The sequence below is a fragment of the Quercus suber genome, unplaced genomic scaffold (genome assembly GCF_002906115.3).
Source record: "Quercus suber isolate HL8 unplaced genomic scaffold, Cork oak 2.0 scaffold_125, whole genome shotgun sequence".
Classification (NCBI taxonomy): Eukaryota; Viridiplantae; Streptophyta; class Magnoliopsida; order Fagales; family Fagaceae; genus Quercus; species Quercus suber.
In genome coordinates this window covers 592,870-664,958 of record NW_027069589.1, presented here as the reverse complement: position 1 = coordinate 664,958, position 72,089 = coordinate 592,870, and the positions used below count along the sequence as shown (strand labels likewise).

Below are 72,089 nucleotides of genomic sequence, written 5' to 3'. Positions count from 1 at the left end.
GGTTTTAGGAATTATATTTTTCCCTATTAGCAGAGCAAAGTCACACTCAAAGAGTTGTTATGTGAATTTTGTTGAAAAAAATTGTAAAGTATTGCATTAGTAAGAAGATTATCATTTTTTTTTTATTACCGTACGAAGATTATCATTTTATAATGCAGTTGAATCCAAAGCAATTAAGGCTTTTTAGTCTATCCTATGCGATGCACGAATTAATGACTAGTTAATTATTTATATCAAAAAAATGAAAAATAAAAAAAGTAATTTGTAATTAATATACAATTCATCTAAAATTGTTATCTGTGTTAATAATTAGGTTGAGCCCTCCTACACCTATTTTCAATCTGGGTTTTGTTGGTTTGAAGAATGCAATCACAATATTGATTCTTCTTCGATTCCAAGGTAATTAGAATTTCTGAGGTTACTTTAGTTACGGAAGTAACATTGTTAATTTCCTCATAATTCACGTAGTAGACTCGTGATAATCCTAATCTAGATTCTCCCGAAAAAAACACTCCTAATCTAATCCAGACACCGAATTCTCCAAACAATACTCAGCCTATGCTACAAAGAACACTTACTCTCTCTTTCTCCTTAATAGGACAAAAGTTTTATCGGAATATTTAAATTTTAAATGTTTTCGTTAAAAAACACGAGGAGATGTTATCAGGCCTAGGGTTTTCCTCACTCTGATAGAGCGCCGTAGTGAGTGAAGACATGTTTTCCAATCCATCTTTCCAATCCAGGAAGATGATTATTCAAAGGAAGCAGAGGGCTCGCAAGCTCGATTACTCTCCAGTTAGTATTGACGCATTCGATCTTATATCACAGCTGCCTAAATATATCATTCAACACATCCTCTTCTTCATGCCTCCAAAAGACACAGCTCGTACTAGTGTCTCGTCAAAGACATGGCGACGAGCATGGATTTCGCTCCCTATGTGTGATTTCAGTTGCGTTCTATTTTGTTTGTCTCGTCAACATTATGAAACTGAGGAGTTTGTGAATAGAGTTGATGAAGCTCTAGTAATACTCAAGGAGCAGAAGATACTTGTCAGAGAATTCAAGTTGAGAATGAAAGTTCGTGATACTATAGATGCATCTTGTATCGATAATTGGATGCAATTACTCATGAAAAATCACATTAAAAAGCTAGACCTTGGAATTGAAGGCCAAGAAAATATCAAAAGCTATACTTTGCCTAGGACTATTTTTGGTGCTGAAGCATTATCCGTATTGAAGTTAAGAGTTGTTATACCATGTTGTGTATGCCAGAGTGGATGCGGAAGATGAAGCATAGAATAGGAACACTGAGAACACGAGGGTTACGTGGTTCAGCCTTGACGGCCTACATCCACGGAGGAATCCCTTAAGGGTTACATCTTTATTGTATAAGAGTGTAGTACAATAACCTTATGTTACAATGAACCCTAACATGAGTATATATAGGCTACTAAACCCTAGACTACTAGTACAAGTAGGACTGGGCTTGGGCCTATTACATTGGGCTAATATCTGTCTAATATATATCTCTAACAAAGAGGTTGTAAGCTGGTGGATTCCTTATTCGGCGACAACAATGAAAAGTTTACTGTTTTACGAGAACTGTCTATAGAGGAAATGGATGTTTATCCAAGTGAATGGAAAGGAGTACAGAAGCTCCTATCTTGCTGTCCTTCACTGGAGGCACTTACTGTGGACACGTCCCCAAGAAGTTACATTGGAAGGTGCAAAAGCTCTCTTCAACTTGTCAATGTTCCCAAGCTTAAAAAGGCATATTTAAGAAATGTTCAAAAGATTAGGATTGAAGCACCTGCACTTAGAACTCTCTACTGTGAAGGCTGGATCCGTGCCAAATTGGATTTGAATTTGATTGCATGTAATAATGTATAAGAGCTGGAAATTAAAGGGTTCAGACTTGCAAAGAAATTCTTTCAATAGCTTAATTTTAAATTTCCTCTTCTTGAAGACTTAGCAGTGTTGTTCAACTCCAAAGACATTGATGTTTCAATTCATCGACTTAAGAGGTTACAGTTGTATCATTACTCTGATTCTTCACCAACTGTTAAGATCAATTGTGAAAATCTGCGTTCCTTCAAATATAGTGAACGTCAACACCATCGATAATTCTTGTCAATTCTTCAAACCTACAAGAAACTGAACCCAATTTGTTCAATAACTATCAAATAACCATGCGATGGTTACTTTGGCTGAGACGATATGTTGGAAATTTTCAGCAGAATCAAGTTCTAAACTTTTGGTGTACTGACATTCCACTTCCAACGGTAATTACACAATTAAATGGAAACACACACACACGTATATACTTCCTCAATTTTAGTGATCATTAGTAAGCTACGCACTCTGATACCATATTTTCCCCTCCCTACTTTTCAAATTTAACAAATAAACTCCAAGTTTACTGTTTTGATACACAGTTAATCAGATATGAGGTGGACTTAAATGAAGAAAGCATTCCTCCAAGACCAAATATTAAGCATTTGATGTTGTCTAATGTTCCAATATTAGAAGATTACACTGCTCTTATAGATGGCCTGTTATGGAGTTGTCATCCAAAGATATTATCAGCACATTCGAATCCTGAGAGCAAATTCATAAAGGTATACATTTTGTAATGAAAAGAAAACTGTTTATTATTTGTAAGTGAGAAATTTTTTTTAGGTTTATGAGTATCATGCTGACTATTGAATTTCTTTTGATTTATATTGTAGCCCTTGTACGAGACCTTAATGGGCAGAGAAGAAAAGCCAAAGTGCTGCAGTGGCTTAAACACCAAATGTTGGCGTCATTACTTAAAGGCTGTGAAATTAATTAATCACTCTGGCTGTCTGGCATGAGATATTGGGAAGTATGGGTGCCTCAGAGCAATGAGTTATCCGATTCATTTCTAACTGCTGAAGTATATAGAAGTATAACTTTTAAGCTTGAATGTGAATGACTTTTATTTCTATAGTTATACTTCTACACTATAGAAGTATAACTTTTATTTTTATTTTTGAAACCAAAGTGATATTTTTAAAGCAAGTCTAATTATGAATGTGAATGACAATCAAGCTAAAAATACTTTTTCAGTCACAACTCTTTGAAATTACTGTTATATTTTCTCAGTTACCACTATTAGAAGTTACTTTTTTTATGTCCTTTCTTCTTTTGGCATTTATATGTCTTCATTCTCAGTGGCTCTTACAGTCTAAGAGTCCTCTAGTGTAGTTGCATATTCCAAAGAATCGGACACTTCACTTGTATGTAGGCTCTTAATTTTGGTTAAAGTGAATAGCAAAATCAATTTTTGAAACCCCACCTTTCCTGCTTGAATCATTGCCTCCCTTGTAACCATCTATATTGCAGCTAATTCTACTAGCACATATTGTTTGTTTGTTTAGACCCCTTAAAGCAGATTGTTTAAACCTAGTGAATTAGCCAAATAGTTACTTAAGTTAATTATGAGATCTAGGTTAAACAGTAAAAGATCATATCATACACAAACGGAAAAGTAAATAATACAAAGATATAATCACCCAAGAAAACTAATGAAATTAACAGTTTCAAGGTAAAAAACCTGGTGAGGATTTAACCTAACTATCCTCAAGGTAAACAAATCCACTAATAAAAAATTAAAGTTTTTACAAAAGATTTAACCCTAAATCTATTGCTACTTCCAGTAGTAACTTATTGACACGACCACGTACAAATTCCGAATCCACAAACTCTTCTCTATTGGATTTGCAGCACACAAACTCCCACACTTATGACTTTGAAATCTCACTCAAAGGTTTCAGATTACCATCAGTAGTTGATCTTGTAGCATCAACTTCTACAACACTAAATCTTGAGCTTCTTCACAGAATATTTTTGGTAGAACATTTGAGACAGTTTTGGGTACAAAACCCTAGATCTACAATTGGAGGCATAATATTAACTCTTCTCTCCCTGAAAACCTCTAAAAAAACCCATCTAGGGTTAGGTTATAATGTCCTTTAAATATTGCAAAAAACAAATCGCGATTTAGGCTTCAGACAAATAGGTTATGGGCTTTCTTCATTTGTTGATTTTTGTTGATCTACAACTTTTGATCAATCGAAAAATTCTCCTAATCAATTGAAAAATTCTCCTAATTGATCGAACCAGTCTGATTTTGACTTTCTAAACCTGCAACTTGTATGTTCTTTGAATTTTAACTTGCAGCACTTTGAGCATTGTCTAATATGACTTCATTAACTCTAAGATCTATATCTAGACAAGTTTATGTTTACGATTTGCCAATTGTTTTAAACTTTTAGAACCTAACAATCTCTCCCTTTGGCAATCCATGACAAAACTTGCATACAATATGAAATGCTCAAATACAAGAACAACCCTATTACAATAATATGCCCAATTACATCACAAATCCCAATCTAAGACTCCTAACCTAGAAGTTGCAATAAAAGGCAGAAGGTCTTGATCAGAATATACCTATCTTTCTTGAAACACTCAAAAAAGCACATCACCGCATGTGTGGAAATAAAGACAGATAAACAATACGTAACAAATATGCAATAACAAAAAATAACAAAACAATTTCATCTCCCCCTTTCAAAAACAATTTCATCTCCCGCTAAATAAAGACAGATAAAAACCTTTTCAACATTTCTTCTATTTCTCCCCATTTTTGTCACATATTGACAAAAACAACCCAATCAGAAGGTAGACAAAAAACATACATAATAGAGGACAAGAAAAAATAGGGAACCAAAGGAACACAAAACAATTCAACTCTATAGAAAATAGAGACAATTCCCCGTATGAACAGCAAATGTTTAAAAAAAAAAAAACTTTCTCCCTCTATAAAAATAGGAAAAACAATTTTTGGGAAAAATTTAGGAGGTGGGGAAAAATAAAGACACACATAAGTTGAAGATACACATGAAGAAAAATATTCTCTCTTTCAATATATGCAAACTTGACACTATGTAACCTATAAACAAATGCATGTAAATATTCCAGGCACAATCAGTTAAGACTATATAATATAAATCTCAATGATATAAAAATTTAGCATGCAATGTTTTCATGTGTCAAGGTATTTTGAACTCAAATCAACCTCATTAGTAGAGAAAATATTTCCACATTTATTATCCCTCGTATCTCGGAGAAAATTGCTTTTTACCCCTTTCTGAAAAAAAATCCAGCATTTTGTCCTCTTTCTCAAACTAATTAGGGAAATGCCCCTCTTTTGAAAATCGAGTTTCTGAAAATCGATTTAGGCCCTATAGCAGTGTTTTTAAAGACCCTATAGTGACGTTTTAAGGACCTATAGTGACGTTTTGTAACTCAATTTTCATAAAGTCGAGTTACATGCAATTTTTTTTCTTTGTTTTTACCTATAACTAGACTTTATGAAAATCGAGTTACAAAACGTCACTATAGGTCTTTAAAACGTCACTATAGGGTCCTTAAAAACGCCGCTATAGGGCCTAAATCGATTTTTAGAAACTCGATTTTCAAAAGAGGGGCATTTTCCTAATTAGTTTGAAAAAGAGGGCAAAATGCTGGATTTTTTTTCAGAAAGGGGCAAAAAGCAATTTTGTCCCTCGTATCTCCAAAAAAATATATATATATATATATTCCCAATTTTTAACAATTCACACATCAAGATAAATAGCATGTACTAAAATGTACAAAACTCAAAAATTAATCAATCAATTTTTAAATCAAGTTGACACATGGACTTGGCTGTAATAATTTTGGTTTTGTGGTTGACCTTTCATGTTTTGAACATATTCATTTTCGTATGAATATATAGATTCATAATCAACACTTTTATAATCTATTATATCATAATAGTCATTAGGAAACCATAAATCAATTAATGCTCTTTTCATTATTTGCCAAGAGTGAATTCAATGCACCTCATCGTTTTCTAGCGATTTGAATATCTTCCCAACATTCCTCTGCTTCATTGTCTAATTTATTAGATGCAAGCCGCATTTTTACTTCATCACAAATCTTTCAAAAATTAAAATACTCTTCCAAATCAAGAAACCAATCAATAAAATCCAACTTACACATATCTCCATCAAAAAATGGAATTTTTTTATAGGTAGGAATGCGTCTTTGAATATATTGATCATTGTTGTTTTGAGATGATTTCCTAGTAAGAAGAGTAGCAATCTTTTGCATTTCGCCTATAATTTGCTAACTCTTTTCAAAAAATTGTTGATTCTCATCACAAGCATCTTTATGAAACTCAAGGAACTCAGCCCTATTGAGGATTGCGTTATCGACATCGTTGCCGCCATTGTTGTTGTGGTGGTCACCGTCTCACCGGTTAGCCATCAGACCAGGGTAAGTCAAGGCTCTGATACCAATTGATGTCGTGGAAGCCTGAAGAAAGCACACACGATACTCTCTTGATAGAACAAAAACTAAACTATTAGCTTCTGGTAGTAAACCTCGAATCCACGAGAGGTTTTCCTGAATCCACAAGGAGAAGAAAACTGGAATTCGCTAGAGAAATAATTTGACAAAAAGTCTGTATTTATTGATAATAGTTTGAAAAATTGAATTTCCTTTGGAGGCTACAATGTGTTTAAATAGTAAAAAGAAAACCTAGGGTGGCTAGAAACCCTAAAGCGGCTACAAAAGCATATAAAACTCAAATCTGACTAAACAACATTAAAAGAACCTAAAACAAGAAAATAAATCACCTAAACCTAAAATAACAAAAATTACATAAAAATGTTGTAATTACATAATTACAAAATTTAAATAAACCGTGTCCTGCATCAAGTATCAAGAATGAGAATTTATAAAGAGATTCTATATAAAATTATTGTATGAAATTTTTCACCGAAAAGTATTGCTATGATGGATGGTTATAAGAAAGTAAATTTTGGACAAAGGGACTACACTATACCAGCATTATTCGGGTGAAGTGTAGTAATGATTGGAGGTTTTAATTTGCTAATTTTCTAGAAGGGATTATGACATGGTTTTCAAATTTGGACTGTTTAAAATAAATAAACAAATAAGAAAGAAAGAGGTTGAAGCTTTTTAAGGTTGGATCAGGGTCTAACCGAGGTTGTAAAGGATATTTTCTTATTTAATCACTTTTTCATTTGTTAACATTGAAAAATGCTATGTCCACAACAATTTTACAATAAATTTGAGACAATAAGTTATTATTAGCTATTACTAGTAGATAAAAAAGTAATTTTGGTGGGTTCATATTAAAACTAGTAACAACTTGGCACTGAGAAATTGTTGTGAAAATGTTGTAAATTTAGCATTTCCTAGTTAAAATTATAGGATTGTTTGGATTCCATTTTTCTATATTGTTAAAAATGCACTTAAAAATGTCACTAGAGTATATTTAACATTTTTCCTAACAAAAAAAAAAATAGTAAATACGGGTGAATCAGTAAATTCCTAACATGTTTTTAAATTAGAACTCTCAGCTAGAAACTTTGATTTGCAACCCATATTTGAGTCCTCCAATTTTTCCATTGCCAAGCTCAAAATTTAAAACAGTGCATCTTATTGATAATGTTCTTAAAAAAAAAATTCCCCGCCGGTCCACTTTCTTTGTCAAATTCAAATTCAAATCTTGAAGATACACTCCACGTTTCAGAACCTAAGACAAAGTTCATACAATTTTCAAACTATAGCTCCCCATCATTTTGTTACATATACCCATGGGGAGTTAGAGTTCGTTAAAAAAAAAATTTACCACTCTTCCTTAATCCTTGTCTCAACGCCGCTATAAAGATAAATATACCGAAAGAAAGATAATAGGAGAGAGGTCAAACAGAAATCAAATACCAATCAGAAAAACTAGATTTGTGTCTTTCTTTATCCTCACTTGGTTCTTTGTCTTGGACTTGACGGTACACATTCTAACTAAACAAAACTTACAACTTGTCATGGTTTGCCATCACTACAAACTCAAATTCTAACAGAGAATTTTTATTTTATTTTATTTTGTCTGGGGAATTTTTTATTAATAGTTGTAGATTTTAGATGTGTGGTATTCCTTTCTGCATGCATTATGTGTTTAGTTTTCAACAAATAGCACATAATATTTATGACTGAATTGTTATTTTCTTTTTTGTTAAATTATGCATTATTTGAAGTAATAAAAAATCATATGTTAATTGACATTAAGAAAGTATCAAAATGTATGAATTTAGATGGAAAAGAATGTATGAAAATAATACATATGACTGAACTTAACTAATTATAAGTTAAGGATCCATGTATATATATAGCCAATCTTTAAAATTAAGTTAGGACTAAGGCGAAGTTGTTGTTGTTGTTGTTGATCAATTAAGTAATTTACCCTAAATTGTAGGAGTTCATGTGAGGATGAGTTTTGATTGTTTCTTAAATTGAGTTTTTATGGGAATGATCTTTGGCGTCAAATCAAGTCCTTAGGACTATATCATTAAATTGGAAGTAGAAGTTTAAACTCTTTGTAAAATGCGCCACTCTTGCAGGGAAACAACAACAACATAATTACAAAAAAAAATTTAAAATTAAAAAGCCCAAGGTAAAATTGTAAAGTTTTTTAAGGGTTACTGTTAACATGATTTTTAAAATCAGTACGGTCAAAGAAGCGGTTTTGATTCCAGTTCTAGATTTTACCTGATTTTTGAGATTATATATTATATATGAACAGCTAGGCTTTGAACCCCTTGTGAGTTAAATTGGCACAAATTGAACACACGGATGAGTAAGTTCTTGGCTGCCCAAACGGACACTACGTTTAGAAAGTAGATGCATCATAGGTTGCACATCAAAGTATCAGTTGATTTGAAAATTTGGCCTAAATTGGAATTCAGGTGGAGTTTTTAATGTTTATTTTAATATATACTCACGCATTAAATTTTATTTTATTAATTTTAATCTTTCTTATGCTTTATTATTTTTATTTAAATTGAATATCGTCTGTGTTTTTTATGTTTATCATCATTTTTTAAAATGATTTTTATTTATTTTTATTTAAAATAAATTAGTCATAAATACAACAGTTGAAGCAACTTAAGGCCTCATTGCAAAGCACGTGTGATGAGGCTAGTGAGTGTGTGTGTGTGTGTGTATAACCTCTCTCTCTCTCTCATGGCCATCTCTTTCCTTCCTCTTTCAACTCTATTTCATCAATATTAGAACCACCTTGAAGCTTAAAAATTGTAATGTGTTAAATTTAATTATTTCACTCAATGGGATTTTTGTCTGCAAATATTTTCCCCACCGTGATCAAATTGTCATGTCAAACTTAACTTCCATTGCACTCTATTTAATTTGATGGTTTGATTGTGCCTCCACTTGATTTGCATGTAATATAACTAATTAATTAACATTGGATCTAATTTATTCAAGGTACAAATACAATGACATCCCATATATAAATAATAACAAAATAAAATATTAGTATAAGTAAAGAATAGATGTATATAAGAATCATATAAATAATAACAAAATAAAAGATTAGTATAATTAAAGAATAGATGTATGTAAGAATCATGAGTGCAGGAAAAGGTTTCTAGAGTCCGAGTACTAATAGGAATGAGACTGATATTTGTAAATCGTGTACACCTTACCAACAAAGTAAGAGAAATAGAAAGATAATATTGTAAACACGAGTTATTAGGCAAAGGTCTTTGTAGTTAATTAGGCCAAGGATTCTAGAGTACTAGTACTATAGTAACTAGTAAGAACAGGTTTCCCCTTTCCAACAAAGTAGCCGAACTGATTATAAATATAAAGTAAGTGATGTGGTGCAGAGAGAGAAGGATTTTGAGGAAAAAAAAAACCATATTTTTATTGAGAAATATGGGGTTTGAAAAGGAGGAGAAGAAGAGAAGAAAAACCATATTTTTATTTACAGGTGATTCTTTGGATCGGATATCTCAGTTGCCAGAACACATTCTCCATCACATCCTCTTCTTCATGCCTTCAAAGGAAGCTGCTCCTACCAGTACCTTGTCGCAATAGCTATTATAGTTTTGTTTCAGAAGAGGAAAAAGCAGAATTTGTGGAGGAAACAGAGCAGTTTATTAAGTCCGTTGATGAGGCTTTGTTACCACTCCGTGAGCAAAAGAAAATACTCCAACGTTTTAGTTTGAACATGAGCCTTTGTGATGCTATATATGATTCTTGCATTGATAACTGGATAGAATTGGTTAATGGAAATCATATAGAAACGCTAGACCTTGACATTCTTCGCATGATTGGCGTGAAAAATTATGTTTAACCACAGAAAACATTTTCTGTTGAATCTTTGGTCAAATTGTCTTTGAGTGGTTGTAAATTAGAGAGCGACTATTTTAGCTACAATATGAAGCCTATTTGTTTGCGAGAGTTGACTCTGCGCTTTGTGGAAATTGATTCCCATACAATAATGAAGATCCTACGCTGTTGCCCTTTGCTCGAGGTGTTTGTTCTAGACTTAGGCATGGAAATGCACTCTGTTGTTCACCTTGTTAATGTCCCCAAGCTTAAGAAGGCTAAATTATATGGAATCAGTTGGGTTAGAGTTGAAGCTCCAAATCTTGAAGTTTTTCACTGTGAGAGGTTTATTGGGAAATTGGACAATATTGCTTGCAGTAAGGTAAAGAAACTGAAACTAAAATCCGTCGAATCCAAACAAATATCTATTCCGGATATCAATTATAAGTTCCCCTTTCTTGAGACCTTGTACTTGAGAGTCTTAAGGAGTGAGAAAATTAAAATTTCCAGCCGTGGACTTAAGAGATTAAGTTTGTCATGTGATGATCAAATAATGCCATTGCTCCAGATCAATTGTGAAAATCTTCATTCCTTCGAATTTGATAGTGAATCAATACCAAAATCATTTTCTATCACTTCTTCGGCTTGTCTAGAAAAAATTGTGCATACACTCTGGCCAAAAGGTTCTATAGACACTTTCTGGTTTCTGAGACTCAGACGATATCTTGGAAAGTTTAAGGAGCAACAAACTTTAAGCTTGCACTTTCACCCTACTACGGTAAGCCCAAAAATTCAATTTTATTTATTTAATTTTCTATTTTTAATCTTCATGTAGTGACAACATTATTATGTACCTAGTCTAATTGCATTATTTCAATACCAATTCTTTTTTCTTATTTTATTTACAGGTACTTTTTTTTTTATTGTGTTTTACAGGTTTTTCAGCTTTTGAGAAAAGAGTGTTTACTGGTTAGTTCTACACTTTTCTACCTTGATCAATTTACAAAAACAGTTTCTCATCTTGAATTACAGAATGAAATAAGCTCACCCCTATTATTTTTAGATTAGTTTGATTTGGTATGTGTGAAATGAAATTGTGTATACATATCATTTACACGTGCATGTCTATTTCTTTCGCTTTTTACTGTTTGACTACACCAAATATTTTTTCCTCCTAATGTTTCTGTCACTTTATTAATCATTAAAATTACAGTATGGGCCTTGTTGTTCAAGTTTGTAATACAGCAATATATATAATAAAATTGATTTCTTGAACTACTAAAGTTTTGTTTAACATTTTGACTTTCTTATGCATTAGTTAAGCATTTTGTGCTGAATGATGTTCCAACAATGCAAGACTATATACAGCTGTTTTAGATGGCTTATTATGGAGTTGTCATCCAAAAGTTCTGCGGACATATTCAAATCTAGAGAACGATGAATTTATAAAGGTGAGTAAAAATTTCCTAACGAGGAGCAAATGGCTTTGATGTAAAATTGGGAATTTTTTTTCACTTGGACTGTGATATTTTGCATACTAATATTATTTCTGTTTTTGCCTATCATTTATTTTTTGTATATTGCAGTTCCTATTTCAGGCACTAGTTAACAGAGATGAAGAGCAAAATTGTTGCAGTGACAGTCACATGAAGTGTTGGCGGCATTACTTAAAAGCTGTTACGGCAAAGTATTTCGATTGGAGGAAGCGGAAGTATGTCAAGGTTCGTCATTGTGATGCCGTATTTGATTCATTGTCAACTCTTGAAAATTGTCACAGAATTGAGTTTAATTTGGAATGGTCATTGTTTACACAAGAGTGTGTTTGGACACGTGAAAAGACTACTCATAGTCATATAGGTGTTTGATAATTCAAGTATAGTACTACTCAACGTCCCAACAAGTTATAGCAGTATTTTTGGGTCATTTTGGAAGTTAATTCTAGAATTATTCTGAATCAGTTAGTTAGCCAGTGAGACTCTAGTCTCCCACGCATCAAGCATTATGTAATTGGAGCTTTGTAGGAGTTATAACTTTCTTTTTTTACAGATTGTTTGGGTTGAACTAATGTACTTGGGAAAGGGCGAATTTTGAATTCTATTGCTCTTAGCTGTGTCTATTAGTTTTTCAATTGTATTTTTTAATGAGTTTATTTAATAGGTACTCTTAAGGTCATTTGTTAATAAACTATTTTTTAAAAATTTTGATACTACTTTTTCTGATCAATATAGAAAGTTATAAAACTAAATCAGTTACTTTTTCCTTTTTTCATAAAAAAATTCTAAAAATAATTTTTAAACAAATGACTCTGGTACCTCGGTTAACTTTTCCCTTTTCTAACTTCCATCCTTTACCTCGTGAGAAGAAAAAGAAGGATTCTTCTTGTTTTACTCTTAGTCTATAATGGATTTTGATAGATGGTGAGTTTTTTCGTTTGTATCTCTTAGTTGGATTCCTGAGAGTGGTGAGCATATATTTCTATCTCATGTAAGTGTGTACTTGTCACTTGTGTTCACTTCTTACTTTCCAAAAATAAAATCTTTGGTCTCAATGGGGTATTAGCATTTTAGCACTTTGGCTGTCATGGTAGTTGTTGTGGACAAATGTAAGAGAACCAAGAGCTCGCCAAAGAGACCTCCACGATTTACAGCCCCAACAACATTTGGAGCACTACACTTCAAGATTTGGACGGAGTCACTCTCTATGAGGGAGAGTCGGACACAAGGCTGACCCAAGATGCTCTCGGTTTCATCATCAGAAACTTTGCCTTTCTGCTTCTTTACCATTCAATGAACAAAAGATTTTTATTAAATTTGATATTTTCTAAATAGGCACAAGTTTCTTTTTGGTTTTATCAACGGAAATCAATTTTAAACTTGTCATTAAACTTCAAAAGAAAAAGAAAAGGCTATCTAATTTTCGTACAAAAATTAAAAACCATTGGGATTTTCGTTCACAATTTTGAAAGTAGTATAGTTGAAATTGTATTTGCTGATTCAGAAAAAGAACGAAAATATATTTGTTATGTGAGGTTTTAACATTTGAGTGATTTTTTTTAATGCAACATTCATTGATGTTAAAAATAATACAAATAATCACTTATGACGATTGCCTTTTATTATTAAGTCAAGACACAATTAAGTTTCCTCTCCTATTGAACCCCTTCCCTCCTATCTTTATTTATATGTAATTCTATGTAAGACATATCATATTTAAAAGTCAAATATAATAATAAATCTCTCACTCTGACTTAAAAAATATAGTTTAATAGTTTTATACATAATTTAATTATATATATTTTTCAGATCTTCTCTCTCTCACTTTGCATTCTCATGGCTATCTCTCTCCTTTCTCTTTCAACTCTATTTCATCAATATTAGAACCACCTTGTTAGGCATGGTGAAATACCTCTAATCCATTCTACTTCCTTCATGCATAGATTTTTCTAGTCCAGAGAGGAGATAGGACATGGGCCCCTAATGATCTAACTCAGTCCACTCTTGCCTTTCCATATGTGATTTCAATTTCAAAAAAATAAATAAAAAATCTTTTGAGAAAATAATTAAATTTTAAAATTTGGCATTCCAATAAATGAGAATCATATTGACAATGATTGTGCACGAGGTATTAAAGTGTATCTGAATGAGAATCATGTCTGCAGATACTGCGCACGCCTGGACCTTATTTTTGTTTTTGTTATAATTGTGGTTAATAAAGAAGGCATGCAAGCGAGCAATATATATATAGGAATAGATTTTTAAGAAAATATATAACTTTATCACCACTTACAAAGTAATCTCCTCCAATAATCCTTTTTGTCATCACGTTTCCGCAAACAGAAATTAAATCCCTCCATTTGTTAACAAGGTTAGCTTTGATTTCTTTTAACTATATACCAAGAATTTGAAGTTTGATTTTTTTTTTTTTTTTCCCCTCTCTTGGTACATACCACATGGGTTTATTTTTTGTCGACTTTTTCTTGCCCTTTCGATGCCTTTTTATAAAGATTGGCAAGTACAATGAGGTGGACAATACAATTTGTCACACAAGTTCAAGATATCCATACTGAGATGGAGAATGACGAGTCTATAGCACATGCTCTTCAAGAAGAAGAGCACTTTGGTGCTCGTCAAGAGCATTTCCAAACTTCAAATATTTTGGCACATAGTTGTGTTGGTGCACCAAGAAGATACCCTAGCCTTTGTACTTGCAATTTGGGTTAGCACCTTGGACTGTGATTTATATATTTCTTTTGCTTACATACAGTGCTAGGAAAATTTTTTGTGATGTGTGTAGGTCATTTTAATGGTCTAAAAACATCATATGATCCAAGAAGACGAGTAACCGAAATCGAAATCCCCTGTCTGTGTTCTACTCCGTTAGAAAAATTACTAAGTGGTGCCGAGGAGTTGTTAAGATCATTCGAAATAAGGGAAACCTTTGCTACGGATGATTATTTGTACAGAAGAATGAACAAGCAGATTAATACTGTTGGTGTAAGTATTGCTTTTGTACAGTCTTTTATTGCCAACAGAAAATAAAAGTTTATTCTTCTCTATTCACAATTTGAATAGAACTCTTTAGTCTTTCATTTTCACTTATTTGTACTTCCAAAAAATAACTTATTTTTTTAATTAAAAGTGATTTAACAATAAGACAAGATAAATGACATAAATTATCCAAAAAACATTTATGGGCATTTAATTAAATAAGAAATTTAAAATTTTCCATCATATTCTACTCTCTCTTTCTCTGTCTCTCTCTCTATACATACATACATACATACATACATATATATATATATATGTGTGTGTGTGTGTGTGTGTTATTTAATTGAAGCAACTGTTCATCAAAAAAAATTTGAAGTAATTAAAACTAGTAGTTGAACATACAATAGATTTCATTTGTTATCTAAATTATTGTTTTGATGCTGTATTCTGGCCTAAAATAAGTTGTAATATTTCCTTTCTTTCATATTTTTCTTACTGGTAAGTTATACAGGCATTTTGTGGGTTACCCTTATTCTCTTTTTATTTTTTGGCAGTTCGTTCCTAAAACAAATGCAAAAGTACCCTCAGCTAATGATGTGAAATCTGATCATCAACGCCTGCTAGAAAGGTTCAGTGCTAATTTCTCCCTGATGTTGCTACATTAAAATTATATGTATAGTGAATGGTAGAGCAATTAATAAAAACATATACAAGATTACACATCAAGTACATTTTTAGGGAAAAAAATGACTCACTATGTTACTTTACCTGTGAGTGCTGTATAGATAGATGAATAAAGAATTATCCATTCACAATTAAATACAATATGGTAAGAAATTTTTAGTATCTTAACTAAAACCAAGATCATCATTTCCTGCAAACCTTCAGTTATTTCCTCACATTTAAATTTATAAAACCTGTAAGATGTTTTTATTTCTTTTTGTGTACTTTCTATCAGTTACACTGATATTGAAATGTTGTATATCTGATGTTAGAATTGTTTTATCTTTCAGACTGAAGTTATACAATCTGGTTGAGAATGAGGTCAAAGGAGATGGCAACTGTCAGGTCAGTCCTTACCTTAAGTTCAAGATGGATTTTCACAAATTACTGCATAATAGCCGTAACATAACTTAATCTTGACTGTTCCAACATTTTGACTATATAATTTTTTTCCCGTTACCTTTAACATGTCAGCTCTACAACTTAATGCTAAAGTTTATTATATGCCAACATAATATTTCAGTTGATCATCAACATGGGCATAAACCGTTACCTTTAACATGTCAGCTCTACAACTTAATGCTAAAGTTTATTATAATATTTCAGTTGATCATGAACATGGGCATAAATTCTTCTTTGCTTCCAAATTTTGTCTAGCAATCTTTTGTCATGGTTTCTAAGTAGTTTTAGTTCAGCCTTATGTATAACTTTTATTTACTTGTGTTTCTTTCTTTCTATTGCAAAACCTTAGTAGTAATGATCATGTGTCCTCAATAATACTAAATCAAAAGATATGCCATTACTTTTGTACTCTTCCAGTTTCGTGCTCTAGCAGATCAACTGTATGGTGATCCTGACCTCCATACATTTGTAAGAGAACAGGTTATTGAACAGGTTGGTTGCTATTCCAATAAAGTTACTCTTTTATAAAGGAATTTGAGTCCTAATGTCCAGAAGCAAGTCAAGGTTTGATTATTTTTTCCCTTGTGTTGATGTCAACAGCTCAAGTCTCAGCTGGAACTTTACCAGAATTACGTTCCTATGACTTATAATGACTACTTGGAGAAAATGAGCAAGTATTTTGGCATTCTCTCTTTTCAAAGTTATAGCATTCATTAATGTTTACTTGGAACTATTTCATACTTACACTCTTTGACATAAATAAAATAGGGAAGGTGAATGGGGTGATCATGTCACATTGCAGGCTGCCGCAGATCGGGTAAGAGGAGCTTCCCAAACCTTTCTATATTCTCCATTTCCTTTCAGCTGTCCTGTCCATAGAAAATTTTGAACACATTTTTTCATTGAACCCTCTATTACTTCATAGCCAAAAAAAAATATTTGTATGAGGTCACATTTATTAGTTTCTGCTCAGAGGGTCCTAATTAACCGTGCTTCCTTAATTTCATTTTAGCTATTTTGAGAAAATATAACATGATTACAAATTGCTAACAAATTTGACATTAAAATTTGGATGCGGAATTTCAAATTGCAAAATTCAGAACTTTATTGGTGGAAAAAATTTATGAGAGCAATTTATTTCTAAACTCAAAATTTACCTTTATCTAATTGTAAATAAATTGGTCAATTATTGATTAGGAAAACACTAAGTGCCTTAATGTTTTTTCATCATCACTTTCTTGTGATTTTTATGGAAATTTCCTTTTTTCTGTATGGGTTCATGCAACTTATGGTGTACTGATGTACATGTGTGATTTACCATTTTTTTTCTTTGTTAATTTGATTGTCACCATACTAGTTCTTCTTCTTCTGATAACTGATGCATGTTTACCTTGTGATTGTAGTTTGGTGTCAAGATATTTTTGATTACTTCCTTTAAGGATACTTGTTACATTGAGATTCTTCCCCACATTCAAAAGTCCAAAAGAGGTAAATTTTTTACAATTACTCATTATATCCCTATGAAACTTGATGTGAATTACAAATTTATATCAAGGTCATAATAGTTCTCATTGCTAGATATGTTGAGACTTTTTATTAGGACCTACTTTTTTATTTTTCACTCGCATGACTTTTCCTAATTCATTCTTATAGAAAGTTGCAACTTAATGCCCCTTACTTTTTGGGCCATGCCTTAATTTTATATTTGGTAAGCTGTAAATATGAAATTAATGAATTGTGGATTTTGCAGTTCTTATGTTAAGCTTTTGGGCAGAGACTCATTACAATTCAATTAATCCAGAAGCAGGTAAACATCTCTATAATTATAAACTTCATATCTCAACATATGCTGAGCTTTATGGTTAGATAACCCACCTTAGGATCCATTCTGTTAGTGGACTTAAAAGTATGCTCCTAGCCTCCATAAGAAGAATCAAGTAGGAGGAAAGCTAGATTCCAAGAACAAAATACTCTCTCTTGCCAATTAATCCCACTTCAAAATGACCATTGTAAATAAAAGGTGAAAGCACTTCTTGGAAACACACATCAAAATATGGGCTGCTAAATGAAGGTGGCTGATGCAGTAGTAGTCCCTAGCTTGAGTTGATACTAATACCAGAAATAATTCCAGAAATCTATTAAAAGGGATGGAGTAATGAGTTAAAGAAGGGGGAGCATAGGCTATATATCTAATCTAAATGTATATTGAACTGCTGCCTCTTGATAATAACAACTTTCCAGTAACAGGACAATGCAGCTAGAGTTATTTCACCAAGTTGTATAAATAATTTAAATTAATTTTCTTTCTAGATGATCTTTCACATCTAGATGTGCCTATATCACAAAAGGAAAAAGGCAAGAAGTGGTGGAAATTCTGAAGAAGCTTCAGTATCTTAGACAATGCATGGTTTCACAGTATGGTAGACAGGAGAATGATGCAGATGGTTTCTAATTTTTACTGCTGCTGCCGCTGAGGTTAATGGTCCTTGAGGTGCACCTCAACTCATTTTTCCATTATTATATTCTTTGACCTTGGAATCTTCATTTCATATTGCATATTCTTTTCTCAAATCTCTTTAAATTTGCTTATACTCAGATCACTACTTCATTCATTTTATTTCTAGTTATTAATGGTTTAAATTTTCCATTTCATGATCATAACAGTTTGAGCGTCAAAATCAATGTTATTTCCAATTTATAACCATATAATATTTTAATCAAAGTGATTTGCATCATGCTTTGTTAGATGTTCACTTGTAATAATCTGTTTGGAGCTAATAAGACTGTGCTATCTGCATTGAGCATTTTCTTTTTTTTGGGTTACTAATTCAATCAAGTCGAGAAGCATGATACCCAAAAAAAGGGGGAGGGGGGGGGGGGGGGGGAATTTTTTTGTACATTAACTTGGGGGGGGGGGGTGGGGAATTTTTTTGTACATTAACTTGTTTCTCTGGTTCTTCCTTTATACTCTGCTTCAGTTGATTTAAGATCTTAGGCTGCATTTGTAACTACCTAAAGGCCATATAAAATAGAGACTAGAGTTAATTGTATAACTTTTATATTAGTTTTTTGTATTAATACATGGTCAAACGGAAGGGAAATGGAGCTTTTTAAGTTTTATTAATGGGACTCAACAACATTGAAAGATCAAAGATGCACAAAATGATATTGCATAATTGTAACCAGTATTTCATGGCATTTAACTAGAAAAAGCCATGAACTAGGTAGGGAAAAAAGAAAGGCTCCCAGTACCAAAGTCCTACTTTCACTTGCAAACAAAAATCTCATTATGCAGACAATTATGTAAAATTGAAAAGACTCATGCCTGCAAATAGTAAGCCTAATGCTAGTTTAAAATATAGTACTTGATACGTTTAATATTCTGACAGTACTCTTGTATGAATGGAGTGGAAACTTCATAATCTGAAGGAAAACAAGAATGTAAAATACATTACTGTTCATATCAGTTTGTTAAGGTCTATCCAGTTCAGCATGAAACAGGATGCTGAAGTAGGCTAATGTACAAAATGAAGCTGCTGCATTTCAATCTAAAATGCAGAATCTATGTATTAAGTTGACGCTGCTGCAGTTCAATTTAAAATATGGGATTAAGTACTAATTAGGCCAATGGTTTTTTGCTGACTGAAAACTTTATTCTTCAGTGTCATATGGAAGCACCTATTGTCACAGTGGGAGGAATAATTATTATGATTCATTTGTAAGTTTTTAATTCAGTCTGATGCAACTTGGTATACCTGAATAGTTGTGGTTTTTTATTCTAAAATACAGAATCCCGTTGCAGGAACAATGTCATCTCTTGGGTTGGAGACCAGCTGCTGGATGCCTCTAATTTGGAACACCACTGATTACTAATACTAATTTTCTTACTATTCTTCTGTTACTTGCCATCCTTCTTTTACAAGTCTGTTTTGCTGATTTGTCAGATTCTTTCACTACTATATCAAGTAAAATATGTTGTGGCATTGTTGGTAGAATCATTCATGAACTAGTACAATTGAAAGAATGTATATGGTCAGTGAATTAAACATTTTTTTAGTAGAATAAATCCGCTGGAGGAAAAGAAACTTAAATTGGGCATATCCATGTGCTTTACTGTATTCTTGTAACCTACTGGTGCTAGTGTGCTAATTGTACATAGTCAATACTTTCTGATGGTCCCATTTAAAGGAAAGTCTACACATGATGTTGCCTAGAATGGCAAGATTGGAGATGAGATTATCAGTTAGACTGAGACTTGGGCCGTTAGTGGAATATCTCGACTGAAATGTGAAGGATTCATAACTACCCCACCTGAGGGATCTTGTTGCTGAGCTCGTGATGTCGCGAAATGTGCTTGATGATTGTTTGGGAGACAAAGCTTTTGGAAGGGATTGGCCCTAAGGACAGCAAATATTTGCCAAAAGGTGAACTTTTCCTTGCACCATTTATTGAACCATTACGATGTCATCAATGAGAAACTTATGCTAGAAGCATTGGCCTTGTAACCAAAATGGCATCTCTATCCTTTAAAGGTGATAGAGAGAGATGTATTGGTTGTCTAGCCCAATCTTGCACCATCTAATAAAAACAAACTATCCCTTCTTTGATTTTGAGCTACTATCTCCAATTTTATACACACAAAACCTGCACAATATCCCTCATGCATTTTCAACAACTGGATATCAATTGAAGAAAGTCACAAGGAATAACATCCATAAACAAGGACACTACTTGATGATTTACACGGCTCCTGCTTTATACCAGTCTCTTCTTTAGTATTTTTATATTTTTGGAGCCTTGCAAATATAAACAAAAATTTTTGGAAGATTTAGATCCTTTAAAACTGAGTGTATTTAATTAACCAATTATGCTCAAATAATTTGAACCTCAGTCGAACAATCATATACCGTATTGTAAATAATAAACAGCAAAAATAAAATTAGACACATGATATAAAGATAAAGAGAAAAGCCTAGAAGGAAAAAATTCTCTGAGGATTTATTCACCATTACCAAGGAAACATATATATATATATATATATCCATTATCGTAGAATAGAAGTTTATAACATATTTATCCCTAAATCTATTGTTACTCCATGTAAGTCCCCAAGAGCTTTTATTTCGAGCTTTTTGCTAGGTTCATGTAAATGTGAGAGAGAGAGAGAGAGAGAGAGAGAGAGAGAGAGAGATTTGTGTGTCAAGTAGTTTTGGTTTTTGTGTGCTTTTTTCTTGGTGCCAATGCCTACATAATACAAAACAAGTAGAGGGGGATTAAGGCAATTTTCAACATTGTGATGATTAATACTAGGCACACGCGGAATGTACATTGTATGTGCTAAAAAAATTTCATACAATATCCAAAACCATCAAGACCAATGTAATTAATGTGGATTTTGCGTGTGATTGGTTTATATTCTCCCTCAAATATGGTCGGCCTTCCATCTTAAGAAAAATAAAAGTGCAACGACAATGTCAAATTGAAAAAGAAAATTAAAAACATGGATTGTATTATTTACATAGTCATCAATTTTGAATAAATCATATATATGGGGTTATGAAAATTTGTGAATCATAAACATTGATAAAATTTATATTTTTTTAAATAATTAGTGTTGGTATAATTATTGATCTTGTTATTGTCATTGTTGATTATCTGGCACTGCACGATGTCGTTTTAAGCCCTGGTCTCTGGGCTTATCTTCTTCCACACAGTGACTGGCAGTTATGGTTATGAGATTATTCTAGAAGCTAGATATTGTTCAGTTAATGACATGTTGATCACGCGTGTAATTGGGGAACAACTGCACCCAAACTTTACGGAATTATAGTTAGGAAGTTTGCTTAAGCTATCATAGATTCTGTATATACTATATATATGTATTGATGTACACAATAATGAGTTAGTGTTGCTGATCTTTTCATTCTCTCACTAATCTCTCTCTCATTGTTTTCCTTTTCCGCCATTGTTAAACTATAGTTTATCAGTTTCTATTCATCAACAACCATGCCTAATGAATTATTAACCATGTTAGCCTTTATTATTATCTCTTACAACCCACGTTATGATAGCATTCCAATCAGTGATTTTTTTTTCAACCTCTATAATCTTTCAAAGCTAGGAATGTCTATATAGTCATTCATTTTTAAAGTTGTTATTTTCACCGAGAAAAATTGATCAAAGACTATTTTGAACGAGTAATTGTTCAGGACTTTAATTGTGTGGAAAAACAATATTTTGAAGTGTTGGTTTCAATATAATACGAATTTTGTATAGTTATAAACTTATAATCATTAAGTGGGGCCTGTGGATTTTGAGAGCAATGAAATGAAGAATGATAATGACAATTTATAAATGAATCATGGAAACGTTATTTATAATTAAATTAGATAATTAGGGTTATGAATATTGGTGATGTTATAGTTTTTTTTCGTTGGAATTATCGTTGTATTAAAGTGTCAAAATATTTCAAGTTTGAATGTTAGTCTCTTTATGTCAAGAGTTGCATTTAAACCTAAGGGACTTGGTATGCTAATGCGTGAAATATTTTATAATTCCTTGACATTTTGATAGTAAATCTTTTTACTTTTGTAAGCACTGGGACCTATCTTGTAGTTTGTTAACATAGGGAGAAAGATGTTTAAAGGTCTTTTACAAAATTGCAAAACATGTGAGCAAATTTTGGGAGGGATAATAATAATAATAATTGATAATGCACAAAAATCATTAGTGAGCTAATCTTCCAAGTGCGCACCAATGAAAGTACCTGAAGAATAAGAAAGCAAAGAACTGACAGAGAGCACCGGTAGAGTGCCAACCAAAGATCCTCCGAAGGTTAAGTCAGTGATTGAAAAACCTTTGAGACCTCAATAGTGTGAGCTAAGGGTTTTCTACGTACCTTAAAGAAAAGGAAGCTTGGTGCTTATATAGTGGTGTAGAGCTAACCAAGATCCCTTGAATGTCGGATTTTTCCTTGTAGAGAAGATTTGGAGTCAAGGCCTCAAGATCTTAGGGCATTTCTTCCTATACAAGGAAGATATGAACATAGAGTAGGTTCTTGGACGTGGTGTGCAAGTTCTTTCCATATAAGGACACATGAGTAGGGAACATGCACATATCATGGAGGACAAGTGTTTTTACCTATCAGTATGCTTGCCAACCCGTAAGCATGCTTACCAACCTATCAGCATGCTTGTCCTCCTTTGGTATGCTTACCCATTCGTCAGTGCTCATCCTTACCCATCGATATGCTTGGTACCTTCACCTGTCGGTACCTTCACCAATTGGTATATTCATCTGTTGGTATGCTTGTCGTCTTGCCAGTTCATCTTTGGACCCGACGGGCTACTGGGATGACAGTACAAAAGGTGCCCTTCTGGCCAAAATAGGTTTTAGGCTTGATGGATGCTCCTACATTGATAGAGGACTCAATGCCCAATGAATCTTCTAGTTTGATGGTTAAAAGAGTTAGAAAATTTTTGTGGTAAAAAATACCCCTACTAGCTGCCCCTTACTCTGTCGTTCATCAATTATCCCGACGGGCCACGAAGTACATCGAAATGCTCTGTGGTTATTAATTATATCCTCGGGGTTTGTATTATCTATAGAGGTAAAAATATCTTTTAAGGAGGCTAGGCAACACGTGGCAATCCCTGATTAGGTAACTTGAATAGTAATGTCACTTCGTGCTTCTTTGCTATATAAGTAGCCCAATACCCTCATTAGCCTTTCTGTACATTTATTTTACTTCTTTGCATTCTCTAGATCTTCTCATTTATTCATCAGCCCCTTGAGCTCATCCGTCACTCTTCAAAATCATTCATCGAGTTAGCCTTCTGTCGTCGGTTTCCTTTTAAGTAAGTTTCCTTTATTTCCATGTACTCTTTATTTCTACTTGTACTTCTCACAAATTGATTTTTCGTCGGTCTAGCATCTATTCCTTGTATGAATAGATACTTAGTATTTTCTTGTAGGTGAGAGGATATCAGGTGATAGAGAAGCGATGAGTGAACATTTGTTGTCAGTTCGTCTAGTTATGGGTGACAACAAGGTTTATCCGTCGAGATATGAACCCATGGCAGAGGATTCGTCTAGCTTCCTAAAAAGGGAATCGCCAGCCCATTCTTTTGAGAAAGAGGAAGAGAAAGGGGAAGGAGAAGAAGAAGAAGTAGAAGTCGATGAGGAGGAGAAAGAGGACTCTAGCCCATCGGGTGAAATTTTAAGTCGTTCATCCTTTTATCCATCTGGTTGGTGAACGATTTCGTTCCAAAAATGTCGAAGGACGTCTTTGACAGGCTCCATCCCCACTTCCAAATTCTTGACAATGTTCCTATATGGATGGTGAAGAAAAACAAGAAATGTTACTCTAGAAAAACCATAGTTGTCAACTTCTATGAAGCCATATTTATCGCAGGGCTGAGGTTGCCTATTACTGAGTAGATGTATCCATTTGCCAAATTGCCCCAAATGCATGGAGGATTTTTCTTGAGCCTGAAGTGTTGTGGGGTCAAATAAGTAGGGGCTATCATCACCTTACCCTCAACGAATTTTTCTACTGCTACAAGCCCCAGCAGATTGCTGCATTGAAGGGTTTCTATAACCCCGTATGTCGTGAACCGTCACGTAAGTTAGTGTCAAATATGCTTGATTCCAATCGTGATTAGAAAAGCAAGTATTTCTTTGTACAAGGTTTGAATTAGGTGTGTAGGCCCAACGAATGGGATAGAATGCCCGACGGGTTCAATAATACTTGGGGTATTTTGGAGAAGTTTAGTGAGTCGTCAACCCTTGCCCTATGTCTCATCTGTTGGTCTTTACCTTCATCTGATTCTAACCTTCATTATTCTTTAATTTATTTCAACTCAAGCACGCCCAATGATCAACGAGGTGAAGGAAGACTTTCTTCAACATATTCTTTTGATCCCACTTGGGGAAAGGAGGTGGTAGGACTTAGCCACATTAGACAGACTCTAAGCTTTCTATGGTGGGCCCTTACCAACCGACTAGGTCAGACAATTAGATGCCCAAGCTCATTTACATAAGTTTTTTCTTCCTTCATCGTCCTACTTTGTCTGTCTATATATATACCTGATTCGTTTGTTTTATTGCATGTGTTATTGTTTTAGAGATGGATCTTAGGAGAAAAAGGGCTTTGGAGGTGAAGAAGGCTGCTGTTGCTCTAGCCCAACTAGGTGGGATGTTGACCCCTTCAACCAAGGTAGGTTAGAAGAGGAAGAACATGAGCAATGGTGAATGCCCTTCAAAAGAAGGTGATGGATTCACCCATCCAGTCGAATCAAGTGGGTACATCCCAAAGTATTCTTGAGCTTCTACGCCATGGCGTGGGTAAAGGCCTAATGACCTTTCAAGGCCCCGTCACCCCTTCAATTATCCTTGTGTTAGTGAGGCTTAAGCAACATGCCATTGAGACAGTTCAATCTATTACCAAGGTCGCGGGCCTTGACAAATGCTTCGAGCATGAGACGAAGTCCTTGGGGGAAGCTAGTCTCTTCGACTTGATGAGGGTAAGCCTTCACCCTTTAGGAAACCACTCACAAAAAAAAAAGCTTCTTTCATTTTATTTGTAATTGTTTGGGTAAGCTTGTAGGGATGGGATAGTTTTCCTATAACTATACTCATCCCATTTTCTTTACTCTCTCATGTAAACATCATCCATTTATATATATGAATCTCTATTTGTTTATCTTTTCTCTTTATTTTACTTGCTTTAAATTCCATGCTTTTATTATTGTGTATCTATCTTTTTATCTTTATGTCCATATTATTTGTCGTTGGTTGTGATGTTGTATCCCTAGATGGGTATTGAACCATCTCCTAGACTTTATATGGGAAGCAACCTTAGGGGGAAGTGTTAGGGGGCCACAAATTGACTCCTTACAACCACTCTAAAAACAGACCTACATGGCGTGATGTCGAAGACCATAAAAGATTTAAGTATGTCTTCCTCATCACCAATTAGTTTTGAGATAGAATGGCACAGCTCACGGTCAGACAAATGGTATTAAAGTCATGGTCATAGGTTCAAGTCACGGGAGTGTCATTGTGAAGGAGGGATTGTTGGGGGAATCACAATTTGACTCCCTATAACCACTCTAAAAACAAGCTCGTGTGGTGTGATATTAAAGGCCATAAAAGATTTAAGTGTGTCCTCCTCATCACCCATTGGTTTTGAGGTGAAATGACATAGCTCACAGTCCAATAGGAAGAAATCTCATTTTCTTCTAGGCATCTAGGAATTTTTATGCTCTGCTTATGTATATATGTTGTTACCCATTTAACTTCGTGTTTTCCCATTCCCCTTTTACTTTAATGTCATCCCATTTAATTTCAAGCACTTCCCCTTCCCTTTTTACTTTACTATCATCCCATTTAATTTCAAGCACTTCCCTATCCCCATTATATTATTGTCATCCCTTTTAATTTCAACCCCATCCCCTTTTACTTTTAATGTCATCCTTTTAATTTATGCTCAATCCCCCTTCCCTTTTACTTTCCTCTCTCTCTCTCTCTCTCTCTCTCTCTCTCTCTCTCTATATATATATATATATATATTACTATTGAGTCACCTAAAGAAAAAGATTTTCTTTATATCCCTTTTAAATGGACTTTAAACCTCAAGTAAAGCACAATAGGGGTATGTCTCATAAGGATGGTTGATAGCTTAGAACTCCCATCTCTTTTTGATGAAACACCCCTAAGGCTTGGAAGAGATTAAAATTTATTTAAGAAGGACTTTTTTTTTTTTTAAAGAACCTTTACAATATTTCAGCACTTTATTTTAATGTTATTTAAATTCCTACACTTTATTTTAATGTCATTTAAATTCTAGCTTTTATTTTAATGTTATTTAAATTTTAGCACCTTATTTTGCTTGTCTTAGATACATAGCACTCTTACTCTCTTACTATTGTTGCTCTTTACTTTCCTCATCAATGATGTTTCCATAGATTAATATGACTGGGTAAAACATATTCTTTACATGCTTTCTAAGGAAATGATTTTCAAAAAGTCCTTTTTCCTTCATTTTCCAAAAGATGCTTTCTTTTTCTAAAACAAAGTCTTAAAAAAAAAAAAGATTTTCCTTTAAATCTTTCTATAAAAAAAAAAAGCTTTTTCCTCAAAAATGTCCTTTCCTAAATGCCTAAAAATATGTTTTTTTTTCTTTAAGGTGGCGTTTGGTACAGGAGAATCCAAATTACTCTTAGTATTTGTTCATTCTAATCTTTGAATTCTTTCAAGAAAGGGGGAGGATTACAATAAAGGGAAATCTCAAAAGTGGGAAATTGGTGGTGATTCTTGGGATGAACCATTTGGAGGATCTAGGTTGCTTGAGATTGCATTTCTATCACTAGATGAGTTGGAGTTGGAGGTTATGCTTGTTGAAAATGATGAGGAAAATGTTGAAGAAGAGGATGTTGTTGTTATGTGATCATCTTAAAGTCTTGTCTTCCTTTTTTCTTTTTTCTTTTTTCTTTTTTCTTTTTTGATGTTGAATGTAATTTATTTGAAGCTTTGAACTCTTTGTTTGTACTTTAAACAACACTTTATGTGTGTTTGTTTATTTGAACTCTTGGTTTGTATTTGAGACAACATTTTATAATGTCATTGTACTTGTTTGTTGTTTAGTATTGCCTTTAAATTAAGGGGGGGAAAGTGTAATACCCTGATTTTATTTTATGATCATCATTGTACATCATCATTATTATTATAGAGTTGAGGTACTAGTTTTACAGACAATTTTGTGGTGCTACAAAATAGGTGAGAAAATTAAAGTTTTAGTGCACACAATTTTGTGTGGTAGTTTAAAATAATAATAAATAAAAAAGATGTATCGTGGAGAGTTACTTTGCGGGTTATTAATATAAAACTTTTGGTCTCCTTATCAGTTACAGAAAAGGATAAGTGAATAAAAACCTAATTGGATAAGAAGTCTTAGAGTTATTGGAATCCCTTGAAGTTCCAGCATATCTAAACAAGTCAGTAGTTAATAACACATTAAATTGAGGTTAATTAAAAATAATGAAATCTTGGAAGTATATTTAAGCATCAGGGTCTCTTCATTAGTTCATTATATGTGTAAGCCAAAGAAGAAAAGAAATAGAAAATTGTACATGAACTATTGAAGGCATCATCTATAGGCTATAGCATTCAAGATTGATCTCTCAATCAAGTATCACTCCATGTTTCCATCTTTTACTTTCTGTGTTCTTGGCTTGGATAACCTTGGAAAACAATAGTTAATCATTACCCAAAAATCAACTAAGGATTTATACTAGTGAAATATTTAGTTTTGATAGTTTTGTAAACTTTTCATTGAAGCTGTGTCCACTGTGTGAATAAACCTTTATATGGTGTAGTATGAGATAAGTGTACCTTTTAGTGTGAATTTTACCATTTTCAATTTGGATCTTATACAGTATTTCATGGTGACATTTAAATCTTAAAGAAAATATGAATTTGACACTTAAATGGACAATGGCTGTATTGGTATTAACCTATTAGGATTTGATGAAAATCTTGGTGAACCGCTAGCTAGCATATTCTGATTAGATGATATCCTTATGGGTGGTAATGCCTCTATTAGCCTCAAAGACATAATAGTAAGGAGAAGTAATATATTATGGAGGATTGTAGAGATGTTTAAAGACTAGTAAATTATTAGGAAGTGTCCCTTACATCCTTATGGTATGTGGCAAGGCGGATTAATTATATAATTGTGTTACTCCTTTACTTTTAGATGTGGAGGAAGAGCTCATTTGATTTTGTATCTAGACTACAAGTATTAGCAAGAATGGTAAGTAATTATGCATAATATTCACAAGTTTTGTCTATTGGGTTCTTAGAAGTCAAAAGTTGTTCTGTTTTTTAAGCATATGTTTTCTAAAGTTTATCAAAAGCATTTTTACACCATCGAAAGAGAAACTTCGACTTTTAAATAATGGTTTAAAGAGAAAATTTGAATTTTAAATAACGTTTTTAACGTCTGAATCTCATTTAAAAGATTATTTCAAAACTAAACTATTTTTAGATAAGAATTGAGTTCCAAGGTAGGTTTTCTAAAAAGATTCTTGTTCTTTAAATTTGTTTAAAATCAAGTGATTTCAAAGTCATATTCCTATTTTTCCAAATGATATTTAAAATGTTTCTTTTAGCAAATTGATTTTTTAGTCTTATGCAAGAATTGTAAAATATTTATATAAACTTCTCAGTTCCTATTCATTCCCTAAGAGAGTCAAGCATCCTTTGATTTATATTCAATTCGATATTGTGATCTTCAATAAGCCTCTATATTTGGGAGGATTGTTACTATTAAGAAAATTATTCTACTTTGTATAAACTTTGCTTTTGTGATATGTGACTCATTAAATGCTTTTAAAATTGATCAGATATATGTGTAAGCCCGTTCACAAGGTTGTATGTGAGAATATTTGTTGAACCCTCACCAGCAGGGGTTAGATGTTGATATCTGCTCACAAAATTGTATGTGAAAATATGTGATATGTGTATATGTGACGTGACACTGTGCTCTAATCAATTATCTATATGTGTTTTTGAATGATTTTAAGATTGATTACATATATATTAAGCAGCTCACTATATGTTTGGAAATATATATTTGATATCATTGAGTGGAATTGTGAAATCTAAATACTCGTGCTTTGTTTGACTTTATTCTAATGTGTATTGTGTATAATTGCTTACTAGCTAGATGTGTGGCCCGCTCATCCCATCAATTACAATTTTCAAATTAAAGTTTAGTTGGAAAACAAAATCTTTGGATCTTCATAAGGTGCAAGGTAAAGCGTGGGAGTTTTTGGGCGACTTCAATAATGCTTGAAGTCTTATAGAATTTTTAGCTATTTTTATTTCGTTTAAGATTTTACAGTATTTGGAGATTATTTCTACTTTATGGATTTTAGATATTGTATGAGGTTTATTAAGAGCATTTTTTATTTGGAGTTTTATTTAATTTGGAATTAATTATGTTTATTGAGATATGCAAGATTAGCAAGTTAGTCATGCATCTAAATTCATTTTCCATGGATTTGGGTTGTGACATATGTATTCTACGGTTTTGGTTAATGGGTTCTATAGAAATGGTGATTTTTATTTATGGGATTTTAAGATTTTGGTTGATTTTTAGTTTATATCTAATAACTAGGTTCTTATTCATGTTTATGATTCTGTAGTTGATATGATTGATGATTGGTTTGTGTTTTTAAGAGGTTGTGATTTTTATTAAGTAATGTCATGTTTTTTGTGAATGGGTTTCTGACTTGAGGGTTGTTTTCCTAGAATTTTAAAATATTGAAGTATTGCTCACAATGTGTTTGATGAAGTGCATGAGCTAGTGATTGTGTATATTATCTAAGTTTGGGCAGATAATTATTGACTCATAGTTTGTTAATAATAATTGTTATTTAGACCATGTGGTGAAAAGCCATTAATCCTTTATGACCACCCACACGTTAAGTTTCTTAAATGCTAAAATTGTTATTTAATCTGAATATATTTAGATATCTAACAAGTTACTTACAAGTATGGCTTGAATATTAAAATCATATAATTTTCAAGATGCTTATAAATTAACCTTACATATTGAGTTATATGGAGGAGGTACGCAGAGGTTATACCATCTTATACATAGTTCTCAGAGCTCAAGACATACTTCCAAAACTTTTTGGCTTAATGGGTCAGGAGAAGTTTTTTGTTAAGTACTTCAGTTTCTTCTTCAGTAACACGTCTTGGTATTATCTTGTGTTTGTATCTCTCTTCCCTTACTCTTTAAGCTTTATATTTATTATTGTTTGTTTGTGGTTATGGCTTAGAGAGTTGTTTCGGTTATTGCATCTTATTTATTCTTATTCCGCACTTAGATAAGTTAGAGTAAAAGCAATTACACTGGTTATTTAAAATTGGGGGTCTAAACAAGTTATAATGTTTTACACTATTTGAGTTCAACTGTATATTCTGTATATTAAAGCTAATCAATTCACCTAATCAATTTTTACAGCTAATCAGTAATCAATTCCTTAAAGAAAATATAAAAAGTCAACATTGAAACCATAAACTCACTTCAGCCATATACTACACTTTGTATTTACTATTTAGCCTTCACCTTCAACCGCTTCCTCTCCCTCCCTTTTTCTTGTTGTTTTGTTTTTTTTCTTCCTTAACATTTTTGAAAAGCTAAAGGTCATTAAGTTTCTAATAATAGAGTTAGTTATATTGTTGTGCACGTGTAATACTCTTAGTGGTTCTTATAGTTTGTAATACGGTTAGTTTAGGCACCAAAGTTGGTTATATATATTCTATAGTTTATTAAAAGTACATATATACTCTGTATTCAATAACTAATTGTAGTGATAATTGTTTTTAAGAACATGCATACCATTTTGATGTTTCTTTGTCACGTTGGTATGTTATTATTTTGAATCATTGATGTGACTTTAGGAATGTTAAGACTTTGGGTTTGTTGATTTAATTTCCCTTGGTTGTAAAGCAGCAACATACTGGTTTTTATTTATTTATTTATTTTTGTGTGTGGAGACAAGGTCTGTTAAAGATTATACTTTTTCATCAATCCTATGTTTTGGTTGGAATTGAGATTATTCAATGAAATCTACCTTTAATTTTTTTGTGTGTATTAGTTATATTTTGAGATTATTCAATAACAAATTGTGGTTTGTGATAATTTTTTAAAAAGAACATTGTTAATGCCAACCTGCTGAACCTGCTGAGTTGAAACTGCCAAAATTTGTAACGAATCCACCGAATTTAGACTTTGGTGGGTTGGTGGTAGATTGGAATTTTCTCTACCCGCTAGTGGCAGATTGGAATTTTCTCTACTCGCTAGTGGCAGATTGGATAGAAATATTAGCTTTTACCTGCTCAATCCAACCCTTGCGTAGTTAAACACATGGATGTGGCTTCTGTGCATAAATTACCATACTATTCTTTTATGGTTGAATATCATATAATAATACATGAGAGAAAATCTAGAATTTATCTCTCTTTAGAAAAGAAAAAAAAAAAAAAAAAGAATAATTTATCTTTCTACTTAATAGTTAATACTAGAGCTATTAGCACACATTATGCACATGCTACTATTGCTTTTGTTTTTGTTTTTGTTGATAATAAAAGATATAAGAAACACACACACATATATGTTTGTTATAATATTACACTTTAAAGTTTTAAAATTTGAATTTATTTTTTAGCCTTATATATAATTTTTTTGTTAGCTCATTTGCTAGAAAAATGTTGATATTTTCATTAAGTGACACATTACTATGTCATGTGTATTATTTGATCCAATCAAATCATGATACATGTTATTGACTATTCTACGTCAAATTTAATAGTCTAAAAAGCTTTAAATAATTAAAAGAAATTCTTTAAAATTTAAAATTGCATAAACTTAAAACAAAATGTAATAAAATAATAAAAATCCAAAGCAAGTAATAAAAATTATTATTTTTATTAAAAAAATTGAAATTTATTACTAAAGTAAAGAGAAGAACTCCTAAAAATCCAATCTTTAGCTAGCAATTAGTAATAAAAAAAAAAAAAAAAAATTCCCAACAAAGAATTTTCATAGCCCAAACGTAAATCTTCCTCCATGCTCACTTTCCAAGGTACCCGCAAATACATCCACTGTCTCGAAAGCTCGAGGGCCAACTTTGGTTAATGAAAGATTTCGCAAAAGTTTACACTTCACAATGTTCTTGGGCTGAATTCAAGCCCACCTGAGTTCAAGCACTTTTTCTTACATAATTACAGGTGGGTTTACTTTTCTCTGTTTCCCACTTTCTCAGTTTCTCTTAAGTCGAACCAAAGCTCTTCAAACTACTGAGAGAGAACCCAACGAGTGGGACTAATATATTACTATTGCGACGCCGCCGGTGGCTGGTGGTTCGGCTATGAATCCGGAGTGTCTAACGGCGGTGGCTCCGGCACCGGGGACAGATATGACGGGGATATGCTTCAAGGACCAGTTGTGGCTCAACACTTACCCTCTGGACCGAAACTTGGTGTTCGATTACTTTGCTCTCTCGCCATTCTACGACTGGACTTGCAATAATGAGCAACTCCGCATGCGCTCCATCCACCCACTCGACCTCTCTCACCTCTCGTAAGTTGCCAACTTTATGAGTTTATTTCTACTTTTTGTCCAATTTGTAATTGTGGGCATGTGTTTGATTTGGTTGGATTTGTAGTTATAGAAGCTTTGCTGGGGTATTTTGGCACACGGGTTTGCTTTGCTTTTTGTATTTTTTTGAAGTTTTGAGTGTTGCCCATTTGGTTGCTGAGTAACGGGGGCAAGAAAATGTGATAAATTTGGATACTTTGATTTGGTGGAAGTGTAGTTTAGAATTTTGTTGCGGTTTTGATTTTGGGGTGTGTGAGATTATGTAAGTTTTTGAGTGGTGCCCATTTGGTTGTTGAATAAAGGGGTGAATAAAAAGTTATAAATTTTGAATTGTTTCCTTTCTTCTTATGGTGTTTGATTAGGTATTTAGGATGGAATTAGGGAAAGGGGTAAAATGCAAGGGGAAATCTTTCTTTTGGAGTTTTAAGATAATGAGGCAATTTTTGAGAATATTGTTTTAAAATTTGGTTGTGAAATTCATTGACTCGGGTCTTTTTTTATTTGGAAATAGGATAATGAACTTTGAAAGTGATGGCAAAGGTGTGAACTGCCCACGAGCTCAAGTGAGTAAAAATCATTTTGATCCATTTCATAGCTAATGTATCAAAAATCCACAGAAAACTTGGAGAAGAAAATATCTAGAAACTGATCTTATTTGCATTAAGCTCAACCAAATGAATACAAAGCTCTGTTCCAATATTTATAGAGCAAACTAACCGGCTCATGTACACGTGTAAATAGGAAATTACAATATGATACATTACCAATCACCCTTAAGGTTATACGACCTGTTCTTCTAGGTAGAGCTTCAACTATTGTCATACCCCTAAAGATGGGGCGAAGATATAAATGACACCCATCTTGCTTAGTAGCTTTGAAAACTGTTGTATATTCCAAGGGTTTTAGTAAAAAAGAAAACTGTTGTATATAAATGACACCCATCTCTCCCTTATTTTCTTAGCTCTCTTTCTCTTTTGTGATTAATATGTTGCTTCGTTTTTTTTTTTTTTTTTTTTTTTTTATGTATTTTCTCTGTTTTTTTTCTTCTTGTAATTTTGGGTTTGCTCTGTGCTTTTCATGCATAGAGTAGCCTTTCATATATATATATATATCATTCTTATCAAAAAAAAAAAAAAAAAAAAAAGCCCTTCAACTTAAATTGATCATGAAGAAAACTCTTAACTGTTTTACAGCCACCAAATTATTGCTAGCGACCAGTTTGTCATCCACATATACTAGGACAGCAAGAAAGGTGCCATTTTGATTCTTTGTAAACAATGAATAATCAGATTTAGACTGAGTGAATCCCCCGAGTTAGTATGGCAGCAGTGAGTTTGGCAAACAATTTCCTACTTGCTTGCTTCAACCCATCGAATGATTTTGTCAATCTACAAACCAAGTTCTTCTTCTCCCCCTGACCAGCAACCTTACGAACAAAACCAAGAGGCAGCTGCATATACACTTCCTCATGCAAATCTCCATGGAGAAATGCATTGTTGACATCTAATTAAATGAGGTGCCAATTTTTAATTGCATCCAAGGCCAAAATGGTCCTCACAGTCACAAACCTAGCCACTGGTGAGAAGGTCTCAAGGTAGCCAAGGCCTTCTTGTTGGGTGAAAGCCTTGGCAACAAGTCTTGTCTTATATCTTTCAATACTACCATCTGCCTTGTATTTGGTTTTGTAAACCCACTTAGAACCTATATGCTGTTTGTGGGGTGGAAGGGGAGTGAGAAGCCAAGTATTATTGGATTGCAAAGCTGAGATTTCAGCATCCATACCCTCTCTCCAATGAGAAGACTGAATAGCATGATGGTAAGTTACTGGTTCAGTTTGGGAAGAGAGAGCTACAGTTAGGGCTTTATAGGATTGTGAGAGTTTGGAATAGGAAAGATAATGGGAGATAGGATAGGATTGAGTTTCATTTAGAACTACAGTAGTTGGATTTGTAGCCAAGTCACAGTGGTAATCCTGGAGATATGTGGGAGCTGTGTGAGATCTAATAGATCTTCTAAGAACAGGTTGGTCAGGTTGGGCAGGTGGCTCAGGTTGGTTAAAGGTTCAGGTTGTGCAGGCGATGCAGGTGGTATAAATGAGAGAATATCAGTGCTATGATTAGTATCAGGAATGGGTGAAGAAAGATCAAGATCAGAAACTGCAGGAATGTCTAAAGAAGTGTCTGCAGAATTGGATGACAGAAATGAATCCAAGGGAAAATTGAATATATCCTGAAGGACCTGAACTAAAGGCATAGAATAGACTTTTGAAGGAGAAACATAGGACTGAGGGAATATATGTTCATGAAAAATAAAATCTCTAGAGATGAGAGTTGTATTGGTGGAAAGGTCAAGTAATTTGTAACCTTTATCACCAAAAGGGTATCCAATAAATACACAAGTATTAGCTATAGGATCAAATTTCAGTCTATGATTAGGAAGAATAGATGCAAAACAAAGGCAGCCAAAAACCTTTAAATGAGAGTAGGATGGGATGGTTGGAAAAGAGGTTCATAGGGACTTCTATTGTTGAGTAATGGTGAAGGACTCCTGTTGACGAGATGCACAGAAGTAAGCTCACAGTCCACCCAAAAATGAATGGGAATGTTGGACTCAAACTTGAGAGCTTTAGCTACTGCAAGAAGATGTTGGTGTTTTCTTCCCACAATAGAGTTTTGTTCTGGAGTACCAACACAGCTATATTGATGAAGGGTTCCTTAAGAAGGTAAAAAGGTTTTGAGATCAAACTTAGGTGCATTGTCTGATCTAAGAGACTTAATTTTGCAATGAAATTGAGTTTCAACCATTGTAAAAAATGTATCTAACAGAAATTTAGCATCAAAATTAGGCCCATATTGTTCTAGTGCAATCATCAACAATAGTCAAGATATATTGAAAACCATCTAATGTGGGAACTGAAAATGGACCCCAAGTATCAATATGTATAAAATCAAAAGGGAATTTGCACAAATGTTTTCCATAAGGAAAAGGGAGTCTGTTTTGCTTGGCCAAAGGACATATATCGCATACAAGACCAGCATTATTAACAACATCAACTGAGGTACAATGAAAGATAAAAAAACTAGATGAGACCAGGAAGGATGTCCCAACCTTGAATGCCAATGTTTATATACAGATGGCTTATTGGAGAAAGCAGAAAAATAGTTAGAAGAAACATTGGCAGAAGACTTCAAGGATTTTGCTGGAACATTGGAAGATAAGCATGTCTTGGGCAAAGGAAATTGAAGGAGCTTTGAATGAATGTCCAAAACATATAAGCTTCCCTTTTCTTTACCCAATCCAATCATTTTCCAATTTTGCAGGTCCTGAATGAAACATAATGTGTCCAAAAATATAAGGCAACAAAACAAGGTCTTGGTCAATTTATGAACAGATATTAGATTGAATGAAAAAGAGGAATGCAAAGAACATTGGTTAAAGTCAAGGTAGATGTAATTTGGATAGTCCCTATATGAGTGACTACAGCAATTTGACCATTTGGTAGTTTAACACTAAGGTGAGAAACTGAACTGACAGTAGTGAAAAGGGACACGGAATTGACCATATGATCTGTTGCACCTGTATCCAAAATTCAATCATTAGCAGACATGAGCGAATGCTGGGAAAACGTACTAGAGAAAATTGAGCTTTCAAATTTTTTGGAATACCTGACATGTGTAGAAAAGGATTATAGCCTTCAGTGGAGACTTGATTAACAAGATTGGCAGTTGTGGAAGAATTCTCATGTTGAAAGTTACCAATTGTGGCTTGAACATTCAGAAAGGCCATCTGATGCGGGAGATGCAAGAAAATTATTATTTAATATTATTTATATGTGCAAATCAATTGTATTTTTATGTTTTAGGTCTTAGTAGTTTATTAGGCTATTAGTATTTTAATTTGGGAAGCAAGGTTATTTTTGTAATAAGGCCATTATGGTTTTCTAGCCAATTAGAACTAGGGTTTAGCAATCCTACATAAACAACCTATTGTACTCCTTGAGGAGATAGTTGATATTTTGATGAATGAAAACAATGGCCGTTTGGTCTTTCTTTGGTCTGGTGCTGACTCCAGGTCTACCCTAGGTGCTGACTCTTAGTGGTTTCCCAGCTTGGTGCTGACTCCAAGTAAGGCCTAAGTGCTAACTCTTAGGTCATATCCATTTATTTTCCATTATTTTAGTTTTGTTCTGGTTGTCTTGCATCAGTTTTGGTATCAGAGTAAACACCGATCTGTTGAAGCATCACCGCAGGAAAGAACCAGAAAATATCACCAAAAAAAAAAAAAATTCATTGCCGTGTTTCTCATCCCATCAAACCACAATACCCACACAAAAGCCAAGCCCCATAAAGGAAACCAGATCCAAAAAACCCATAACCCACTCCACCAGAACAGTACCGTACCGCAAGAATTCGTTAATACTAATCTCACCCCGTCGTTCCAAAGCTGCTGCCCACAGCCATCACAAGCTGCCGGAAGGGCCAACCACCACAACCACAACACCATCGGAAGCCTCAGTCTCACACGCTGCTGGTTCTACTGTAACGCCAAACCTGCATCTATCCAATCTCATGAGGTAACCCACTGGCTTGTCTAAATTCCCCTATTTCCCTTCTTTAACCATTTACGTAACCAAGCTTTTTGTTTTTTAAAAAAAAAAAAAAAAAACCAGCGCATTTGTCTCTCAAAATTGTACCTGACCCATTAGCCATTCAAACACAATTTTACCCGGCCCAAATAAAGAACCCAACACAGCCCATTATAAATTTAGCTCAATCCAATAGGCCAGCACCCATTAAAAAAAAAAAAAAAGAAAAAAAAAAAAGAAGTCATCCTATTGCAAAACCCACAGTCCGATCCTTTTAACAAGCCCTAAGCCCAGCTTATACAACACCAGTTTAACTTTACAAGTAGAAGACCCGGCCCCACACCCAAAAAAAAAAAAGAAAAAAAAAAAGCAAAAGGCCCACAATAGGATCAGCTCAGTAAACATCACTCAATAAGATTCTTGTTCATTGGGTTATCATGGCAATATCTGAAGCACCTTATTTTGATGGTGATAATACTTATCCACGAGATTTTATCAACTGGATAAATGGGATGGAGCAATTCTTTGAGCAAGCAAATTGGGCAGATAACAAAAAGGTTAGGTATGCTAAGTTGAAGTTAAGGGGTGGAGCACAAAAGTTTTAGGAGAAGCTTGAATATTTCTGCTATCTAAACTATGAACCTGCCATTAGTGTGTGGGAAGATATGAAAGAAAAGTTTTGTGATGAGTATTTGTCACCATACTATCGAGCTAAGTATCTACCCAATCTCAGTGTGGTACTTTTCAAGTTGAAGCAAATACGTTGACTCCTTATCCTCATCCCATTTCAGAATTAACTGTAAAGCTCATGAAAGATATTCAAGACAGGATTGCTCAGATGAAGCAAAAGAAGACTCAATCCGATTCAATTGGGAAACCAAAGATACTTGATCACGATGAACTTATTGCTGCCCCAATAGAAGACCACATTGATGATGATATCTTGGTCGTAGAGAATCCTCCAGCAACACCAAAGCCTAATGTTGACACAAGCGTACATGCCTCGACAAGTGTTGCTTTAACATGCGTGCAAGGAAAAGAATCTATTGAAGATCAACAAGGTGAAGAGATGGTGCCTAAAGAGAGTATTATGTTCGAGGGTGCACATGATGTGAAAGTTGAAGTTGTTGAATGTGCTTTTAATCAACCCTCCACAGTCCTTGCAGATCTACATCTTGGTAAAGTCAAAGAGGTTAAAACCACAGTGCTTCCTATGGTTCATAAGACTCAAGACGAGATTATATTGATTCCACACATTGATTTTGTTATTCCAAATGAGTTTGATGTGGTGGAATTCAAGGTTTTTCTTTTCTCTGTGCTCCCTAAGGTGATTTCAGACTTGAAGCAAGTGTTATTTGTCAACATCTTAATCCTTCAAATCTTTAAAACTCGAGGTTGAGTTTTCTCCAACCAGAGGAGAATGATGCGGGAGAGGATTTTATTTCTAAATAACAATAAATATTAAAAAATTTAGTTAGTTGTCACGGCGCAAAAGAATGTTGAAAAGTAGCATCTCGAGTGTTTAAAACTCGAGTTCTAAGATAAAACTCAAGTTTTTAAGTTTCGATTTGTAAGTGAATGGATAAAATGTGGAGAAAAAATCAACATAAAAATCGAGTTTTAAAGACTCGAGTTCTATAAAACGCCGCTATAGGACTTAAAAACGTCACTATAGGGCTCCCTGATGACATTTAGAAAAAATTTTGCATAAAAACGCCGTTTTAGGGCATTAAAACGTCACTATAGGGATTAAAAACGCCACTATAGGGCTCCTTGAACAGACTTATAAAATTTTTTTTGCAGGAAAACGCTGCTATAGGGTTTTAAAACGTCACTATAGGATTTAAAAACGTCACTATAGGAACTTGAGTTTCTAAAACTCGAGATCTTTATCGCATTTTCAGTCCCAAAATGCTCGCAAAGCGAGTCTTTGGGACTCGAGTTTCTAAAACTCGAGATGCTATTTTTCTTAAAACTTTAAACCGTTGCCTAACTTACTACATACTTGCCCAATTCATTGTCAGTCTGCCCATTCCCCCATGCGGGAGATGCAAGAAATTTATTATTTAATATTATTTATGTGTGCAAATCAATTGTATTTTTATGTTTTAGGTCCTAGTAGTTTATTGGGCTATTAGTATTTTAATTTGGGAAGCAAGGTTATTTTTGTAATAAGACAATTAGGGTTTCCTAGCCAATTAGAATTAGGGTTTAGCAATCCTATATAAACAACCTATTGTACTCCTTGAGGAGATAGTTGATATTTTGATGAATGAAAACAATGGCCGTTTGGTCTTTCTTTGGTCTGGTGCTGACTCCAGGTCTACCCTAGGTGCTGACTCCTAGTGGTTTTCTCGCTTGGTGTTGACTCCAAGCAAGGCCTAAGTGCTGACTCTTAAGTCATATCCATTTATTTTCTGTTATTTCAGTTTTGTTCTGGTTGTCCTGCGTCACTATCAATTCTTGGCAAGAACTCTGAGATAACCTTGGCGCTGAAAACTGCCTTGGAAATGCAAATTGTGAAGCAACCTCATTTGATCGAGTCTGCATAGATAATACTTGATTGACCTGTGAGGATTGCCTAGATTTTCTACCTTTGCTATAAAATCCTGGTGGATAACCATGGAGTTTGTAGTATCTGTCTACTGTGTGGTTTTTCAATCCACGGTGAGTGCATCCAGATTTGTCTTTGTTTTTCACAAACTTTCCAGAGGTATTAGTCTTGGAATTAGAATCTTGAATCTGGAATTATAGTTCTCAGATTAGCTCAACAACGCTGCAGGCTCAACTGACACAGTAGTGGTTGTAGATCCAATAGCTCTCTGTCTCTCTTCTTGATGAACAAGAGAGAAAAATTTGCAAATTGTAGGCATAGGCTCCATTAATAAGATCATCCAATCCCATTAGGAATTGCAAAACATACTCTTGATGGAAAATTTCATGAATATCCTTTGTAACCCCACATGGACATATGAGTAAATTACAGTAACTAACCAGTTCTTCCCAAAGAGACTTGGGGTTTGTGAAGTATGCACTTACTGAGGATTGTTTCTGATTCAAGGAAGCAATGGCTTTCTTCAATTTGAAGATTCTTGGCCTGTTCTTCTGAGAGAACCTGTCCTTCAGATCCAGCCACACTTTGCAAGCTGTACTTGCATAAATTTCACTGTTGGCGATCTCTTTGGAAATTGAGATCAAGGTCCATGACAGCACCAAATTGTTGCATCTTCTCCAAGCGGAGAAGTTTGGAACACTTGAATCCAATGGTTAGTGTTAAAAGCATTGTTCTGCTCCAGGTAGGATAATTGTCACCAATCAAAAGCTGAGAACCCAAGACATTTCCTGGATTATCTCCACTTTGAAACAGATAAGGATTGGTAGAATCATCTCTGGTTGTTTCTGAAGCAGAACTAGAATTGAGATTGGAAATGGAATTTGCAATTAAATTGGTGGTGTTGGGATTAGCATCGGATGCCAAGGAAATAGCTTGAGAATGAAGAAGATATTGACACTAAGAGGTTAGGCTTAACGCAAGCTCTGATACCATATAAAAAAGAAATCTAGAGAGAAATCTTGGGGAAGAAAATATCTACAAACTTATCTTTTGTGATAAGTAATAAGAAGTATATTAATCATGAAGAAAAACGAAAACAGCAAATACAACATGTCCATGATGGTGAACACAAAAAGCAGTAAACAAAAACAAAACAGAAATAAGAAGAGCAACTTAAGGGGCAATTCTAAGGGAAGTAAGAAACTCTAGAGTAGAAGAATAGTTTGAGGAGCCCCAGCACCTAGCCCATTCAAAAAGAGTACTTTGGCTAAGAGCTTGTAGCTGATCAAGTGATTCTCTATAGCCTCAAAAGAACACATCAAATAGCCAAGAACCATATTCCGTATGTCCGAAGAAAATTTCCCCAACCAATTACTCCAACAAAACACCAAACTCTCCACTGAACCTGGCATGACCCATTGAATCCCAAAAACTTGTAACATTTGCACCCACAAAGAATAAGCTACAGGATAGTGAATGAGAAGACGGTCCACATATTCCGCAAAATAGCAGCACATACAGCACCTATTTACCAAAGGGAGGCTTCAGAGCATCAAATTATCCAAGGGAAGAATGCGACCATGGGTTGTAGTCTACAAGAAGAAAGCCACCCTTTTAGGAACCTTAACTTTCCAAATCTCCTTCCAAGGGAAGCTAGAGGGAGATGTACCCCTGATCTTATTATAAAAAGACCGAATATCGAACTTACCATTCCCATTAAGACACCAATGGGGACTATCACACCCAATGCCTCTTGGAAGCCGAGACTTAATGAAATCTAGGAAAGAGAAAGCAGCTTCTAATTCCCTCTCATGAAAATTCCTATAAAATCTCAAGTTCCAAAATCTATTACTCCCATCCTCCTGATGACCCAACAAATCAGAAATGTAGGCTTCCTTGTCATTTGAACACACATATAACTGAGGATAGAGCATTTTAAGTGAGGTATCCCTAACCCACCTATCATGCCAAAAAAGAATACGGGAGTCATCACCGACCACAAGAGCCAAATGTTTAGAGAACCTCTCCCAACTGTCATTAATACCACGCCAAAGACCACACCCGTGGGCCCTTCTGCATTCTTTAGTATCCCACCCCCCTTGACTCTCTCCATATTTGGGGGCTATAACCCTCCGCCAAAGATGAGTTCCTTCTTGGCCAAACCTCCATAACCATTTCCCTAATAGGGGCTTGGTTGAAGTGAACTAACTTCCTAACCCCCAATCCACCCATCTCTAGAGGTGAACACACCTTCTCCCAAGCCACCAAAGAATGTTTAAAACACTCCTCCGAAGACCCCCCACAAAAAATTCCTACGAATACGCTCCAAATGAATACAAAGCTCTGTTCCAATATTTATATAGAAAACTAATAGACTCGTGTACACATGTAAATAGGAAATTACAATTTGATACATTACTAATCACCCTTAAGGTTATACTACCTTTAGTCTTCTAGGTAGAGCTTCAACTACTGTCATATAGCAGAAAACTAATCTTCCTTCTTTAATATAATGGTGGTTAGCATGAGTAACCAAAAACTTCTGTCGTTTTTGAGTTATTTTTATGCGAGGTGATAGTAACTTAACTTTTTGAACTTCTGGAGATCCCATTTTAAAGGCAATATTAAAGATTTTGGTTCATGTGGCAGGCCAGCCCGAACTGTTTAAAGTATGGCACAGTTAAAGATTGTTATTGTTTTTATTGCACAGAAAAATTTCAGGCACCAAACACATGCTGTATGAAGTTATGGAGCCCCATTTATTTGTCATCCGCAAGCAAAAGAGGGATGGTCCTGAAAAAGTTACACCAATGCTGACATACTATATTTTGGATGGTTCAATTTACCAAGCGCCGCAGCTTTGTAATGTTTTTGCTGCTCGAATTGTAAGTTCCTTTTTTTTAAACATCTCTTTGCTCACTATGATATTCTTGAAACTATAGACAATGTTAGTATGTCAGCACAGATTTGAATAAAATATACATTGGTAACTTTTGGGATATGATGAAAATCTCAGTTTCCTAAGAGCAAAAGGTTTCAAATTCGTACTTAGGGTATGTGCTGGACATATGGAAGCCAAAGTTAGTCACTCTTCTGCTAATGAGCTATAGCTCAACTGGCACTACCCTCACCTGTAATAATGGATGGAGGGTGAGATCATGGGTTAAAGACCCATTGGGTGCGTACTTACCAAAAAAAATTGTCACTATTCGTTATTGTAGAATATGAAGTAGTAAATGTCATTGCAGATGCCAGATTGTGATACAGCAGAATATTGGATGTTTACATCCTGCTCATAATACTAGAAAGACTGCATTGAAAATATTCTTCATAGTTTTTTATTTTAATTTTAGAAAAATAACCTTCATATGATATTGATTATGTACTCTGTTGCAGAGCCGGTCTCTTTATTATATATCCAAAGCTTTTACTATTGCTGCTTCAAAGTTGGAGAAGATTGGATATGGTAACTGCTTGCTACATACTTTGCTTCTTTTCATTATGTTCCCTGTTTGTTTTTCCTTGTTTGTTTTTGCCAAAATTATTTTCATTTATCGAAGGTCTAAGTAAATTTTGAATTCTTGCCACTCCTTGATTCCAAAAAAAAAAAAAAAAAAAATTTGTTTACATTAGACATCAAAGGACATTACTGTAAAAGCTAAAGTTCAACTCAATGCATTTATTGACCTGTTGTTTATCTATATTGTCTTTTTCAAAAGGGAAATTCAACTTGGACGGTGTATGTGCTTTTGACCTTTTGCGTTTGTATAAGATCTTGGTTTTTGGAGGTGCATTGCTTAAACTGTTAAGAATCTTTTTTTTTTTTTTTTTTTTTTTTTTTTTTTTTTGTGGTGGGGGTGGTGGAGATGGGAACATTCAGTACAGGTTTGATCAATCAAATTTAAACTATCTGATATCATTATTGAGAAAATATAGGAATTTTTTTTCTAGGCACGGAATTTGAAATGGCACTAATGCGTTTGTGGAATATAGGAAGTATCTAGTTGGTTCTTCATATCACCTTTCATATTACGAGCTTTCACATTATTACTAAAAGTTGTTCACCTTTATTTTATCTAATCTACCTACAACTAAGCTGTACAAAGTTGGAAGGCCTTGTAGAAAGCAATAAATATGTTTGATACCCCCATAATCTTACTAAAAGTTGTTAATTTTTATTGTATCTAATACTGCTTTAATCTCCCCAGATTAAAAGAGAAATGTCTTGTTTGGATACGCTATGTTCTCATAACATGGCTTTGGGGCATTTTAAGTATGCAATATATTTTGGTGTTGTCAAGCTGTACCTCTGATCCCTGATTTTGCTGGATGTTGGGGCACTGGGGAGAAGAAGACTAGGACTTATTGAAAACATTTGAAACAAAGAATTCTCTAATTAACTCATATTTACTTACTTTTATGTAAAAGTTGGGCTAGGGCCTGAATTTTGGGAACTGAACCTCTGATTGTGCAACTAATGTTATCGTTATAGATCACTGTTTGATAGTTTCAAGCATCGCTTAATTATGGTAATCATTACAGCTTCACCTCATGTTTCATTATTGAAATTTGTTGTAATGAATATGAGAATCTTGGTTGTGTTATTGCAAGTTCCTTATGGATTGAGAGATTTATAGAGGAATAGTCACTAACGAACGAACTCAACAAAGCCTTTCAATTTAGGGCCTGTGTTGTTTAGTTATAGGTCGTTTGGTCTTAACCCCTTCTTATTGCACATCTAACTTTAATATTTTGACGGTGTAATCATTGATTTTTACCTGTACTGGCTCAAACCTGTGTCCAACATTCTCTTCTCTGTCTGATTGGTGCAGTATCTGACATCTATGTTGATTCATTTCTTATTTCACCTTTTATTGGCTTACCTTCTAATAACCTTTTTAGATAAGTAATAAAATTTAATTGAAAAGTGCAAAAGAAGGGGCTGAAAGTAAACAGCCTTGGTTAGAATCTAGGCAATCTTGTGTCTAAAGCATGGGTGGTTGGCTTGGTTGTATTATGATATCAAAGATAACAGATATCCAGTCTTGATAATTCTATAAATGACAATTTTTTTTTTTTTTTTTTTCAAAACTTCAATTCTTCAAATGTTAGAAGGGTTTTGTTTGAACTCCAGTGCACTAGGCCGCACCCTTTTTACTCTTTTAAATACATTTTTATTACATCTAATAGAAGAAGAGGAAGTCTTTTGCCATCAATCTCTCTCTGTCTCTCTATGTGCACAGGGACATGTGCATTTATACAATTACCATATGTTTTAATTGTGGTCTTTTCTCCTTTAAATTTGCGTTAGTTATCTTGTTCTTATCATGTTGATTTGTTTGTTGTCATTTCGGATGCAGTTGATGCTGATGAGAGTGTAGCCTTGGAATCAAAGTTTGCTAAATAGATGATTGATTTTAAGGAAGTTAAGCGAATAGATCATATACTTGCATCCTTGCAACGAAAGGTAACTTCTGTATATCTCTAGAAATTTTCCTCCATGTTATTAACTGAAGGTTTTTTTTTTTTTTTTTTTGGGCCATTGCCATAGAAGTGAAATGATTAGATAGCTGAGATACTTGTGACTATTTCAAATCTATGCTTGAAATCAATTCAATTGAATAGCCTTTGCATTACAGTGTATTTGAGTCAATGGCAAATGTAACCATCAAGGCATTTGCATACTTCTTATCTTTTATTATGGGAAGAATCATTTTTACCGTTAATTTTTTCCATTGGCTAATTGAAATCCTGACAAAACTATAGCTATATATGGAAGCAGAATCTAATAATGCAATACTATGATTGTGGGATTATGATTCTTACAATTGGTTAAGTTAGGTCTCAGTTTGGTTAGAAGTCAGATATATTTTCAAGGAATGTAAATTTGATTGTTTGTCAAACATTTGTACCTCCTCTCTGTTCGGGTAGCTTCCACCAGCTCCTCCGCCACCACCATTTCCAGAGGGTTATGTTCCTCCTGCCAGTGCAGACACAGAGAAAGCACCCGAAGTGCAGCAATCTGGAGAAGTACAACCTCCTCCAGTTGATCCCATTATTGATCAAGGTCCTGCTAAAAGAATGAAATTTTGAATAACATTCGTTTCCCCAACTTAAATGTCAACTAACACTCTTAACAGCATTTTCTTTGTATGTTTATTTATCTTTTAGACCTTAATACTGAAAGTTCCATCTATAAAATTTACTTTCATAAAATGTGTAAATCATTCTAGTCAGTTTTGTAGGAACATGAACATTGTAGTTGTTTGACATGAACGTGAATGTTAATTAACATTTCTACATTTGATGACTGGGTGTAAGCATTTTACATACAGCTGGTCAAATTAGATTGAAAAGGATCAGGGATATACAACATGTGCAATTTGTTCAATCAGTTCCATTCGACTCAAGCGAGGTTAAAGTTAATGTATATAGGTGAGGTATTCATGTCAATGGTGAGATTGAGCGTATAGCATCCTTTTATGGTGATTGCATGGCTAGTGGAGTAGATAACTAAGATCGGTACAAATATAAAACAAATGGTATTTTGGGTTGGCTCCTATGTTGCTAGTTCGACCCAAAATGATATTGACCCTTCCAAACTGAACATTAATGTGGTACTTAAAACTTAAAAGGGTCATCTTTTGCCAATAACTAGAACCTCTCAATCTTATCAAGGCGGTTGCTCAAGCAACTCCTACATACACAATGAGCTGTTTTAAGCTGCCGGATTTACTATGCAAAGAGTTAAATTCAATGATGAGCAACTTTTGGTGGGGATAGAAAAATAAAGAAAGGAAAATGGCATGGGTTGCTTGGGAAAAGCTTTGTACTCCTAAGGAAGAGGGTGGAATGGGGTTTAGGGATCTTAGAGCTTTCAATCTTGCTCTTCTTGCCAAACAAGGGTGGAGAATCCAACAAAACACTAACTCCCTTGTCCATAAGGTTCTAAAGGCGAAGTACTTTGCTGATAAGACTTTTAAGGAAGCTCAACTAGGAAGACGACCATCTTACATTTGGCGAAGTATAATGGCAGCCAAGGATATTGTGGAGGTTGGATCTAGGTGGGTTATTGGTAATGGGGAAAGGGTGGACATATGGAAGGATAGGTGGCTTCCTACCCCAGAATATTTCAAGCCAATCAGCCCGAGAGTCCCTTTAGAGTTAGAGAAAGTGTCCTGCCTTCTGGATAGGGTGACGGGGTCCTGGAATGCAAACAAGGTGAGAACCTCCTTCCTCCCTCATGAAGCCGAGGTTATTTTAGGGATCTCCATTAGCCCTCGTTTGTTGGATGACTCCTTAATTTGGGCTTGGACTAATAATGGCAGATTTTCGGTGAAAAGCGCTTACAAAGTGGCTCAAAAATGGCTGAAGTCTCAAAATTCTAAGACTAATTTTGGGGGAACATCTGATTCATCACAAATGCAGTCCCTATGGAAGCTGATTTGGAAACTTAGCTGTCCAAATAAAATCAAACAGTTCATGTGGCGTGCTTGCAGAAATATCCTTCCGACAAAAAATAGGTTGAAGTCTTAGGGAATTTGCACTGAGGATGGGTGCGATTAGTGTGGCTTAAGTGAGTCTGCGGGTCATATTTTGTGGGACTGCAAATTTGCATCAGACGTGTGGAGTGTGTCAAGGCTGAAACTTCCTCTCATACCAGATCAGATACGGGATTTTATTGAGCTTGTCTGGGAGATAATGGTGAAGAAGCCTAATCTAGATTGGGAACTCTTTGCTGTCAAAGCTTGGAGTCTTTGGAACCATAGGAATGTGGTTAAATTTGGGGGGCAGTGCAAGAATGCAGCTAGGATCACAAAGGAAGTTGCTGACTACATGAAGGAATTCAGACAAGAGTCCCACAGTCCTGGTAAGTGCCCAATCATTCCCAAACTTCAATGGACTCCACCAAGGAAAGGCTGGTACAAAATTAATTTAGATGGAGCTGTGTTTAATGAGAGTGGTAGCTGTGGAGTTGGGGTGGTCATCAGGAACGAGAATGGCTGTTTGATGGGCGCAATGAGTAAGCGGTGTAAGCTTCCTTTGAAGGCATTAGAGACAGAAGCCTTAGCTGTGCAGGAGGGAATCGGTCTTGCTTGGGATTTGGGTTTAAAGAAAATAGAAATTGAGAGTGATTCTCAACTGGTGGTTTCTGCCCTGACAAAGGCAGATTCAGTACCGTGGTCCATCTCAAAAGTCATTGAAGGGGTGAGATTAAGCTTGCGATGTTTTAAGGCGTGGAAGGTCACTCATACGTGTAGAGAGGCAAACGCTGCTGCGCACCAGTTGGCGAGGAAGGCCTCTGCTGTTTTTGACTGTAATATTTGGGTTGAGGATATCCCGCCATGTATTGTGGAACAAGTACTCTATGATGTATCCAACTTGGTTGATGTTTCAGATTAATGAGAAAGTGTCAAAGTTCTCTTATCAAAAAAAAAAAAAAAAAAAAAAAAAAAAAAAAACCTCTTGATCTTTAGACGATAATATCTTAGGTTCAAATCGTTTCACCTCAATTATTAAATTATTAAAAAAAACGCAAAATAAAGTCATCCTTTTCTTTTTCATAAGTAATTATTAAAGGGCTAGATTATCTCTTGGTCCCTATAACTTTTCCATCATTATTATTTGGGTTTCTCAGATATCATAATTGTAAGAACTATCCATGTGACATTTAACTTCTCATGGTTAATTGATTTTAATGGAATGATCACATGGACAACTGTTCTAATTTTGAAAGTATTAATTACTAACTTAGCTCAAAATATTAAGTATTATTATTTTCGTGTGTGTTCTAATAAGTATTATTATTTATTAAAAAAAAAAAAAAAAAACTCTAAACTAGTTGGAGTTATCTCTTTAAATCCATCATGTGACAATTTAAAAAACTATTTCTATATTTTAAAAAACTATTTATGTGTATTTAAACATCTCATATGATTTATTTAAAAATTCAAGTGACTAAAACTACATATAGATTTTTTTTTTTAATTGCCATATAGTGGGTTAGAGGAATACAGCTCTATCGGTTTGAAGCTAAATTAGTAATTAATACCCTCAACTTTGGAATGGTTGTCAAATCTGTGATCATTCAGTTAAAATCAATTAACCATGATTAGATCTTGACAAGAAGATAACATTGACAACCATTTTAAAGTAAGAGATGTTAGTTGCAAGGTTTTATAATTAATGGACCAAAATAACAAAGAACCAAAACTTGGGGGATCAATAAGTATTATAACTATTTTTTTTTTATTTTATTTTTTTTTTATGAGAAACAAAGAGAGAAACTTCGTTAAAAAATAAAAAGTATTAGAACCTAATTAAAAAGTTGCTTTCATGTAATTGAATTTTAAGCTAGTGTCATTATCCCCTATGATCCTAAAACTTCGTTAATGAGAAAATGTTCTTTTGAAGTGCCATGATTGGCTGAGCCCTTCCTCAACATGGATTAAAAAGGTAAGTATAAGATACAAATTCATCTCGGATTTCAATTGTAACTCAAAAGGCAATAAGATGGTACTAATATTCCTTCACATTTTGGGTTGGGCTTGAGATTGAGATCACATCTTCCTATTTCTTCCTTCTAAAATTGCATAATGATGATGATGATGATGCATCATCACACCAAGAAATTCAAACATGCAACACTGTTAGTGAGATTTGAGTGCTAAGGATCCAAACTTGCAAGATAAATAGCTTATTACTTCCTAGAATTCTGTTAGTTCTTTGGTTTCTTGAGTTCGAAATAGGAACATATGAATCACTGTTTCTTGTGAACACTGAACATTCCTCCTATATTTTCTGACTTGTGGTGGTATATATAGGTTTTTCTTGAGTGAGATTAACTGTTTCTCTAGCGCCTATATCAAGTTTTGAGGGAGTTTGGTTATCGAGCTATGAGAGCTCTTCAACTTTTGATCACAACTACACTCTGTTAGCATTCAGCAAAAAAAAAAATAAAGAAAAAAGAAAAAAGAAAAAAGAAAATACACTCTGTTAGCACTCGTTTCATTTGTGATAGGTCTACTTATAGGGTGAGTTTGGTTCAGCTTTTTAAAAGTGGGTTTTTTTTTCCAAAAAGTGGAGTTTTCAAAAAGTGCATAATGAAAAAGTGTTTTTTAAAAAGCTTGAGTGTTTGGTAAAAACTGTTAAAAAGTGCTTTTTGAAAAAACTGAGTGTTTGGCTAGCACTTATAAAAGTGGTAGTTTGATTGGTAAATTCCCAAAAAGGACAATGTAAATATAAAAGAGTTTGTTTCATACTTAAATCAACTACTTCATCATACTTAAATCAATATTTCTCTTTTTAAAAAAATTATTTTTTTCGCTAATAATAACCTACCACTTAAGATTTATTGTGAAAATATTGTAATAATTGATACTGATTTTAATTTGAACGTACTATTACAATTATTTTTTTCTCTTTCTTAAAAAATTACTTTTTTCTCACCAATATTGTGATAATTTTTTTTTTTTTTTTTAGCACTTCGTCTATAACACCCATGCACTTCTTCACCTTGATCTTCTTGAGTCTTTTCTTTTTCTCTAAATTCAACCACTCACAAAGGGGATGATTCAGATTGGAAAGATTGGATCAGAGTAAAGCAAACGGGATTAGATCAGATCGGGAAGTGCTTGCAAGAACTCATCCGTCCTCTTGGAGAGACTCTTTAACTTCTTCTCCAAATCTCCATTATCCATCCACCGCAAGATGGGTACAAACTCCATTTGAAAGATTTTGCTATATTTTGATGTTTTTTTTGTTTTGCATTTTGAGGAATCCTAATTTGTAAGGGATTGATTCCCCCCCCCCCTAGCTGATTTGGGAATTTGTTATAAATTTTTTTCTATTTGGATTTGGAAATTTGTTATTGAGAGGGCAAAGGACAGAGCAGAGAGATGAGAGGAATGAGGAATGGTGTGAAAGGGTAATTTGATAATTGTCCTGTGAGTCCAATGGATAGATTTCAACGCGCACATGCTTTTTCCAAAATGGAGCTCTGTGCTCCTTTCCCATCTTGCACGCTTTCTTCACAAACTCAAAACGCAACTTTTTCCAAAAAGTTGTGTTTTGGTCTCAGCCAAATGGGCTTTAGACATTGGCTTTTTCAAAACAGGTTTTTTGGGCTAAAAAAGTGGAAACAAAGCACTTAGTCATTAAGCTTACTAACTCCTATCCTCAGTTTTTAATATTTTATTGAACAATGAACTACAGCTAGTTATGTCTTGTCCTGTCCACAAAGAATAAACCCAAACACAGAATATGCTTTTTATTTTTACAGTTTTTTTATCATATGATGTGGAAGTGTAGAAATTATATATATTGTGCATCGAGAATACTATAATTCTCTCATATAAGAAATAGTCTTGACGTAAAAACTTATAGGTGGGATCCATATATGAATGAAACATCAATGTTATAATAGATTAGGTGCACTAAGCAATTTCACTTGAAGCCTGAAGGAAGTATGGGATTTATAAATACAGAGCTATCAAACTGGATCACCTATTTTATTATAAATATATAATCTTTGGCCAACAGCTCCATATATTTTTAAGAAAACACCAAAACTGTAATGATTCTTTTCCTTTTCTTTTCTTAACTAATAAGAGGTGAAGTTACATGTATTCTTTCTTGCTTTTAATTTTTTTATTGGATCTTTTCTAATTCTAATATAGTATTAGAGATTATGGTGAGGACTAATTTGGTATATAAACTTTGGTTTTAGATAATTATCTCGTTCATATTAGGTTTATGATACATCAAATATTTTTTAGTATTTCCGTGAAATTATAAAAAGTTTAATTATGTGACATAAAATCATAATAATACAAAGAATAATGATAATAATGATGAGAGTTTTTAATGGAAGTTGTAGTCATTAGCTACGTGAATTGTTTTTCTTGGAATTGATCTCCCTAGATTTTTTTACCTTAAAACTGGATTGTTTCATTGGTTTTCTAAAGTAATCATATATTTATCTTATTTACTTTTCCGTTGTAAAATATGTGTGATGAATGTTTAACCTAAATTTACATAATTGACTTAAGTATCAACTTGGCAATAAAATTAGGTTAAACATTGTGTGTTTGGGGTCTAAAAACTTACACTATTATCCATTATCGCTGGCTTGGTCATCAAAACAACATGATATTATGTCTAATTTGCTGAAAGAAATAAAAATAAAGTGATATGTTAGTATAAGACACCAAACTTTTAGCCTTTTTTTTTTCTTCTTCTATTTCCATAGTATACCATTGACAACTATCTTTTTTAGCATTAATCACACAGCAGGACTAACTTAACAGTTGTGAAAACAAAAAATTTAAAAGAATTGTGAATCTTATTGGTAAGAATATCGAATTTGTAGCAACTTCTAGGCCATGGGTTCCAGCTAATATGTGCAACTCTATGCCGTGGATTATTAGGAGTGGAAAGAAATGTACACTATATACTAACAAGAAACAGCTAGCATGAAAATGACCTTACATTTACATGTATCAAGATAGATATTACGTATATTCACAGAGTCACAGTTTCATGTACACCCATATATTGCCATGTCTTTGTTTCTCAAAAACGCACACATACATGCAAATGCAAGTACTTCCGCAGCAACTTTGTCTGATCTCTTTACGAACTTAAAACCATTAAACCTTGAGCAGGGTATACTTAGTATTTTTTATTTTTTTCCCACTGAATAACACGGTTATAGTTAGTAAGGATCAAAAACAAAAATTCCATCCTTTATTATTATTATAATTATAATTAGTGATTTATTTATTTATTAAGATGTAGAAAACTTATACCTTTTCCCATTTTACGCAGTTCAGCTTTTATACTATCCATCCACATAAGCCGGAAAAGAAATTACATTTTATTCTTTTGAATATGATCTACTAGACGTGGAGGATTAGTATAAAAGCTCAGTTAATTGTCTCTCAATTACTAATAACTAATAAGTTGCCTGTGCGATATACGAATAATGTTGTAATGTTTTTTGTAAGATGATTTTGAAGAATGTTTTACATATATTATAGCATAATTGTTAAATAAGTTTGTTAGTATTGAGTTCATCATAAAAAACAATAATTATAAATTACATACACATTAATCATAATTATTCAGTTTAAGTAATGAATAATAAAAACATAACTTTGGAAGAATACTGTAAAATAAAAGTTGATATAGAATTTGTTTTTCTCTTTCTCCTTAATTCTAAAACAAAATACGCTTATGAATTTCCCACATTAACATCCCAAATACTCATAGTCAATCACGACCTTTAAAAAACCCTCAAGTCCATAATGTTTGACCTTAACATCAAAATCGTAATTGCAGTTGTCACTCTATAAAATATAAATCGCCTTCCTTGGTTGTGGCCAACTCATACGGGTTAATATTAGATAGGACAACAACGTTGGAGTTAGGTAGATATCATTGAAAGATTGAAAGTAAATAACATTGTTTTGATTTGTGTGTGTTTGTTATGGGATGGTATGAAAGGTTATGTATAGGTGTATCTAAAGAAGTTTGGTAGGAATATTTTTTGAAAAAAAATTTCCGAGCTAGGTTCTCCTTTCTATGTAAATATTTGGGTAAATGAATGCTTGAAATTCATATCTTCTTATATAAATTTCATAGGTTTCTCATTATTCTAAATGAGAAATATAGGGGAATGTGAAAGCAAATATAGATTTAAAACCTAATAATTTTCAATTGTTTACAATTTATATGTCCAATTTGATTGATCAATTGCCTAAAGAACAAACAATAGAAAAAGGTAAAAAGCTTCAATTTTTATTCCTCAAACTTCCTCATCAGCCATGCAAAGAATTTTTTTTTTTTTTTTCCTATAGTGAAATCGTAATTTCCATCACAATTGTAGGTACAAAAAAACATACTTTAACCATACGATCAAATGATAAAACTACAAACAAATATATATCTGAAAAATCAAACAATTTAAATATATGAGTAACAAAACTTAGCTAGCAATGAAACAACAAAACTTCAAACAAATATATATATATATATAAAACAAATATACACACACATATATGTCTAGAAAATCAAAGAATTTGAATTATTTGAACAAAAAAAGATAACCTAGCATGAATGATTTTAACGCTAGTTTTCATCTCCTATTCCACTAAGCCATAGGCACCATTTTTTTTTTTTTTTTTCTCGAGTTACTAAGAAAGTAGTTGAAGGAAAAATTGGGGCTTCTAATCTGTAAAGAAGTTTTTCCTCATGTCCAACATTTGAAATTAGTGATTTTTTATTTTTATTTTTGGTTTTTTTATTAGACATCCAAAAAAATATAAGAAGCAAAAATGAACCCTTTAGTATAAAGACAATAAGAATTGAGAGATGGGCACTATTGCACAAATGAAACCAAAGACACACACTTCAACAACAATAATATAATATTTATGTAATTCTAGTTTCCATATATGCTTCTCACAATTTGGCATACCATCAGATTAAATACATTAAAATTAAAGTGAAAATAGGCACGATTGAAGCACTTATAGCATCCAAAGAGAGAAGAAATTATCGAAGCAAGACCAAAAGGGTTGACACACATATTTAGCATGGTAGGAATGATCCACAGCATTGTACTTGTACTTGTAGTTGTGAAGAGCCACTATTAAAGCTAAACAGGAACAACAGATTTCAGATTAATTGATGTATTTAGTAGGAGCATTTAGATGAGGATGATACCAAATATGATAAAGCAAATCCAAACATAAGAAACAAAGGTCCAAGTCATGCATGGAACGTATATAAAGAAACATGAGGAGATAAGAGTAGATTCGAGAACATTGGAAAAGGTGGCAAAAATGGAAAAAGAAAGAGTAACTTGAACAAAACCTCTTGCATGACCAAACATAAGGAAAAAAAGAAGAGACATAAGTACCAGAATAGTAAGAGGTGAGAATAGCAAGAGGTGAAAGCTTAATGTTGGGATTAGTGATAAACTTTGGGATTACTATGATTTATTGGGTAATAGTAAAAAGATTTTACTCTGAACTATTGGGTAGTAGTTAAAAAACTTTAATGAAAAGAAGGTAAAAATTCTAAGTATTTGTAGGGTGTAGGGGATAATGGCCGGGATTCGAGTTTCTAGAAAAAAGTTTTATACACATATAAACTTAGATTATGATAGAGTTAAATTTTTATCTTGTATAAAAAAATTAAAAAAAAAATGACATAAAAAAAAAAAAAAAAGCATTGGGATCGAAATAGAATTTTTCACTATACCCTATAGATGGTTTTTCCAACTCCAATTCCCACTATTCTCTCTTGCAGCAAGAGAGAACAGTGGGATTTTTTTTGATAGCAAGATAGTCTTGCTATCAATAAAAATCCCACTATTCTCTTTCTATCACGACAAATGTGATATGACTTTCGAGTGGAAAACTTTTGTGACATTAACAACTTTGACAGCAACGTACGTGCTTTTTACCCCTAAGTGATTTTGATGTTTCATGATATAGGGAAAGGCTTGTGAACAAAGTTGAGCTTAAATGTTAAAATTTCCACTAATAAAATGAGAGATTTTGATCGGGTGAAGTGAAAGCTAGTAGCTTAGTGAGTAAATTACATTACAATCATCTTTCTTGATATGTTTCATGATATTGAGAAAGACTTCATCCTTGTTTGAGATATTACAACTTCTCTAACAGCAATCAGGAGACAAATAGTCAAATACTTCATCCTTGTTAATTGATACTATTCTTTTGGCTTATGGTTATGGGTGGTGATAGTTATTGCACTTGTAACTTTCAATTGGCAACATAAAATTTTTTTTTTTCATTGTCAGCATTTTTTTATTTATAAGAAATTACTAAATTTATTACAAAATATGTTTACATCATACATGATAATAATGAATGTGATTGGTAAACTTAAACAACCTAATTAATGAATATTTAGATTAATTTTATTGTTATTAATGGCACATCAGTTTGTATATAAATCTTAAATAATACAATTTGTAACATTTTTTTTAATCGAAATTTGTAACATCCTAAATATCACTCTTAGTTTTTTAGCTTCATTTCTCACTTTTCAATGGTGTCACATTCCAAAGTTTTGACAACTATATTCAGATTTAAAAACAATAAATTTAGATACTATATACATTGTTTAAATTTGAGATTCCTCCTAAATCTTTCTTAGTTATAAAACTTAAAAATCTCAATCATTAGTATTATAAAAATATTAACTTATTTCTTCTATTAATATAGGTTGGAGTTTTGTTGTTAATCCACCCGACAAGTGATGTAATTTTGAACCAAAAAAAAAAAAGAGGAAAAAAATATACAATGTTATTTTTTTTAAGTGAGTTAATGATGAAAATATAATGGATCATAACCGAGAACGGAGATTGATGCTTGCATTATAATAATCAAGTGAGATCAAATGAACAATTGATTTGGAAATGATTCCAACTTAAAAAATGTGAAATGCATTCAAAGCAAAACATTACACTTGTTTGGTGAAAAAAAAAAAGGAAAAAGTTATGAAAATATCAATAAATTAAGTGACAAAAAATTTTGTCTTATTTTTTTCAACATCTTGTTGAAAAAGTTGTGGAAAAAAATTGTGACAAAAGTTATGTACATTAACTTTGTGGATATATTATTATTAGTCATGGACTTTGAGTGATGTTTAAACTTCATAGACTTTTTCTAGTCGAATATATTCTTAATTTCAACAAATAATAATAATAAAACCTTTTTTTTAGAAGATTAATAAAAAAGGCTTAGTTGAATAAATTCTTCACCAAAGAAAGTCTATTTGATTTTCTTGCACGCTTTAACTTTTTAATTTCTTTTGTTTGTTTGGTAATTAGAAGTGGGTAAAAGTATTAAACTTATCTTATCAAGCTAAGTTTTTCAAACTTGTTCCTTTCTATTAATGGATAAACTCATATTCAAAGTTCAAACTCCTTCACCTTTAATGTCACACTTCTTAGAGAAACCTATCACATTGTCAATCCTCATCTCTTATGGTGCTTCAATTTATGTCATTCTGTTATTTGAAAACTGGCTTTGAAAAGTGAGGGGGTGTTTGGTACATGTGTTTAAAAGCATGTATTTTGTTATTTGAAAACCTATGTAGAAATATGTGTGAATGAAAAAGTGTATAAAAATACGTGTAATATTGTTAAAAAATTGAAAACATGTATTTAATTAAGTCAACCAAACAACCCTTGAATTTTTTTTTTTCAATGCTTTGAAAGTCTTGAACATACCCAAATCTCTTGGCTTTGGTCTCCATATATAATAAATCTTGTAGAAGTCGGTTTTTGAATTTTCACACCTAATTAAATATCAAAATTAATTTTACTACCATAAAGTACATTTGACCTAAACACATGTAGAATTCTGCTACACGTGTCAACACTTAACGAAGGTGCTGCGCCAAGATTGTGACACGTGGCACGCTCATGCCCGTAGCAGTTGTTGACTAAAACAAAGTGGCTTGCCGGTAGGAAAAAAACAAAGCAGTTGAAAATGAAAATAACAAGTGGCAGATAGATTATCAAATAAAAATAAAAATAAGTAGTAAAGTTTTTTTTTTATAGTGGAATAAAAGATCTGAAATTCAATCTTTATCTATACTAAAAATTAATTGATATTTTGATCTGTTGATAAAAAATTATTACCAAAAGTAAATCCATAAGCTGTAATACTCTCTTAGAAAACAAAAAATGCCTGATAGATTATAAAATTAAAAAAAAAAAAATTCCTGATAAAAACAAGAAATGTAGGTAACCATCTTGACTAGATGACACGTCAGGTGGGAACCTACTCAAATAGTATGAGATTGTGATGTCCAACTCTGTGCTGACTCAGTAATGACGGAAAGATTGCTCAAATGGGCCCCTTAAAGATTATAATTATCAAAGAAACAAAAACGATTAGCCAACTAATGAGACATTTGCATGAAAAAAATCTTTTAGTAGCACTACCGAGTACCGACACAACAGTAGTTCACAACAAAGCTTTGATGAAAAACTACAGGTAGAATTAGGTAAAATTTGCTGTAAAATTTATTTAAAATTTTTCTTAATCACACTTACGCTTAAAACATTTGCAACAAATAATATAAAAAGAGGCTCAATTTTACAAATTTTTGTTCCAAAATTACTTTTATTAGTCAAGTTAAAGATGAGTAAAATTTATAAAATTGTTGGTGGCATTATTTATTTTGTATTTATCATATAAAATAAATAATAAAATTAATATTTTAATAAAATAGATAATGTAGTTTTTAAAAAATAATTGTTAAAAATAAAAATAAAAATAAAAATAAACATAAACTCTTATACTAAAATAAACCTATAGAAAATTTTCAATCACATTTACACACACAAATCTCCCTTTTTATTTTTTGGTTTTGTTTATAGGAAAATATCTCCCTTTATGCGTCCGTCCGTTGCCAACTTGCATGGGAGTCCCTTCTGTTTCCAACTTTGTCTAACTTTCTTATTTGACTTTGTTGTAAGATAAACGTTTATCAATATCATACATTATCTGATATATATTGGAATTAATAAAAAAAGGAAAAAAAAAAAAGAAAAAAAAAGAAAGGAATTTAAATTTTCAGGTAAGGACTCGGGACATTCCAATTCTCAGGGAAGGACTCTCCGGCCAATTATAAATACCAACCTCTTATCACACCCACAATGCCACCAAAACTCATACTCTTAAATCTTTTCTCTTAGAATTCTCTCATTTTTGCTTTGCTTTACTCTATTTTTGAGTCAGGATGACTATTCTCATTGAGCAGCCTGAATTTGGTAATTTTTTTCTTACTGTTTTTTTTTTCACTGCTTCTTGTTTATAATCTCACTGTTCATCTTTTTTTTTTTTTTAAAATATTTAAATTCTGAGTTTAGTTTACTTTTCTAAATAGGCTTTGAAAATTTTCTTCCTATGTAGTTCTTTTAATTTTCTTTTTTTAATAAATCCTACACAGCGTTCTTTATTTTTGTTGAAAAGAATTCTTTACTTTTCTTGGTATTTTAGTTAAAATTTTGATATCTGGGTATGCCATGATTTTATGATTTTTATCAAAATAAAATTGACTGGTTATGTTTAAATAGAAAACCCATATATAATTTCCACACACTGTTTAAAATTGACTTTGGTTAAATCACACAGGAGTTGAAGCTGAGGAAACGAAGGTCCCTGTTGATGAAAAAGAATTGGTGTTGGATGGTGGATTTGTTGTTCCACAGATCAATTCATTTGGCCACACCTTTAGGTTTGCTTCTTTTGCATTAATTTTATTTATTTATTTTTAAACCCCACAAAACAAAAAACTGGAACTGCAATTTTCTAGCCTATTGAGCCCCGAGATCTATAATATATATATAATCACTGAATATAAAAGTATTCTATAAATTATCTGTGATCTGCATATAGATCATGTTTATGGGCAAAACTATCTAAATATTGTGTCGGACATAGGTTTGTGAGAATACGTATCTTGGCTCTTAGGCTAAGGTCAAAATCGGTGGTTGTTCTTATCTTATCATTCAGCACAGAACTTTGATATGGGTGATCAACTTCACAATTGAACACAAATAGGCCGAGCAGCAATCTTCTGTTTGAAGGCCAAGCCAATAAATTATTGGGGGCTTGATATTTTAATAAAAATTGGATAATGGTATGGGACTTTGGACTTGGTGTGGGCTCAAAATATATAAGGGATATTCATATTTTCTGGCAAATATAATAAGCACATTTACTTTTCTCTCCTAGTCCTAGGTTTCCCGTGATCTCTATTCACTTATTTTGTTATTTTGACAGTTGTAAATTTCCAAAATATGATATTAAAATCTTGATTGAGAGATTGACAGTGATATTTCCTATTGTGTTTTTTTGACAATAAAATAGCAGCAATGATAAGTGAATTAGATTAAAATACATGATCCGAAGACTTAAAAAAAATGTAGATCATGTAGGGAGTGGATCAGCAGTTGTTATTATTATTATTATTTTTTTCAGTTATTATTATGACTATTCTTCTTGATCTTGTCACTTTTTTTTTTTTTTTTTGTGGGTGAAAATTGTTGAAATTTATGATGTTGTCAAAAGTCATGGTAATTGTTATGATCCAAATCTGGGCCTGTATTTTTTCTCTGATTTGGTCCATAAGGCCTTTTGAGATAGTTTAACTGTATAAGACCAGTTTCAAGCCTGGGGCCCTGTCCATTAAGCTTTAAACCTATCCTGTTAAGCCTTGGACCCTAGTGTCATGCTTATCCTCTCTGTTACTTCAACGCAAAAAGAAAAAGATATATAATCTAAATTTAAAATTTCTATTAAAAAAAATCCTTCACTTTTTTTGCCCTTTTGGAAAAATTTTGTGTCGATTCCGGTCGAAGAACTCGATAACTTTCTTCTCTCATAATAGTTCAAAAACTACTAGATACTTTATAACTTACCAGAAAAATTTTTTTTAAAAAAAATAAGAGACCTTGAGTTCATAATTTTGATGCATCCTAATTTATTGTAACAATACTACGGAAACATGCCCAATTACTTGTGTAATCACTAGATATGTAATCCAAATTTAAAAAATAGTGAGCCTATATAATCACTAGTGGAAAGTGTCCATTATTTAAATCAGCTAGTTATGAAATTGTCACTAAATTTATTGAATTTATTAGCCAAAGAGGTCATTATTTCCTAATTATATAAAATGAAAAACCGAAACATAGAGAATTATTTTTCGTGGCCTAGTTTCAATCCTGGTCACTTCCATCCTAGAATTAGGACAAAGCCCAATTAATGTCAGCTGTCATCACATGATTCACACCAGGCTTTAGGTCTAGGCAATAGTGCTGCTCATGTGCATGTCATGTGATCTATAATTTTTATTTTTGAATGAACAAGATTTTTTTTTTTTTTTTAAATGAAAATTGAGTGAATGAGTTATATAATTATAATCAACCTTTTGCCTATTAACAGTAGTCTTTATCTAAGAAATTTCATTATTTTTGGTTAATGATTAATGTAGTTTTAATCTTGTACACAAATGCAATACAGAGACTATGATGCTGAAAGTGAGAGACGACAGGGCGTGGAGAACTTCTACCATACCAATCACATTCACCAGACTTATGACTTTGTATGCTACTTACCATTGCATTTAATTTATTTCATGTCCATGTCACAACTTGCTTAGGAATTGAAATTTGTGTAAACATTGTGTTTATAAGTAATCGTGTAACTTCAGGTTAAGAAGATGAGAGAACAGTATGGAAAATTGGACAGGTTGGAGATGAGCATATGGGAATGTTGTGAACTTCTTAATGAAGTTGTTGACGAGAGTGACCCGGACTTGGACGAGCCCCAAATTGAGCATTTGTTGCAAACCGCTGAAGCCATTAGAAGGGACTATCCTGATGAAGATTGGCTACACCTCACTGGCCTTATCCATGGTATTTATCCTGCTATGATTAGACATTTTGGTTTATGTTACATATATAGCTTAGGACCACATATGATACATTGTTATTTATCCTCAAAATAAATAAATAATTAAATATTCAAATCACACACAAAAAAAAGAATAAGAAGAAGAAGCTAGAAATAAATATTACCATGGTAGGTGAAGTGCAGTTTTTGGTAAGCAACTATAATGCCCTTGGTAAAAATGTATTCTTTTTTCATGAAGTAAGACAGACTTATTCATGACCAGGACTGACTTGAAATTTGTTCATCTACTTAAGCTAAGAGTTAGGAATGCCTTTGGCTTGGGGTTCTTGGGCAACTTTCATATTTAATAGATAACCATTGTTGTTTAGATTTCACACTATGAATGGTGGAAATGAATATATGTTGCCAACTCTATTGAGCATCCATAGCTGCCTTAAGAATTCTGGAACTAAGGCTTGGTTGTTATTGCTGTTATTTAGAGTGAATAATAGGAGCTATCATCTAATTTGGTTCCTGCTTGTGTTCTAGATCTTGGAAAGGTGCTTCTTCTTCCCAGCTTTGGGGAACTTCCACAATGGGCTGTTGTTGGTGAGTATTGCGTTTGACTATAGCAATTTATGATACTAAGAAAATAGAATACCATACCAATTTGCCTATCTTAGTTACACAATCTCAAATTCGTTATGCAGGGGACACATTCCCAGTTGGCTGCGCTTATGATGAATCAGTTGTCCATCACAAGGTAGCTTTTTCCACAAATTTTACCCTTCAAGAGATATATGGTTACAAAGCATTTGACTAAAAATTTATGAAACATTCTAGTCTTTGGTGGATCAAAGTTCAAACATCTAAAATGTTACATTCTGACCACAGTATTTCAAGGAAAATGCAGACTACCACAATCCTGCTTACAATACTAAATATGGAGTTTACTCTGAGGGATGTGGACTCAACAATGTAATGATGTCATGGGGACACGATGACTACATGTATTTGGTACATCTTTGAACTCTAAAAAACTAGTTTAAATTACATTATATACATGAAATTCAATGTATTATTCATAAACTAGAATGAAAGAATCTGTAACTTTCGTATATCATTGTCAGGTGGCCAAGGAAAATAAGACCACTCTACCTTCAGCAGGTCTTTTCATCATCAGATACCACTCATTCTATGGTAAGTAGGAAATATAGACAAATGCTATAAGTATAAGCTCCCCATTTACATGAAATATGCCCTATTTTCTTATTAAATGATCTAATTGAATATTTGATATTGCAGCCTTACATAGATCAGGGGCATATAAGCACTTAATGAATGAGGAGGATGTTGAGAATCTGAAATGGCTTCAGATATTCAAGTAAGACTAAATTTGGATGATGAATGACTGTCACTTTTTCCTTAAATTATAAATACTAAATGTCAATTTCTTTTTGCTTTGTTCTTTTAATGTAGCAAATATGACCTTTATAGCAAGAGCAAAGTTCGAATTGATGTTGAGAAGGTCAAGCCATACTATATCTCTCTGATTGAAAAGGTGAGTACCATTTGAAGATTACAAGTTTCTCTGTCACCTCAATTACTGGTTTCTTATTTGTTCTGTGTGTTAACTTGTTACAGTACTTCCCTGCGAAGCTAAAATGGTGAAAAGTTGAGAGCTATGAAGTTTGATGAGTCGATGCATGAGAGTGATTAGCTTCTAGCTAGCGATTGAAGAAGAGATCATCTTACTTTTCGAGATGATGTATATTTCCTATGTTTGGTAATTAATATGTTATATTAATAAAAGGCAATAATTGTGCTCTGTGCATTTCTACTTTTTTGCCTTATAATAATATTTTTTTGATAATATTGTGCAGTTCTACTTTTATTGCCCTTTAATAATCTCTGTTGACAATATTGTATTAATAAATGCGCATAAAAATTTTCTTGTCTGGACCAAAGATGTCTGGGATATTGATGTGAAATGTGTTCCCATGTTTAAGCTATACAACAAGATAGAGGCTCTTAAAGGGGCTTTAAAGGAGAAAAATAAAAAGAATTTCTTTGATCATCTTTCTCAAAAGATGATGAATGCTAAGATGTAACTCGAGTTAGTTTAGATTTTTATTTTCCAAAAAATCCTGATGATTCAAGACTATTGGGGAGGGAAATGAATTGTCTGCACTTGTATTAGTCCCTTGTCCAAGTTGAGGAAAGTTTCTATAAGCATAGTCGAATGTCTACTTGACAGTAATTAATGGCAACAATATTACTGATCTTGAATTTTTGCTAAGTGTGCATTTGGGAAGCGCGTTTGTGCTTCCTAGATGCATGTTTTGTGTTTCAACATTAGTTTAGTTTTTTTTTTTTTTTTTTTTTTTTTTTTTTGAGCTGAAAGTTTTGACTTTTTCTATGAAGAGTGCACGGTGTGTACTGTTCACAGACCCACATATTTCACTTTTCAGCAACTTTTTCATTAAAAATGAGTCTCACGGTACTATTTACACATTTAAAAATTATTTAAAAATTATTTTGCTATAGTATTTTTCAGTTTTCAATTTTCAACTGTATCCAAACGGACCCTAAGTATGATTGTAGAGTTCTATAAGCAGTTACTTTGAGCATCAAACATCAAGCTTAATGAGGAGGGAATAGTTCATGAGTTGTTTCCAAGCCAAATAATAGAGGAGTTGAAATTTTCCATTCCTACTCTTCAGTATATCAGAAATGCTATTTTTTGTATGGATGATGCTAAAGCATGTAGTCCAGCTGAAATCATAGCACAGTTTTTCAGAATGGCTTAGTCTATTATTCATAAGGATGTCTATAATTAAAGACATACAGTCATTTTGTAAATCTAGCAAGTTCATGGGGGAAGTCAATGCTATTGTTCTAGCCTTGATCCCTATCCTTCCAAAATATCTAAGTTCACTCTTATATATCAATGTAAATTCTGTAATATCATTTATAAGTGCATTACTACTATCTCAGCCAACAGATTGAGACCTTCTTTGAATGAAGTTATTGGCATATATCAACCTACCTTTATCCGGGAAGAAACATAACAGAAAAAAGTGTTACTAATGCAGGAAATAGTGAAGAACTATCATAAGAATAGAGGCAGCCTAGGTGTAACTTGAAAATTGATATAATAAAAGCATGCGATTCTGCTGAATTGCACTTTATACTTCACTGCTTGTTAGCTATTGGTGTTCCCACAAATTTGCTAATATCTAGTCTGTAGTCGAGGTGAAAAAGGCCTTACAAGATTTTAAAAGTCTTTTGGCTTATAAGCCAATGCTTCCAAGTTCCAAGAGCGAGTTGTTTAGCAATAGATTCTTGACATGCTCCAATTCAAAGAAGGAAAATTTCCAGTTAGCTAGCTTAGAGTGCCGCTCATATCTAGCAAGCTCATTGAAAAAGAATGCGGTCCTCTTATAAATAAGAATATAGCAATAGTTAATTCATTGTCTTCTAAGTCTCTGCCCTATGCTGGAAGGTTGCAGTTGATTAAGTAAATCTTTTTTAGCCTTTAAGTGTACTAAACCATAATCTTCATCCCTCCAAAAAAGGTTGTTAAGATTGTGGAACAAAAGATTAGGGGGGGTTTTTGTGGAATTGATTTGATCATTTAGCATTTGGGGCAAATTAAATGGGATCTAATATGAAAACCAAAATATAAGGGTGGTTTAAGAGAAGATTATGAAAACGTAACAGATATGGAATCTATAACAAAGTCAACATCAGCAGATTTGGAAAGGTACTAATATGGAAGCTACTGCAGAATCTGTTCCAACAGATTTGGAAAGCTTCTGAATCAACTCCATAATTCTCTGCATCACATCTTCCACAATTCCAGCCTCTGACAATGGAATATAACAGCTACTGTGTATTAAATTCTCACTGATTCAGCATATATTTCACTCACTGATTCAACATGTATTTCACCTATATATGTAAATACAAAATCTCTCTCTAACTCATCTTAAGATAAAGTTTCTCAATTTGTCTTTATGGTATCAGAGCTAAAGGTGAGATAGAGAGTTTTTTATTTTCTTTGCTTTGTTTACAGCTATAACATGTCTTCCACCTCAAACTCCTCGTTGTCTTCAACCCAATCTGAAGAACACCCTTACCATGTGACACAGAATGTCGCTAATTTTGTGTCACTCAAACTTTCATCCACTAACTTTCTTCTTTGGAAGACACAGATGTTAAACATCCTTGAAAGCTATGATCTTTAGGGCTTCATCACAGGTGAGGCAAAGCTACCACCGCAGTTTGTTACTATTGAGGAATCCAACTCACAGTCAGAGTGTCTCAATCCCAGCTTTATAAAATGGCGAAAGATTGATCGCCTAGTAAAGGGATGGCTAACAGCCACCCTCTCAAAAGAAGTACTTGGCATTGTAGTAGGTCCCGATACTACTATTGAGGTCTGGAATGCATTAGTCCATACCTTTGCCCATGTTTCTTCAGATCAAAGCCTTGCACTCAAGCAACGGCTCACCTCTATGAATCAAGGTACAAACACCTTGGTAGAATATCCATGTAGATTTAAGGCTGTTTGTGATGACATTGCTACCATAGGAAAACTTGTACCAGACCATAAGAAGTCATGGTGGCTCCTTAATGGTCTTGGCAAAGGTTATGAGATGTTTACCACCATGAAGCTTCGACCACCAATCCCACCTTACACAGAGATTGTTACTTTATTGGAGAGTCACTCCAAGAGGCATCAGCTGGACATAACCTACACCTCAGATGGCCTTCTAAGGCCAACGTGCAAACAAAACCAAGGAAAACAATGGGGGGGGGGGAGGGTGGGGAAACTCCTTCAGTTCCAAAGGACGTGTTTTTTCTCAAGGACACTCATCTAGTTTAAGGAAACCAAATCAACGAGATGCACGAGTTCAAAGTGCAAATAATCCTTTCAGATCCAACAATAAGGATGAAGTTCCTACATGTCAAATATGCAACAAACGAAATCACACAGCCCTGAAATGCTTCAATCGTTTCAATCATTCCTTCACACCCAAAAACATACCACAAGCACTTACTGCCATTACCATTGCTGATAGCCAAGACCTTGAGTGATTCTCGAACATTGGTGCTACTGATCACATCACAAGAAACCCAAGTAATCTCCATTCTTTTCACCTTATACTGGTTTAGAAGGAGTAATGGTTGGAAATGGAGATGTCTTACAGATCACTCATATTGGACAAGCAAACATTGAGTCTGCTAAAAATTCTCTACAACTCAATGATGTGCTATTAGTTCCTAATATAAAGAAAGATTTAATATCCGTAAGTAAACTTACATCTGACCTTCCACTTAAATTTGAATTTGATGGAGATGGTTTTGTGATCAAGGACAGATTAACCAATAGAATAGTAGCAAGGGGAACTAAGAAGGATGGGTTGTATGCACTTGTTGGAGATTCAAAGGATGGTTTCAATACTGCAATATTCTTTTCTTCTTGATTCAGATGTGTTGACAATGAATGTTGGCATCAACACTTGGGTCATCCTCATCAAAGGGTTGTAGATCATCTTCGTATGAAGAAATTTATCTCTCTTAATCTTAAAAATAAGTTCTCTACCATATGTACTAGTTGTCAAATGGGAAAGTCATGTAGACTTCCTTTCTTATCTGTTGAACATGAAATAAAACCCCATTCCATAAGATTCATTGTGATCTATGGGTACTAGCCCTAGTGAGGTCTCAAGAACAATTTTGATTTTATGCAATTTTCATTGATGACTATAGACATTTCACTTGGTTCTATCCTATGTGCAAGAAATCTAATTTAACTAATTGCTTTGATAATTTTCATAAGTATATAAGTTGTCATTTCAATGCCAATATTCATATTTTCCAACGTGATGAGGGAGGAGAATTTGCAAGTGGAGAGTTTAGTAGAAAATTAGCTACTCTTGGTATTCATCATCAATTTGCTTGGCCAAAAACACCTGAGCAAAATGGTATTGCTGAATGTAAGCATCAAAACATCATAGAATTAAGCCTCACAATGATGTTCCATGCACATTTACCACCTAAGTTTTGGACTGAATGTTTTTCCACTGCATTATACTTGATCAATTGTCTACCTTCCCCAACACGTGGTATGGACTCTCCTTTCTCAAAGCTTTATGGAAAACAACCTGACTATTCATCACTTCATGTGTTGGGTTGTAAATGCTTCCCATATCTTGGAGATTATAGGAGCAACAAATTGGAACCCAGGTCTCTCCCATGTGTTAGGTTGTAAATGCTTCCTATATCTTGGATATTATAGGAGCAACAAACTGGAACCCAATTCATTGGATGTAACATCAAGGTCAAAGGATACAAATGCTTTTATCCACCCACTGACCGAATTTACATCTCTTGCCATGTTGTGTTTGATGAGAAGATCTTACCTTTCTCCACCCCAACACAACTACATGATGGTAATCCAATTGAAGGGGAACTTGGTACCTTTTCAAATTGGGAGGCATCTTCATTACCAACAGAATTGACTAATGCTCTTCCTATTTCGGCTTTTGCACCACCAAACGTTTCTTACATGGACCATCACCAAGACTCAATTGAAACACCTCATGTTCAGCCCCCTACAACTGAAGCTGAATCAAATCAACAAAGCTTGGTTCCACCCTCTACTAGCACTCCATCTAGCTTTGTTCCTCCTTCTATAGAGCAAAGCAACCTCCAGCTAGAACTATATGTTCCAGTTCCAAATGGCCATTCCATGGTGACTTGCTCCAAACGAGGGATTCAATGTCCCAATCCCAATTATCTTAGCCTTAACACAGTACGAGTTCCACTAATCATACCTACTGAACCAAGGTTAATTACTTTTGCCAAGAAACACCTTGGATGGTCTGCTGCTATGGATGAAGAACTTGCTGCCTTGCACACCAATCATACATGGACTTTAGTACCTCATTGCCCGAATATGAATGTCATTGGGTGTAAATGGGTATACAAAGCTAAATTGACAGTAGATGGCTCCCTTGAACGTCTCAAAGCAAGGCTGGTGGCTAAGGGGTTTAACCAAGTTGATGGTATTGATTTCTCAGAAACATTCTCTCCTGTAATCAAACTTGCTAGCATATGCCTTGTTCTCATAGTGGCAATTGTCAAAGGTTGGAATATTAGGCAACTTGATGTAAAAAACACATTTCTTCATGGTTCTCTTTCCACACTAGTTTATATGCAACAACCTCCAGGATATATTGATCCTAAATATCCAACTCATGTTTGCCAACTCAGCCGTGCTTGTATGGACTTAAACAAGCTCCTCGAGCTTGGTTTGATCGACTCGGTACATTTCTCCTTAACCTTGGATTTTATTCTAGCATCTCTGATCCCAACATATTCATTTGTCACTCACAACATGACGTCCTTATATTACTCCTCTATGTTGATGATATGGCGATCACTAGTAATGATGCCAATTGCATCAATTGGCTCGTTACTAAACTTGGTCAGGAATTCTCCATCAAAGATCTGGGGTTCCTTTACCATCTCCTTGGTATTGAAGTTCACCATCGTTAGCATGTCCTCTTTCTTTGCCAACAACGATATGCTGAGGAAATTCTTAGTCGTGCCTCTATGAAGTCATGCAAACCAATCTCTACTCCCATGCCTGAAAAAGGATGACACTTATCAGTTACACTTACAATGAAGCTATATCCTGATCTATCTCACTATAGAAGCATAGAGGGAGCTCTTCAGTACATTCACCAAAACCAGACCTTTCCTATAGTGTCAACTTTGCTTACCAATTCATGCATGCTCCTACTATAGGTCATTACAAGATGGTCAAACGCATTCTTTGCTATGTTCGTGGCACCACTACCCTTGGGATAAACATTCATAAATCAAGCACCATTGACTTGTATGGATTCTCTGATGCAGATTGGGCTGGCTACCTAATCACTAGGCAATACACAACTGATTTTTGTACCTTTCTAGGTGGCAATTACATTTCTTGGAGTGCCAAGAAATAATCCACAGTAGCCCGCTTGAGTGCTGAAGCTGAATATCGAGCTATGGCCTTCATTGCAGCATAATTAACTTGGCTATCCTTCATTCTTCTAGATCTTGGTATCCCATTGCCATGCCCTCCTATCTTACATTGTGATAATCTCAGTGCATTATACATGACTATGAATCCTGTCTTCCATGGTTGAACAAAGCACATTGAATTAGATTATCACTACGTACGTGAAAGAGTGGCTCTTGGTGCTCTTGAAACTTGTTTTTTTCCTTTCAAACACCAACTGGCAAACATTTTCACCAAGCCCCTATCCAAGGCATTATTCCTTGATTTAAGACTCAAATTGGGCCTTGTGTTTGACCCTCATCATAGTTTGCGGGGGAGTGAAAACATAACAGATATGGAATTTACAACAAAGTCAACATCAGCAGATTTGGAAAGGTACTGATATGGAAGCTACTGCAGAGTCTGCTCCAACATATTTGGAAAGCTTCTGAATCAACTCTTCTCTGCATCATATCTCCCACAATTCCAGCCTCTAACAATGGAATATAACAGCTACTGTATATTAAATTCTCACTGATTCAGCATGTATTTCACCTATATATGTAAATACAAAATCTCTCTCTAACTCATCTTGAGATGGAGTTTCTCAATTTGTCTTTAGATTAGAGGAGTAGAATAAGGCTGCTATTATGGGATTTTTTTTGGAATTTATTTGCTCATGCAAGCTCAATATGACATGGGTTTACTTGAATCTTCTTAAAGGAAAGAGTCATTGGGGTAGTCACTATTCCCTCAGATTGCTCTTGGTCTTTGAGGAAGATTTTGAAATCAAGAGAAATAACAAGGCCAGTCATCAAGTTCATGGTCGTTTAGGTGGAACTGTCTCCCTTGGCATGACTATTGGCATCTAAATGACACTGTTGAGTTTGTTCCTTCAATATGGCTATCAGGTAGTGCATGATGCGTTTTTCTTGGAAAATTTAGGTGGAACTGTCTCCCTTGGAAAATTTATTATTATTTTCCTTTAACAATGTGTTTTTCTTGTTTACTTTACTCACATATGACATAATTTTCTTCATTAATATTTCTTTACTTATAGTTGACATGTTATATATTTATATTATGTAATGAAGATATTAAGAATGTGCATTACTTGATTTTGATATATATATATATATATATATAAGTATAATTTGTTTTAATAGTTATATTGAAATGGTATATTGAAAAAGGCTGTTATCAAAATATTTTGTTCCTATGGACAAACCGAGATGGAGGAAGGATTAATCTATGAAGGTCATACTTAAGAAAATTAGACCAGAGATCAAAACTAGAATAGAAAGTGGTGGTCAATTTTGTAACTCTATACAAAACAAGGCTCTTCCTTGCTTTTGGTTAGGGTAGAGTCCTCTGAGATTATTATTATTATTATTATGTCTTTTATAGACTTTTATTGCTGGTTCTCTGTGGATTATGTACTTCAATGATTCTTTTTTTAGTATTATTTTAAAATATTTATAATGAGGTGCTCGATCATTCAACAAAAATATATATAAGAACTATAAAACGAAATCGAAAAGGGGGGGACACATTTATAAAACCTGTTTTCTCAAGACTTATTTTGATTCTTCATAATTCAATTCATGATGTAAATTTTATGATAGCAGCTGGTAAGGGTACTTATCAAATCTTCAAGTCTTGAGTTTGACTTTAATTTAAAATATGCAAACAACCAAAGCTTAAGCTTATCGACAGCTCAAATGCCCTTGAAAGTTGAAAAGTTTAAACTATAAAATAGAAATCATAACTTCAGTCAAGTCAAAAGAAGAAAATGTTGAATATGGCGGAAGTCCATTAATTCACTCCATTAATTGTATAAAATTCAAGAAGATGACATTGCAAAATGTTACAAGGATTTCAGCCATTCATCCCACGAATAATCAACCATTACATTCAAACTATGCGGCATTTCCCTTACCAATCTAGTTAAAATATGTGATTCTAAAAAACAAAAACCCCCCACAAATCTTGTATATATAGGGTTCACCCTACACCATATTTTGTTCATCTTAGCAAATATATCTTTCTTATAAGCAATGGCAGCTAAGGCTTTGAGTTCTAGTTTGGTGACCCTTCTCATATTTGCCATCATCTTGTCCCCGATATCAACATGTGATGCAGTTAGGTTTACTCAACGAGGTATATATATAAATAATTCATCACCAGTGTTTATATATATGTGTTACCCTTACTAATCGGAACAGGATTTTAAGTTTGATTTTCATTTTTGTTTTGCTTGCAGCTTCGGGACCAATATGTCCTGCTTGTGTTTGTTGCACACCTGCACCACCTGGCTCTTGTTGTCAGTGTTGCGCAACTCCTGTTGAAACTCAATCTGAGAATGGGACTCCATGATACTATTTACATATTTCAAGACTCCATGAGAGCCAAATTACAAGAATAAAAGTTGTT

The 72,089-nt window shown here is 33.6% G+C and overlaps 4 protein-coding genes and 1 long non-coding RNA gene across 5 annotated transcripts in view; all 5 read left to right on the top strand.

The window, feature by feature from the left end:
* The first annotated feature begins 714 nt into the window (after positions 1-714).
* LOC111985002 (putative FBD-associated F-box protein At5g22720) lies at positions 715-1,290 on the top strand. Its single transcript, XM_024016622.2, has one exon. It carries the CDS (start codon positions 715-717, stop codon positions 1,288-1,290), a length of 576 nt encoding a protein of 191 aa, XP_023872390.2.
* Positions 1,291-32,392: 31,102 nt separating this feature from the next.
* LOC111984975 (mediator of RNA polymerase II transcription subunit 6) lies at positions 32,393-46,367 on the top strand. The gene is given in 5 exon segments (XM_024016592.2): positions 32,393-32,994; positions 42,862-43,036; positions 43,548-43,617; positions 45,512-45,618; positions 46,083-46,367. Coding segments are annotated over 5 exon segments (726 nt in total). The 5' UTR covers positions 32,393-32,782; the 3' UTR covers positions 46,245-46,367.
* A 585-nt stretch (positions 46,368-46,952) lies between these two features.
* LOC111985003 (uncharacterized) lies at positions 46,953-48,554 on the top strand. The gene is made up of 2 exons (XM_024016623.2): positions 46,953-47,610; positions 47,773-48,554. The coding sequence occupies exons 1-2, from the start codon at positions 46,953-46,955 to the stop codon at positions 48,552-48,554; spliced, it is 1,440 nt and encodes a 479-aa protein (XP_023872391.2).
* A 10,207-nt stretch (positions 48,555-58,761) lies between these two features.
* Positions 58,762-63,470, top strand: LOC111984976 (inositol oxygenase 1). Its single transcript, XM_024016594.2, has 11 exons — positions 58,762-58,968; positions 59,333-59,435; positions 61,226-61,307; positions 61,416-61,620; positions 62,147-62,206; positions 62,308-62,360; positions 62,492-62,614; positions 62,728-62,797; positions 62,903-62,981; positions 63,077-63,158; positions 63,242-63,470. The coding sequence occupies exons 1-11, from the start codon at positions 58,938-58,940 to the stop codon at positions 63,266-63,268; spliced, it is 915 nt and encodes a 304-aa protein (XP_023872362.1). The 5' UTR covers positions 58,762-58,937; the 3' UTR covers positions 63,269-63,470.
* An 8,121-nt stretch (positions 63,471-71,591) lies between these two features.
* LOC136068614 (uncharacterized) overlaps positions 71,592-72,089 on the top strand; it is a 616-nt gene continuing 118 nt past the window's right edge. Inside the window, exons 1-2 of the long non-coding RNA XR_010629972.1 lie at positions 71,592-71,816; positions 71,920-72,089. The exon at positions 71,920-72,089 is cut by the window's right edge and continues 118 nt beyond it. This is a non-coding gene — a long non-coding RNA (uncharacterized LOC136068614). The remainder of the gene's footprint in view (positions 71,817-71,919) is intronic.

Coding starts and splice junctions, on each gene's coding strand:
- LOC111985002 (XM_024016622.2), top strand. CDS start 715: ATGTTTTCCAATCCATCTTTCCAATCCAGGAAGATGATTATTCAAAGG.
- LOC111985003 (XM_024016623.2), top strand. CDS start 46,953: ATGGCATGGGTTGCTTGGGAAAAGCTTTGTACTCCTAAGGAAGAGGGT. Junction 47,611..47,772: donor GCTGATTTGGAAACTTAGCT/GTCCAAATAAAA, acceptor AATTTGCATCAG/ACGTGTGGAGTGTGTCAAGG.
- LOC111984976 (XM_024016594.2), top strand. CDS start 58,938: ATGACTATTCTCATTGAGCAGCCTGAATTTG. Junction 58,969..59,332: donor CATTGAGCAGCCTGAATTTG/GTAATTTTTTTC, acceptor TAAATCACACAG/GAGTTGAAGCTGAGGAAACG. Junction 61,308..61,415: donor TTCACCAGACTTATGACTTT/GTATGCTACTTA, acceptor GTGTAACTTCAG/GTTAAGAAGATGAGAGAACA.